The 72,089-nt window shown below is 37.4% G+C and overlaps 3 protein-coding genes across 3 annotated transcripts in view; 1 reads left to right on the plus strand and 2 right to left on the minus strand.

Moving 5' to 3' along the window:
• Positions 1-2,130, plus strand: part of LOC139720048 (endonuclease/exonuclease/phosphatase family domain-containing protein 1-like) — a 38,145-nt gene extending 36,015 nt beyond the window's left edge. Inside the window, exons 7-8 of the mRNA XM_071631421.1 lie at positions 37-228; positions 1,927-2,130. Coding sequence (XP_071487522.1) covers positions 37-228; positions 1,927-2,045 — 311 coding nt within the window. The 3' untranslated portion in view covers positions 2,046-2,130. The remainder of the gene's footprint in view (positions 1-36; positions 229-1,926) is intronic.
• Positions 2,131-17,175: 15,045 nt separating this feature from the next.
• On the minus strand, positions 17,176-20,838 carry LOC139720049 (microtubule-associated tyrosine carboxypeptidase 1-like). The gene is made up of 4 exons (XM_071631422.1): positions 20,164-20,838; positions 18,630-18,906; positions 17,835-18,140; positions 17,176-17,472 (listed from the first exon to the last, which is right to left on the minus strand). Exons 1-4 carry the CDS (start codon positions 20,836-20,838, stop codon positions 17,186-17,188), a joined length of 1,545 nt encoding a protein of 514 aa, XP_071487523.1. The 3' UTR covers positions 17,176-17,185.
• Positions 20,839-26,772: 5,934 nt separating this feature from the next.
• LOC139720083 (uncharacterized) lies at positions 26,773-43,262 on the minus strand. Its single transcript, XM_071631453.1, has 8 exons — positions 43,013-43,262; positions 38,042-38,333; positions 36,661-36,840; positions 32,024-32,419; positions 31,249-31,371; positions 30,596-30,727; positions 29,535-29,585; positions 26,773-27,146 (listed from the first exon to the last, which is right to left on the minus strand). The coding sequence occupies exons 1-8, from the start codon at positions 43,031-43,033 to the stop codon at positions 26,773-26,775; spliced, it is 1,569 nt and encodes a 522-aa protein (XP_071487554.1). The 5' UTR covers positions 43,034-43,262.
• Between the last annotated feature and the right edge of the window lie 28,827 nt (positions 43,263-72,089).

The raw sequence follows: 72,089 nt of genomic DNA on the forward strand, positions 1-72,089 counted from the left end.
GCAATGTAGTCTTGTTTTGATGACCACCCTTTGCAGACAAGGAGTGCATGGCCATTGCCTGTGATGCCTTCCCAGATCAGGATGTCAACGGTCACTCCCCGCTGATGACCGGCGGTTTCATCCAGGTGTCACCGAGGGGTCAGTTGTCGAATGGGGTCCAGCAAAACGTCCAGCTTGTCTACACCAACAACCTCCTCTTCAGCACAGAACTGCACAAGAGCTTTCGAGGTACACAAAGAAAATTTGGTAACACTGGTCTCTCATAGAGAGTGATCCCTTATGCATAGATGAAAGTTAGAGCAAGTTGTGTGATTGTAAAAATGTATTTTTTTTTTTTTTCGTTGAAGTTGTCTCTCCTGCCGGTATGTCATCTTGTAAAGCTCTCAAAGTACATCAGCTGTGTTTCATATGTGTAGGTATTAGAACTATATAAAAGGAGAATTCGTAACAAAGATATTCAAGAATTTAACATGATTTCTTCGAAACATCTCATAATTAGGTGATGATCCACAAGTGCCATATATAGTTACATGTATACGCAGATGATTTGTCCACATTTCAGCAAGTAATTCAAGGAATATTTTCAGTAAGAAATCATGGTGGATGACATACTTGGTGATTATTCACCAAATCCTTGTCATCTCCTCAGCTGCAAAGAAGAGCGAAATTCATTATTTTTGCATAATTCATGAAAAATTATATCATAGTGGACCTGATGATCACCGCACTGAAAAATAAAGTCATCCTTTTAGAAGGTGCTTTTGTCCATAGACAAACATTAAATATTTATTTGTATTTATAGTTATGTAATATTTTGTAAAGATTATTACAATGCTTTACTTGACATACACTGTAAAGTCAAGTCAATAAAGCATAGCAATTTACGAGAATGGTGAATTTGTCAGAGATATTGTTATTTTCCGCTGCCCTTACATTGTATTGAAACAGATGTACTAAACTTTAAATTTCCAGGTAACTTCATGGAGTTTCTCACTTGAATATACTTTTGCAATGTCTTCTTGCTACTGTAAAGCAGATGGAAGAATGTGTTAAGGCTTGCAAATAAGAGCTGTGTAAGGTGTGCATTCAGGACTCCAAACCCAGCCTGTTGGTAGTTAGTTTGAACTAAATATTGACATACGTATCCCACTGGAGACTCCGCAGCTGCCGTCCTTGACTGATGGTATGTGGTGTACATGTAGGTGGATTAAGTGGGTGGTGGCTTCGGAAAAAGAAGGTTACCGGTACTTTCACTTGAAAGTGTATCACTCACTACCTACCAGCAAAGAATCTTAATGTGTAGATGAGTATCGGTAGGCAGCATTATGATGTCAGGTTTATACGCGTAAGGTTTGACAGTAATTGACACATGGGTATTAAACTTGCCTTCCATTCTATGGCTTAGGTAAATTCTCCACAGTAGGTGTTCACCAGAACTGCTGAATGAATGCTGAATAAATAATGAACGATGAATGATTGCTGAAAGAAGGAAATGAATGAATGAATGAATGAATGAATGAATGAATGAATGAATGAATGAATGAATGAATGAATGAATGAATGAATGAATGAATGAATGAATGAATGAATGAATGAATGAATGAATGAATGAATGAATGAATGAATGAATGCATAATCCATAAAGGCCTCATCTCTAAAGCAAGCTTTAAAAAAAAAATTGATAATTTTTTTTCATTCTCATCATGCCTTTAAACAGCACCATATTTTGAGCTCATGATTCATTTAGACTAAGTATTATTGTTAAAATGCCCCCCCCCCATTCTTGCTATTTTATACAATAGCTAATTTTTGGTCTTTCCATCTGTGTTTTATCTTTCTCTGTCTTTTCTTCTGTCTGCCTATCACTCTCTCTTCTCCCCATCCCTTCTTGACTCCTCCCCTGCGCTCATGACATATCTCCTTCAGGATCTTGCGGCGTCGTCCAGGAGGGCTTGTCGCACCCGCTCATCCCGGCTGGCTGGAGTTGGGGTGGAGTGGTGTCTGATCACTGCTTGTCCTGGGCAGAACTCTTCTTTCAGTTATGATGATGCGCCTGTCTACTGATGCCACAGAAGAAGGGAACAAGAGTGGTGCTGATAGGTCAAAAAAGAAAAATAAAGAAAAAAATCACTCTCCAGCTGTAGCACTGTTGCAGAAAATATGTTTAGTATATCTTCATCATCAATGTCCTTCAGCAGTATCATTTTCTATTGTTACTTTCCCGTCTGCAGAAATATACAGTAGTGTCTCCTTGATCAGTTCTTTGAGTGAAATGTGCTTGCCTTTACTTTGATCAAGTCAAAAGATCATCACTGCTTTAATAGGCAGTGCTAGATATCTATCCATAAAGTAACGCTTCCATCGGCTGCATCAATGAAAAAGAAAAAGTCAATCATTGTCCGTGTGTCTGGTAACTAGAAATATGTTAGTTTTGTAGAGTCCTTTTGCAATGTTGATTAGAGATCGCTGTTTACCAGACTCTATTCCATCATGTAGTGGATCTGTTTGCATTCTACTAAAATCAAAAGTAGTGAACACAATTCCTGCTGTACATAAAAGTGATGATGCTGTTTTCTTTTTCTCCTCAAACATTTTGTGCTTCTCTTTTTCTTTTTGAAGTGCAGCAGTGGCATATAAGTCTGTTCATCTAGCAAGTCCACATTTGTTGTTGTTTTTATGCATATATTCCATCTTTTTTGTGTATGTAGGAATATGAACTTTCTTCATCCCAAGTGTTTCTAAATTTTTTAAGTGTCAGTGTGTGAAACAACTGATGTGGTTCACGCCATGTGTAACTATGCTTGAGAAATGACAATTGCAGGGTCTAAAGCAGATAGCAGAATTTTATTTTTGGATTCTTGGATAGTTTTTAGATACTCTATAAATGTTAAATTTTAGGATCTTGTTTGCTGAATTGCTATCAACAGATCAAGAAAAAGAGAAAAGATAACAAGTACCCATGCACTAGGATACTGTGGTCTTTGTTCATTCTGATGAAAAATCATTGGCTGAAACCTTACTGAAATCAGTGGAGTGCAGTTTGCTGTGAAGACAGTAGTTAATTGGCACCATGAATATTTGCAAAAATAAATGTTGATCCAAGTCAAGAACAATTATGGAGGTCAATTTGATCACAAAGAGATTGGACCTCTGTTACAAAACTTTTCAAGTTGTGTGTAGTATTTGATACATTAATGAGGAAATCATTCAATGATCCCCGATATACATTGTATATGTTGGGGATCAAATTGAACACAAAACTGATATGGTGTGTAGTGACAAAAATTATTGTCACGCCAACACTATTATGAAATTCTACCCCATTTGGTGCATTGGTATGATGATGAATGTACACCTAATGTACTTTGTATACACTGGGGGATTTTAATGGCAGGGTCCTGTAAAGAAACAGTGCTTTCAGATTTATAAACAACAACAACAACAACCAAACATATCATTAAGTATAAAAATTGCTATCTTTCATACTATGATGAGGCTCAGGATTTAAATTTGCATGTGGTAGTCTTGAAGCTTTCACGATCTGTCTAGGTAATCAGGATGATGCCACGCTATACCGCAGTGTATGAACTGCACCCGTGTATCAGCCACATCCCCAAATTCTGCCCGGATTATCATGAATAATAATGAAGAAAAAAAACATGTAAGTTTGACACCTACACTTACATCTGATGGCCTTGATTGTATCATATTTAGAAGTCATTCAAAGTTTGTAGCCGAGTGCTAGATATCATAGCTGTGAGCGAGTGCGTCATGCAGCGCTTGGCGGGACTTTGAAAGTTACTTGCCATTTTGAGCCTCTAAACTTTAAAAAAAAGATGTCATTTGATGTAAAACCAAACATGCTCCAGAGTTTTACTTTTTGCAGTCCTGCTGCTGCAAAAATATACTGCTAGGATAATCTGTTGTAGACTAACAATGTTTTGTCAGCACCAAATTTGTTGTTTTCTATGTATCTACTACCGACACCTTCTGTTAAAAACAGTGGTTAATATTATGTATTTTACACCCAAAACTGAAGTTTGGGCATATAGCATTGGGCAATGTTTGCTCACTATTCTCAAATACTTCACCTTTTTTTTTCCGGTGATAATTGTTTTTGATTGTTTGTTGTTTCTTATTCATTCAGGTGGAGTCAAAGCAATCTTTATCCTACTATTGTGCCGAGTTCATATCTTGGGATTATAGTGCGGATCTAAATTAGGTGGACTGAATGAAGCTCATACTCTATCAAGTGTTCATGCCAGAGCTCAACCAATTGAATGTTTGCAAATTTGTGGTTATGTCTTGCCTAGGTTCATGCTGTGTCTGTAAAAACACAATAAGTGTATACATAGTACTGACAGCACTTGTAGCAGGTTGACATTAAGATTTCAGTTTTAGTTCCTGAGGGCATGGCCCACAACTTCTGAATCATTGATTAGCCAACCCATTTCAAGAATATTGTGTGATTATCGACACACTGATGATATGCACAACCAACAATTTTTGGCCGGAGACTTGCCAGTTTAGAAATAGAGAGTAATCATGCAGTCTATATCTACTCAGCAGATAGGACCTACCTTAATTGTTGCCGGAATGAAATGTTCAAAAATTGCTTCATAATGATGCCCAAGCTGGCACTAAAGATGGTAGCGTGTTAACAATGTATAGCTACAGTTGTAGCTATAATTTGATAAAGAAATTCTTTGAGGTTTTTTTTTTTCAACTTCCCATATATTCAATAGCCATTGTCTGGTGCTGCTGGTAAAAAGTGTGTGATACTAGTTTTGCCTGTAGTATAGCCAGCTGTAGTTAGCTACCTGTGAGATACAAAGCAATTATTCCAGGATGCTGGTACAAGTAGTTACTAGTATAGAACATGGTCAGTACAGAAATGTTTCAAGTTGGGATAAAGGAAAGGTCCAGTATTGCTGTGTGTGATGTAAATGGCTCTCTCCATATGGGCAGTGCAGGTCGATCTGGGCTATACTACCGCAGACCAGCATGTAAAGAAATTCACACTGCCAAAAATATTTGCTGGTATGTCACTTTTACGCTGCATTCATTACTGGCAGGTGAAGAGCCTTTAGTAGGGAAGGGACGCAAAGACAAGAATGCTCGGTGCATTTCAAGCTGTTTCCACATGATGATACACAACACAGTCAGGCTGTTGCATGTGTATTGTACATGTCTCCGCTAGACTTTCGGCTTGGTTTCCTAAAAGTATCGTAGTATGTAGGGTGCATACTAATTTGTCAGTGTGTCACACTTACTGCAGCAGTGGTGTAATTTCAGAAACTTGCCTGTATTCTTTAGATCAAATTAAGTCTTAATTAAATAAACCAAAAATAAAACGAAGTAAACCAAAGCAGAATTTCTGTATTTACCATGCCAGTCACTGTGATGCTGAGACTAACATCATATGTTCATTGGGTGCAGAATTCTATTCAGTCGTTCATACAACATGATCTGGTTAAGTAGGTATTCTTTAGATTGGTGGAATTGCCTAATATTCTTAGTCATACAACTAAATCTAGCCTAAAGCAAATATGCTCTAAGGAAAATTGAAGAAAAAAAGTGTGTTGTGGTGGGGTTTTTTTTGTGTGTGTGATTAGCAGTTTAAAGGGGCATCACACTGTCATTACATAATGACTTTGTTGTCAAGATAATCAGTGACCATGTGCAGTCTCAGCTGGGTGTCATAAAATGTTTTCCAGCCTAAAAAGCACGGGGAAACATTAGTGTACTTCAGCCTGAAAATCAATTTTTCAGTAACAGTTTTCAAAAGTAATTACAAAGAAAAAGAAATGACACTGTAGATTTAGTGCTCTTTTACTGCCACAGACGATTCGACATTCATGTATAGACAGGGCTGAGTTCGCAATAGGAAATTTAGAAATACAGTCAAACCTGTCTTCAATGGGCACCTGCAAAGTATGGTCTTGATTGAAAAAAAAAAAGCAAAAGCAAACAAACTGTATGTACTAATTTTCGAGAGCTTATTAAAAGAGCCTGTTTAAGAAACATGCAAGGAAACTAAATTGTATGACAGGTAGGTACTTTGCGAAGGACAGTGGCTTACCAACTTTTTGATGACCCTCCTATTCCTTTCCCCGTAGGAAGGCAAAGTGTGAGAGGCTTCTTGTCGCTTTTCTATGGTGATGAAACCTTTGTTTGGAGTGTGATGATAGTTTAAGCCTTCCTTTTTTGCAGGCAAGCAATTCTATCAATCTCTCTCTTTTTTTAAAACACAATTAGTGGTTTCTTTGTGACCGCAAAAGAAGTAATGAATGCCTGTGAGCAACTAGTCATAAGACCAACAGCTTAAAGTCAAGCAAGAGGTTATGTTAAAGCAGAGGGATGAAGATATGAGGTTGAGCCTAAAGTCACCTCGTAAGAACTAGGCGATGAGGATAAAGTGCCTCTGCCAGGGGCACAACCTACTGCAGGCAGGGGACTTGAACCAGGAGCCTCATGACTGATAGTCCATGGTCTTGTATCCACTGAGCCACATCAGGCCCACATTTGATTGTGAGCAGGATGTAGGATAGGTTGGAGACCTGTAGAAGTTACTCCCCTCTGCTTGTCTTGTCGTCCACTTCAAACGGTCTCTCTCTCTCTTAATCGTGCCAGAAGCTTCTACAGCTTATGATGCCTAAATCAACCTGCTTCCTTCTTGTACCTGATGAATCTTTGTTGATCTTACACAAGTAATATTGATAAAAGAGGACATTTCTGGTCATTTTAAGCAAAAGTTTTATTACAGAACCTTGAGTTTGTAATCTCATTTTGAATTTGGAATTAGTCATTCTGTGAAAATATAAGTTTGTTTTGTTTTGTTTGTTTGTTTGTTTTTTTTTTGGGGGGGGGGTTCAGGTGATTTACTGGAGTGTTCTGATAGAATTTGTTTATTTTGTTTATTTTTGTTATTTGCAGATTACTTTATGGGGGGGGGGGGGGTAGGATAAGGATGAGTATAAAGGGTGAAAAAAAAATACAAAGAACAGACAGAGGCAATTATTACACAGCCACTCTGTTTGCTTAAACTTGCCTACCATATGAAATGTCAATTTTTGGCTGAAAATCTCTATTTGCCTTTGCCGATGTAAGACATCATAATTATTTATACATGAATTATAGCTTGAATGCATTCTATGCACTGCTCACTTCAACATGCAATAATGATTGTTTTTCTTTAATGAATAGAATAGAACCATAAACGTTTCTGTACATCTTGTGTGTGTTTGCGTTCGTTTGTTTGTTTGTTTGTATCTGTCGAAGAACGTGACAAGATTTCTCTTTGCAGTGTTTCAGTAGAGTGAATGCAAAATCAAGTGTTGCCGTAATGAGCTCTGTGACATATGACTTTTTTGCTGTTTAAGCATTCACCTCAGAACAAGGATAAAGTCAGCAGGAAAGATTAAAGAGGCCAAGAATACACACTATCACTGGTTTCAGACTTTGATGAGATGCAGAGACTCCTACTCTCCCGTTTTCGACGGGAGATCTCCCGCCGAAAAGCCATTTTTGCAAAATCTCCCGCTCTCCCGCTTGAGATTTAATTTCTCCCGCCCTGGCTATGTGTCTCCCGTTGGAAAGGATTTCTTACTTATTGCTATTGTATGTTGAGAAATATAAGCCTTAGATAGCACCAGAGAGCATCTAAACCCGAGGAACTTCGCACACATCAACTTGGAGTCTCCCGTTTGCTAGGGGTTTCGGGCGGGAGAATCTCCAGATCAGAAGGTGCTTAGGGTTGGAGTCTCTGGTGATGCTGGGAGAAATTAGTGAGACTAGTGCAGCAGTCTTACCACAGTTAACTGATTCTTGCCGGTTTCCATCGCTGGCATGCCTGAGTGCTGACAAAACTGCACGTACCCCTCGTAATATAAAAGCGAAATGGAGCAAGTTGAAATGTGTGTTGTCTCTTGCAGTGCAGATATGAATGTAGCTTCTTTTTTTTTGTTGTTGCAAATACTCGTTTTTATTATTTTTGCTGAGTATACAGTAATTACAATCCTAATTTGAGGATTCTCACTTGTAATAGACAAAGGAATGTAGTGCACCAAAGTCTTAATGTTTTTAACGATATTCACCACAAGCAGTATTAATTTAGAGATTGTTATTCTTTTCACTTTTTGGGGGTGCTGGTTTGCAACTTGAAACATTATTCTGTTATTGCCTGTAGCCATGGTAATTTTTAGACATATGCATGGAAAATCAACAGCCCTTTGAATTCCATGCTTTGTTAAGATGTCAATGTGTATTTCTGTATCACATTTATGAATCGTAGTTAGCATTGTTGCCATGGAAATTTACAGCACTTGCCAAGACACTGGAATAGCTTTAGAAATGTTCAGCCTGTAATCGCAATAGGGTAAAAATCATAATACTCTCTCTTTCCTTTTCTGTTTTTTTATTCTTTCATCATTCTTTTATTTGCGTGGTATTTCCTGTTTGAAAGTATGTTTCCTTTGTTTTTTTTTCACTGAATAGAAAGATGAGGAGTGACTTGTATGTATGTAAAAAGTTTCAGCAAATCTGTGTATTTACCACTTTGTGATTACAGTCAAATATATGCTATGGAAAGGATACACTTGCCAGGACTGTAATGAATAGCAATAAGAATGTACAGGTTTTCTTCTCTGTGGGTTCAAAATCTTGATGTTTTTTCCTCGCTCTCTCTGTCTCCACAAGATTGATACTGAACCATGAAATTCTTTCCTTTCTCTGTCAACACAAGGCTGAGAGAAGATTATTCATAATCATATTAAAGTAACGATGATGCGAAGACATCCAGACCTATGTACCTCTTTCTCAAAAAATGTGCATCCGTGTTATATGCTGATAACGTTTCTGGTTCTACTGTATGTATCCTGTATTAAAGAAGCCACGTTGTCAAAGAGTGTGAGGTGTTATCCTGTAACCCATCAGTTAAATCCAGATACCGTAAGTTCATCATGATAGCATGATGTCTGTGAGTACAATCTATTGTGTAATTGACAATCAAATGAAAGTGCAGCACCATCAAATATTCCCCAATTATAAGTAGATTAAATGCAAAAATTAGCACTTTCTACTTGCTGTAGTCTGAACTTGTCGCTCAGGAAAATCAAGAGAGTATTATAAATGGAGAGTGAGCTCCTGACCATCAAAGGAGTGTTTGCACGGAGAAAATCGACTTATTCAGTCCAAGGTAAGGAGGGTGGTTTTTTTTGTCGAAGCTGATGGATGGAGGGACCTTCTACATCTTGATGGTAGGATATAAACTTTGTTGCACTGAAGAATCAGCTGTAAAATGTGCTGAAAAAAAGAGGGAGGTAAAAGTGAAAGTGCAGAAAGTGAAAACTGCTAGGATAAAGGCACTTGATAAGGAATGCAGTTTCACACCATCTCTACAATGATAGGAGAGCATGAAATGTTGAAATATACCCGTATACAGAGAAGTAAGATAAAAGCTGCCATATTCTTTTCTGTCATGATTGATACCATTGATTTTAATATGTTACATACTTCTGCGACAGTGTGTGTTGCTGATATTGATTTGAGATCGTGCCATAATATGTCTGTATTATTTTGTTACTTATGTCATGAATGAAGCACAGCAAGTTTTCCCTCAGATGCGATGTTCTTACATGTGATACTTTACAACGTGATTGGTTCTCTTCTCTCATCTGCATACTTTAAGGATACTTTGACTGTCGTAATTGCCATTTCCGGTGTGTAGGAACAGAATGGCTAGTGTTACCACTGAGAATATATTCAGCAATATTGCCGGAAAGGATCAATTGGATTTTCATCGTACATATTTTCATTGCTTTCACTGTCTCATAGATAACATAGTGCTACATGATATGATATGACATGATAAATTAAATTCAAATGAAGTAATACTATGAAGCTTGAAACATATGTGTATATACTGCACCAAATAAACAATACTGTTGCATTTTGTATCATACATGCTCAGATTTGAAATAAAAAAGTACAGTATATGTTTGCTAGGAGATGGAAAAAAAAAGGCATGAGATTTTCAATAGTGATATCGCATATCGTCGCTGGGGCGACAAGACCTCGTATCTACAAAATGTCAAATGTTCAGGAGAGCCAAAAAAACATGGCGGCCAAAGCACTATGGTGAATGGGATAGCCTTTCCTTTGACATGCCGTGGGGGCTTCATTTTTGGAGTAAGACAGTTGGGATTTGGACAGGACATCACTTGACCATTAATCCAAAAAAGTCATTTTCACCAAAATTGCAGATACAAGGTCTTGTCACCTCAGCGCCGATATGTATATCAGAGCTCAGATTTGTTCTAATATTGGTAATGTTACATCCTCCTTAGAGCACATTGACCAGGTACATATATTTGTATCATGTTTCCTTGCAGTTGATTTTTTTTTTCCAAATGGGATATTGGATATGCATTTGTTTTGTGTACTGATACAAGCAGGGTTGTGACTTGTATAAACTTATATCTTGTATAGAAGTATGGATGTATTGACATTGCACTAATTTTTGTCAAATATCTCAAAATTATAGTGATTACTACAAGGGCCTTTGTTAGTTGGTCTGAAGAAGACTGATGTGAGTCTCTTAAAGTTGCAGTGATAGTAACACTGCTGTAGACACTGCAATATATGTAGATATATAGATTATGGTATTTTCATATACATTGTATGACCAACATTTCTAGAATGTAGCTAGTAAGCTTTGCCTCCAGATGACATGCTCTATTTTAGGAACCCTTCAATTCAAGAAAAGTGCACAGAGATATATCTAGCAAAACTGTAATATGAACATATACTGTCATTTCATATACTATAGATTGTTACAATTATAGCAATATGAATGAAAATGAATAATCCAATGTTGTCCAAATGATTTTTAGTTCACCTTTCTTTTCATCATTTTTCTTTAAATCCATGTAATGACAATACTTTTTTGTAGCAATTTTGATCAGGTATTTTTAAAAGAATCTGAAAATTTTGATCTGTCCATCCCTCAACTGATCACTTGTGGGAAATGAAGCCTTTCCGTTTTTGTTTTTTATTTTACCTTCCTGGTATCTGATTAATTTCATTTTTTTGAATTTATTTACTAGATAATATTCATTCTATTTTTAGGGTGAAGGGGATGTGGCAATTGTAAAAACAAAAAGAAAAGATATATATATATCTTATTTGATTTTTTTGTGGGGGTGGGGGGGGGGGGGGATGGGGCTGATTTTACCATTGCAGGGGATAGAAGAAATATGTATGATTGGAAGAAGAGAAGAGAAAAGCTAGACCCTGTCAGTAGTTTGTGCTGTTTGATCTGAAGAGCTTACAAGTTTAATGAGTTTTTTAAATCTTGATGTCACCATTACTACTTTCTCATAGTGCCACTCCAGTGTGTACGTTTAGGCCTTAAAGTGTGATGACAATTCTAAAAGCAGTATTACAGTAGTATATTTTTAAAGAAGTCAGTATTAAGATGATTATATGATGGGTTATAAAGGTACAATGTGAGGTACTGATTCGAGATTCTTTAAAAGAATTTAATTATAATCACTCCCCATTTATTAACTGCCTGTGGGAGTACTTTTTTATCATCTGGAAAAATCTTAAAGGGTTTTAAGATTTTGCGTTTTGTTATTCTTTTGTATAAGATGGTATTTGTGTTGGAATATTCATAGGTTTTTCACAGACCTTAAGTGAAACCCTGTTTGAACTTTAAGGTGGAGATAAATGTAGGAATATTCATCAGAATTTACCCCCACACACAATAACATAACTATATGAAATGTATGATGACTAGAATGTGTGTCGCTAACTAAGGCATGTATTACCGTCTTAATTTATTAGTTTCATGCTTACTTGACAGTGATATTGTTTTCCAGACAGATTTAGTTTGTACAAAAGAAACATTGTTGATGATTATGAGTCTCTTCTTTCTTGCAGGACATGTAGTAAGAATGTGTGATTTTTAAGGAAATGTTTCTCTTTCAAAGTTGTGCAGCTTTCTTTTGAAGTTGTGTAACTTCAGAGTTATACAAATGTATCATGTACAAGCCCAGTTATGAGCACTCGGCAGTATGTTTCAGTCTCATGACAGGAGCAGATCACATTGCATTTCTAGTGTGTATGTCTGTGGGATGCAACATGGTATAATGTGCCGGTACCTATGAGGTAAAGAATGGCATAATACTTTCATTTTGCTCTTTGTGATTTTATTTTTATCATGTTTGCACTTTGATATTCTCACGTAGTCCCAGGGGATTAGATTTATGAGTGAATCTATTTCTACCGTACCTTAACCGTGAGAGAGTTTTAATAATTGATGTATGCTTAAATGCAAATTGACACAACTCGTCTGTCCCTTGTGGATCGCTTGGGACAAGGCTCTCCTCACAACAGTGTGTTAAACATATCTGTGTTTGAGATTTTCGGGTGTCTTTGTTCACACTCTGTAGGAACAATGAATATAGAAACAATCAAATGTATTTATTAAATGAAGAGATGTATCTATAGCACATGAAAGTAAAAGAAGTTTATTGTATATTGCTGCATGCAGCAAAACTTATGCAAGCTCATTTGTTTCCCTCGGCCTTAGATGATCTCTATATTGGCAACAATCTTGTGAGATATGTACAAGTATTTTTTTTTAACTTTTATTTATTCATCTTTTTTTGTTTTGTTTTGGTACTGCTTGAATGAATGATCTCACCGAGCTTTGTCTCCACAAGCACACCAGGGTTTTATGCATGGAATAAAACTGATATGCCGAGTAAAGTTTGAAAGAGTTGCATTTTCTTGAAGACCTCATTTCATGTTGAGTGTATGGACTTGGTGCACAGGTTGTACCATGTTTCTTCCTCAGTATCTGTTGCCATATCATCAATTAACATCATTGCAAAGTTTTCACTTAAAAACATTGGATGGATGCATGTATGTATGTATGTATGTGTGTGTGTGTATATATATATATATATATATATATATATATATATATATATATATATATATATATATATACACACACACACACAATGTACATATGAATGTGTGTATGTGTGTATGTGAAGGGTGACGAAACGTGCCATATGAGCAAACCAAGTGGTGATTGCGTGTAATTTGCTCCATGCACAGCTACGCTGGATTAAAATTTCACAGTTCAGACTCTTATAATACAGGGTCATGGACCAATGGCATATCAAAAGAAAAATATCACAATAGAATATCATGGTCCAAATTATACACTGGACGAATTTAACTTTTTTTTTATAGTCCGAACTTAAGTCTTATATTTCATAGAAACCTGCCACCGGGAAGATTTTAAAAAAATTAATAGAGGTGATGCACAAAACATGAGGATCATTTATCTTGAAATTGTGCTGATATGGCCTGATCCACAAAACTCAAAACACACATACACACACACAAACCCCACATTTTTGGTGCTAGGGATCATGTACGGATGAGAGATAGTTGTTAAATATAATAGAGAATACTGTAAGTTAGGGCCACTATCCTTATGACTTGCACCGACACATGAACACCTCAACACATCATGGATAAAGGAAGCCGTGTAGATGAATGCACTTTTGTCATAGTCACGTAGAGTATGGTAATATGGGAGCACCTCAATGTAAAGAAAATACATTGTACATATTATATATATCTGCATGTGACACACAACAATACTCGGCACTATAGTCAATTCATGGCTTAGAGCAGAAAATACATATAAAAATAGTCTTGACATACACATTATCTATCTACACAAGTAGGTTTGTAGCAGCCAAGATTTGCCAGAAGCAATGACATCATACCTGGTAGTTGTCAAGTTCTAAAAGAAAGAAAAATCTGTGTGATAACGTCAAGTTAAAGGACAAGTTCACCTTCATAAACATAAGGATTGAGAAAATGCAACAATATTAGTAGAACACATCAGTGAAAGTTTGAGGAAAATTGGACAATCGATGCAAAAGTTATGAATTGTTTAAATTTTTGTGTAGGAACCGCTGGATGAGGAGACTACTACAGCTTGTGAGTCATATGCGTACAACAGTATAAAGAAAATATAAAAGAAAATTCAACATATTTTCACTTTTTTCGCATAATAAAAGCGCAATTGACTTGCCTCTTTCTAAAGGCAGGGGGAATAATATTACCCATAACATTTATCGGTAACGAGTCAGGGGAATGTGTACTTTTTTCAAAAGATGGAATTTTGTGAAATTCTCTTTATATTTTCCTTATATTGTTGTACGCATGTGACATCTAAGTTATTCATACACTGCAGTAGTCTTCTCATCCAGCGGGTACTGCACAAAAACTTCAAAAATTCATAACTTTTGAACGGATTGTCAGATTTTCCTCAAACTTTCAATGATGTGTTCTACTAATATTGCTACATTCTCTCAATCCTTATGTTTATGAAGGTGAACTTGTCCTTTAAGTCGAGTATAGACCTTATAACTCTTTGCCTTGAGTCTCAGTGTTGACTTGGCTCATTTCTGTCTTTGGCGATTACATTTGGCAAAGCCCAATATCACAACATGTAGGCTCATAACTAGGATTTTTTATGGGAGGGTTCAGAATTAGAAAAAGTGGTCTTATTTAAATATGTTTATGTTCAGTTCCGTTATTTTAAACATTGGGGACTCAAAGAATATTTCTGGTGCCACTTCTGGGTTTAATCAGCTGACAAGCAAAGAAAGAAAGAAAAAAACCAGGCTCCCTCCTGCAATTTTTTCATTTCTCGTGCCACTTCCGGGTTTCATCGGCTGGCAAACAAAAAAAGAAAAAAGAAGCAAAAAAAGAAAAAGAAAAAGAAGAAACGGTTCAGCACAATTTTCTGGTGCCACTAAAATCAGCTAACGTGCGCCTGGTGCCCCCCCCCCCCCCCCCCCCCCCGATTTGCTGCTGGCATAGGGTTCCTTGGAACCCCCTGAATCCCCCTAGTTACGGGCCTGACATCACACTGGGAACACTTTGTACAGGTACCATTCGTGCCTTCATTGTTTCTTTCAGTTCGGCATCTTTTGGGGTGCTTGATCTGTGAAAATACTGTTGCAAAGGATGTGCTTGTAAACATCCTTACCAAGCAACGTCAGCACACATGAGCTATACACTTGGCAGGTTTGGGGTTGCGATTTTTGTATGGGGTGATACTACAAGGGTCAATCCAATCCGCGGCAACACTGACTGGCAAAGTGCAGTCACATGACTTCTTTTCTTACACCAGCTTCATATACGAAGACAAGTCACAACCCTGCAGCAAAATACTAAAAAAGCAAAATAATTTCTGTCATATTTCCCCAAATCACTGCAACAGTAATTTTAACATCACATAAAAACTTAGAATTACATTCCTCCCACTATCATACATAGAAAAGTTACTTTACATAGAATTTTTATAGAATTTTCAGTGTTTGTATTTCAGGCAGATAGGTACACACAAATCTCAATTAATGGAAGAATTATCTTGTTAGCATCCTAACTACTGCAAAAATGAAATGGTATTGAAAAAAAAAGCATATTTATTTGATACATAATGACATCTGCAACAATACACATATTACAATATACTTTCCTAAAGTAATATAGTTTCAATGATTGATAAATCTGGGCAACTGTTTCTCTATGGTACAATACATGGTCACAACACTCTGCATCAAACAGACTTTGCAGCACCTATAAGCTTTAAAATCAATTTATATTTCGTTACACTTTATGTACATATTTCTTTATCACGATCAAGAGAGTATTTCTCCTTCTTTTAATCTGTCAGAAACAGCATTTTTTTAAATACATGCAATGTCCATGCTTTGCATAAAATTGATTTTGAACATCGGTCTACTACACTGTAGAGATACTATAAGAGGTCCATACTACATCCTTAGGATTCCTGGACTATAACAGGCTAAACGTTTCTATTTCAAGTTGTCATGACTCAATTTCATTTATGCACAAGCTACGACAACAGAAAAAAAAAATCATTATTTATTGTTCTGTGATATCATAATACCACCTATCCCTCATAAATCAAACTTCATCATCATTTTGTAATTAGAGAGAGAAAAGGCTCCTGATTTCCATGTACACTTTTTTGTAGTGCTGGCAGCAAGAATTTAGTTTTGTAAAAATTCTGAAAAAAAAATCAAATATTGTTAAACTTGCTTTCTTCATTCACAATAAACTCAAATAATATCATGGCATTGAACTACAATTGAGAGGGACAAAAAAAAATCATTCTAAAACAAATATGACAATAAAAAAATGACCTAACAGCAAATCACAGCTGTAAATTGACCCTTTGTGGATAGTACAATAATGTAATTGGCAAGAAAGGAAGGGATGTTAAGATCTGCCTTTTAAAGACCAAAAACTCTGGAAGACAGCAATGCTCTAATATCTAAAATCAGCAATGACAAAGCTACAAGCAAATACATATGTGAATAAAAAAGTTTGGCAAGAATTATACAGTACCAAGGTATGTCTTGAGAGGAAGTTAAACTAACGCGAGAGACTCAAAAATTGTCTTCAATGCACTTCTGGTTGAGCTTTCAAGCCATTTCTTGTACTAGCCACTTGTTGGTAAACCAGTAAAGAAAACACCATACATAGTTTGGGAATGACATTGATAGAAATGTATGTTAGGGCAAACTAAAACTGTCTTTAATCAACACACGTTAAACATAGCTGTCTGAATGCGCACACTGATGATCTCTAGTTCCTGGTTAATGGTGGCTAGTAAAACAGGAAAAGAAGTCCTGCTGAGTTTCTTATGCCAAAACAAGGAGAACAATGTACAAAATATCAATGGAGTTTGTAACACATTCTTCACTTTGAAGACATTGTGCGGTGAGTAAAATTAAGACAGCATTCTAGATATCCCTCAACAAGCTGACTTTTGCATTTGCACTATCTTCCTCTGGGTGTAAGAGTCTACACAACTATATGAAGAAACAGACATGCAAAATAAGTCTTGGCATGTGTGACAAATCTTGATAGCTCCCAAACATCCAAGATCATTAGCAAAAATTCATTTCCCAATGCTGAATGGGGACTGGATTGACTCATGATGGAATATGGCACACGGCGTGGCAACAAGCACGAAAATTACAGAAATTGTTACGGCTTTCTACCCATAAAGTACTGATAGAAATCACATCTGCAGGTGGAGAGATAATTATTGTCATCGTTCACAGCTTTCCATAGTCGGGAAGGCTTCAGCAAGCTCCTTGTCTGTAATCCGGTTCTTGAGTCGAATCTCGTTCAGCTGCTGGAGGTAGGACTCGAGGTCGACCATGAAGGAGGGAATGGCGACCACGCCATCGGCCATCACCGCCTCACGCCGCAGCCGCTCCACGTCCTGGAAGGCCACTCGGCCCATCTTGACCAGGGCGTGGAAGTCGATCTCGTGGCGAAATCGCAAAACCTGCAAGGCCCCACTGAGGTAGACCTGGTCCTTGTTGAAGCAACCTACATACATAGTCGAGGAGTCAAAGAGAGGGCAGAAAATTTAACTCAAAGTGATCATTGAGACGTACAAAAAATAAGATTGTGATTCTTTTAAATACAATACATTTCATACTGCAAACAAAACACAATAAAACAAAACCATATCGTTTACTTTTTTAAGTCGGAAATTGCTCATAAAGTTTGTCCCAACATGCTAAAATCGAAACTTATTTTACTGTGTCACATATTTTTAAATTGTTTTCTGAAAAATCATTGACTACTTGTAGAGACAAACTTTTCCTCATAGGATACATGACTTAATCTTCGAAGAAGTTTGTTTCAATATCATCTCTATAAAAACATGTGGGCAGATTCTGACTGACCTGGCTTGGAGGTGTCCCCCTGACCCCGCTTGGCACGCATGCAGTAGTCCCAGCGAACCTCCGGGTTTTTGATGAAGCGGCCGAGGTGCTCGAAGAGGTCTGCGAAGGACAGGAGTGAGGCCTGGTAGACAGTGTAGTACAGCATGGCGGAGCGCCACAGGCATGGGTCATCCCGGCCCAGGACACTGTGGAGGCTAGCCAGCCCTTCCTCTGTGGGGTTCATGGGCAGCAGGGCGTGCCGCTTGCGACCGCGATTGTTGTGCCACGGCTGGTAGCGGTTGTTGGCGCTGCGTATGTAGTGAGTACCTGTGATGATACCCATTGCAAAGAAGTGGTTGAACAGCATTAGCGATTTTCAAAGGATGAAGAGGAGTTTGCACTTTCTGGATATTTGATAAATGGTAATATACTTAGGCCTGAACACACAGGTGTCTTTGTCTACAACTACTACAAAAACAACAACACCAACAACAATAATAACAACAATAACAACAAAACTGAGGGTAGTTTGATGAATTTAGTTACAGATATTGTTATCTGCTTGCTGATCACCAATTTAATGCTTCAACTAATTTACAATTTATGAATTTACAAATGATCAACTATTAATGGTCAGTCATATTCTTCCTCCAGAATAAAAAAAGAAAAGAAAAGACAATCACTCCAGATTATGTTAGTATAATGCTTGAAATACAGCACCAGTGGGTTGAGAGTTTTGAAACATAAAGTGAGAAGATAAATGTTTAGCAAACAGTCAAGAAACTTGGCTGTGGTAACCCCAGTTGTCATTCTCACCTATCTCATGCTGCAGCAGGCCCCTGGCCCAGCCCTCTCGTAGCACTTTACTGTTGACATTCATGGTGGGGCGTGACCGCAGCCGAGTCATTACTGCTCTGGATAGAAGGTCCGGTGTCAGGTTCAAGTGGACCTGGTTCTCCAGCCCCTCGGCTGACACAAAGTCCTTGAAGAGCCAGCAGAACTCAGTGTGTGTGAGGCGCTTGCCTGCAATGGCTTCCTCAAAGGCCTCATAGCTGCCATATCTATCGAGTGCAACCTCCATGATCTTTAAAGCCTGTTTGTTCAGTTAAATGGGACAAAAAGAGAAGATGTCATTAACATCACACAAAACTCGCAGGATGGTAGCCATGTGTATGGCAGTTTTGTGACTGTGTATATCAATAATAAGTAGCTCTCTGGCAAATTAAGGATGTTGAAAGGAATTGGCATGTTTGCAGCTCTGCCTATTAACAAAAAAAAAATAAAAATAGAAATTACTTAAGTAAAAAAAATTATCACAGCAAGGCTGCACACTGGCACTGGTCCGATGATCCCTGACCAGTAAAAATCACTGTTGGACCAGTAACTTTTAAAGGAATTTACCACTGAAAAACTGAAAAACTGGATAACTACTGGACCAACGGACAGGTCAGACCAGTACAACAAATGGGTAGTATGTAGCCCTGCATAAAAGATATAGTATCAAATTTGCCAGTACAGGCTGCACCTCAATGCTACATAAATTTCATCCAAATGAGTAGTGCCATTGTGAGGCATTGACTGTTAGTGTATTGGTACCTGAATCGATTCAGTTCTTGACCAGAGAAGTAACTTCTTGGAGTTGGAAGGTTGCTAGCCCCGGAGACCGCGCCGCCAGGCGCGGTCCTGGCGGCTTCCCCGCAGTTTCGCTTATGTTAGTTCCCAAGTATTCTGTGCGCTTGTGCAAGTGATTGTGAATTCTGTGAACATCGGTGAGCTGCTTATAAGACATCATTTTGTGCATCACAAGCAATGAAATGCATCAAACAGTCGCCGATGATAGTCATTTAGGTTTCATCGACCCATGTAAGTATTCCTAGTAGTTTCTGTTGAAAAATTAAGGAAATATAGCGCCGCAAAGGCACCCGTTTGTTCAACATGAAGATCTTTTATGGGAGCACGGCGCAGCCGCCACACGCAGCGTGTGGCGGCTGTCGCAGTTAGAAGGTTGCAAACATTCTGACATTTTGAGTACATCCTGTCACTGAATACTTGTAGTTGTACATCTAAAGTAAATCTATAACTGAATCTAAACTATTTTCAATTTCATTAACACTAGTATGAACCTGTTCAAGAAAAGTCCAAAGTATTGCTGGTGTCGACAGGAAATGCCTGTTGTGGCAGAATCAGCCTGTCCTCAACGGGTTAATGAGGGCAAAATACAAGCCGTAAAAATATCAATGAACACAAAATATCCTTTACGGCAATATTACTTTTTCTTTCTTATTTGTTGAGTGTGTGTGTTGGGGGGGGGGGGGGAACACAATGTACATCCATACTGATTGATACATACCTGAGGGGCAAGTTTATGGGACGCCAAGCTGTAACTCTTCATCACCTTTTCGGATGCTGGATGATCATACTCAAACTGCGGGTTATAGCGCCCACGTAATCGCATGAATTTTTCTTTCTCCGACAGTACATTATTTGGCTTAATTGCTTCTAATATGTACACAGATTTCGACTTCTTTGGCTTTGGTTTGTCGACATCTTCAGCTGAATCTACACGCTCACTTTGTCGTCCTTTCTCAGTCCTTCGTCTAGTTGTTTCAGTTGAGGCTTCGTGCAAATATTTACTGATTTTGACTTGGGCTTGGCTGTCAACAGTTGATCCATTGGATTTCAAACGAGGTAGCTTAATATTTTTATTCGATTGTCCAGTCTTCGACTTTCCTTGGGTGAGAGGCAATGATTTTGACGGCCCTTGCATGGGAGTCGCAGCGGCATGATGCTGACTTGTACCCGTAACGTCAGTTCCGCTGGTTCGTCGTCCGGCTTTGGCAGTCCCAGCACGAGAAGTGGTGGGTGGGACTGGTCTAAGTTGCTGAAGGCTCGAGTTGGAATTTTTGCGAGTAATACTCCTCGGTCTTGTTCGATGTAGTTTATTTCTCGATAGTTTCCCTCTCCGACTGAGTTGGTGAGTTTTTACAGAACCAATCTCACTCCTTATGGGTTCGACAGCAATCATGACCTTGGAGTTAGATTTTTCACCATGGGCGAGACTCTTCTATCGCACCATTGTTCCTCACTTGTAATCGCGAATCATAGCAACGTCAATAAACAAATACGTGGGATCGTGATCCCGTGTTATGTTTTGGCGGAGGTGCAGCTGACGATGTGAGGGCGACATACATTTAACTGTGTAGCGAGGTGCCGTGAATGAGCAGGGTTAAGGGGAAAAAAAAATTATAGCTCTTTATTACCCACTAGATCTCTTTATAATAATTATAATATTAAGGACCAGAGACCCATATCGGTAACCATGGCCTTACCCTGGAATACATGTTCCTGCATGTACCAGTATTATTTTGGAGCATTTTAAACACGCTAGCTAGCGAGTGGGTGCATTGACTGGGCGGTGGGTAGGAGGGGGGGGGGGGGGGGGGGGGGGGTGGACAGGTGTGGTGGGCGTATCCCCCCTCCCGCACGGGGGAGCTTTGGCACTTTTATAATTTAGGAATCTTGTGCCTTTTTTGTAATATTTGGAAATTTGTCAATCCCAAAGTAAGAAATATCAATATTCAAGGACAATGTGATTGACAATGTAGTATCTGTCACCTCATTTGTGCATAGATCTGCGTTTTCACCATGTGATAAATCTGGAGATGGGACGGAAAGGGGTCAGCAGCATCCAATGGCAGATAAACACTTTCAAAACTAAGCTTTGGGAAACAATTCAGAAGAGAAACACACAATCTAATATAGTCCCTCTGGACCTGTACAAGCAAAAGAATGGGACTCAACTCTAAAATGTAGGCCCTACTATTAAAGTACAATGAACACACTCTCTCGAGCGGTAATGTTCTTCTTGGTCATTTATATCCCTTCCCGAGGATCAGGACCACGAATGGATTGGATTGGATTGGATTTAGTGGTTCACAATATACAATCATTGCTTTTTAGTGAACCTCTCAGTTCTCTGTTTCCCCTCTAAACATATCTTAGTTTTGCCGGCATGTATGTATGTATGTATATCTCTCGTTTCGCATATTGTAATGTATGTATGCTTATGATGATAATAAATTTCTGATTTTTTTCTGTGTTATGTTTTGTTGGAAGAAAAATGAGAATAAAAATAAAATGAAAATAAATGAATTGAATTGAATTGTATCAAATTGAATTGAATTAAATTAAATTAGATTGAATTGAATTGAATTGAATTGAATTGAATTGAATTGAATTGAATTGAATTGAATAGAGACAGAGCCAGATGGTGTTGGGTAGGGTCTGGGGATACCACCTCCCACACCAGGAAACTGAATTTGCATTCTTATGACTCGAACTTCAACGATCTGGTTCACACTTTAGGGGAACTATTAAGCAAATTCTCATTCAAAAAGTGAGAAAAACATAAACATTCAGGACAATGTAAATGGCTAAGCGATCATGGTACTTCAGCACGCGTGTCTTTTACTGTGAACCAAGTTTTTGGAAGTGAAACAAGGGGGGAGGATGAATTCCCCCCTTCCCCCACCAACACCACATGAGAGAGCATTTGTATTTTCACATTTGAAATCTAACAATCTGATACACACTTTGGGTTGAATTTTAAGAAAATTTTCAATCGGAAAAGTTAGAAAAATAAACATTGAGGGACAATTTGAATAGCTAATCATAGTGGTGTATCATGCATTGTGTGTCTTCACTGTGTACTACTTGTAAGTCCATATACAGTGTACAGAGGTGTATGATAGCGTTCACCTGCAAATGACAAAGTAAATGGCAGTGAATGGAAAGGTAATAGATAATCACGATAATGCCATGTGTCACACAGGGTAACAAGATGTGCGAAGTTTGATTATTTTTTTTTTGTATAATACTGTAAAGAAATCCGATTTCTATATGAAATCATATTGAAGAAAATGAATCAAACAATCAATAAAATAATCAATCAAACAAACAAACAAACAGATTACAAGAAATAAACACACACACACACACACACACACACACACACACACACACACACACACACACACCTGCTTGCTTGTTTTTAGGAGAAGCTCAGTCCAAGTCAGAGACTGATGTGAGATGATCCATATCTTACGATTGGATTTTTTTCAACTAAGTGAGAACTAACCACTGAACTTGGTCACGATCACTCCAGTCAGGTGTATTACAGTTGTTTATTGAGCAAAGGCAAACTTGTCAATATTTCCCCTAGACGGCTTGTTTGGAGAGTCATGTGAAGAGTGTGGTCGCAAAACGAGTTTTAAAACATTTTAAAGGGATGGTACAGTTTTGGTGGAGATGAGAATTGTGCTTTTAACTTTTTGCGAGATACAAAGAAAACACTTATGATATAGAACTGAGCATACCATTTTAGGAGAAATTCAAAGTTTATTTGATGAAAATCGGGTTTGGAATGACTGAAACATCCAAAAACAAAGTACAACAAAGTGATCATAATAAAGTGTGGGTCCCACACTTTATTAGAAGCGCTCTTTTTTTTTGATATTCAAAACCAATTCAAAACCATTTCAAAACCAATTTTCGTCAAATAAACGCTGAATTCCTCTTAAAATTACATGCTATTTCACATTTCATAAAAAGTTTCTCATTATCTCATCAAAAATGTTAGAAATCTGAAATTACATCTCAACCGAAACTGTACAATCCCTTTAAAGTCAGTCCATCATCAGATAGAGCTCAATAAAACCTTTCCAATGATACCTCACTTATTGCAATCACCAAGTAATATTCTTGAAAATATGATTCAAAATTTCATATTTCATTTTCTTATCATTTTCTTTGTTTATTCACAACTTTAATAGTAAACATCGTAAATTAACAAGAATGGAAGTAACTCGCTTTACAATCAGACTCTGCATGTTGTGAAGCGAAGTTCATGGATTCCTTTCATTATGTCTACAACCACCTGCAGTTTTGGTTGCGAATTATTTTGTTCGGAAAAAATAGCTTTTCATGACTTATTATTGACAAAGTAAAATTCTTGGCACTCTTTTTTTTTTTTTTTTTTTTGGTTTTGACTCAGCTATCGTGGCACATTGTCTTCAGAAGACCAAGACTTATGGATACCGATATCTTAGACAGAAACGATCATTTCTCTCCACGGAACTCTGATATACTCTTATAGGCATTGTTTACCATTTGCAGATTAAACAAAAATCCAGCTTTAGTCAGTGTTAGTGCTTCAAAATAGCTATAACGTGTGAATTAGGGATAGAAACAACCAATGTAAAAAAAAAAGTTAATCAGTATAGTCAATATCATGTATTGTTATTGTAAAAAATATGACCAATACTTAAAATAAAATTGTTTCTAGACTAAACCGTCTACAGATACGGTCTGTGAGAAAAATAATCATATCTTCTTATATTATTCTAGGCTTTATTGTAAAATTTGTATATGGGAGGATGTTTTGTGATACGACCGACTTACACATATGCAACAAAATTTAATGTGATAACTCGAACATTTTTTTAAATCACTGCTCCCAATGGTAAACAGTACATTTAATCTCTGAAGTACAGTAATTGTTTTGTCTCAACCCGATCTTCAGGCACTGCTTCTCCTTTCCTATATAAAAATTTTAAATTTTGTTTTGGAAGTGGAATGAAGCTTAACTCTTTTTTTCGTATTATCTGTTCCGTCCGCTTCATTCTTCATGCTCCTTTCTGTTTACGCATGAAGTTTGTCACTATTGGTTCGAAGAACGAACTTTTTTTAGAAGTTACAAACAGACAAGCACACACACATACACACACAAACACACGCGCACGCCCACACACACACACACACACACACACACACACACACACACAGGTCACACACACACATACATAAATCATGGAACTCATTTTCATTTGTCTTTGAATGCTTTGGGAGTATTCTGGGCGCCTTTTACAAAATAATAATAGTAATGATAATAATAATGATAATCCCCAGGGTTCTCATAACATTGATCCATAATCATGATGATTATACATGGGTGTTTTCCACGTGTTACTTCTATAATGCTATATCTATATGAGCCGATATTTCGTAATAATAGTAATACATCAGTGTATGCATATGCATGTGTACTCTGTATATTTGTAATCAAGATATTTTTTTCTGTCTGTGTATCAGATTGAACATACATATACATCCCAGTGTATATGGGCCCTATTATACATAATATAATACATACATACATGCGTACACATGGTTAGTGCAGTGTGATGACAGCACGGGAAAGGTAGTGACGAATACTAACTACTGTCATGATTATAGAAAATTAGTACTGCAGGTTGCACATTTTTGAGCTGCAAAGTCAACGTAAGAATCTGGCAACAAATACATAACTTATTCTGTTCGACCAGAACATTTTCAGTCGGCAACGCATTTGTGCACCGAATCATGAATAACCATAGACTTTCGAAGCAGTGTGCCTTTACATAATATCATCGTAATAAGACATTACCAATACTCAGTGCAGTCAAGAATAACAACTCAAAACCTCAAATCAGTCAACAAATTCTAATCTCAGTGGATTTCATTCCTCTGTCGGCCATAGTGACTGTCCGCCATGGGCTTTTCTTTCGGCAGTTGCCTTTACTTGGAAAATTAACGAGCATGAGGAGTCTATCAGTGAAATAAGCCAAATAGTGCTTGAAAAGACAACTTATGTGGTTATAACATAGAAAGCAGAGACACATTGTATTTTGCACACATTATGCAGTGAAAGACGCCAAACGTGTCATAGCAAAATTATATTTACTAAGATTTCGTTTCACCACTTCTGTTCAGTTTCTCATCGCTATTATAGGTGGATTTTCAGTTACAAAGCATATCACCATCGTATACGGACAAAATCATTATCTCAATCATAAAAAGAAGGATGTAGGTATGTGTAACAAAACATGGGTTCTATATGTTGAAACATTCAAAGAAGTAAAATAAATTTTGAAATGGTTATCATCTCTTACACTGAGTCGATATTGGGAGTGGAAAAAGGCACGCGATTTAAGGGATGATATAGTTTTGGTTGAGATGGGAATTTGGATTTCAACTTTTTTGCGAGGCAATTAGAAATCACTTCTTTGAAATATAAAAGGTCATACGATCTAAGTGGAATCAAAAATTCATTTCATGAAAGATGGTTTTGAAATTGTTGAGCTATCAAACGATTAAAACAAACTTATCTTTATAAAAGGTGAGACCCACCTTATATTAATTGGACCGCTTTGTGTTTGGAAATCTCAGCCATTTCAAAACCGTCTTTCATCAATGAAACTTTTGATTCTTCCAAGAATATTGTATGCCCTTTCATAATATAAATGGTTTCTAATTATCTCACAACCGGTCAAAATCCGAATCCCCATCCCAACCAAAACTATACCTCCCCTTAAATGTACATTTAGTTTTACGTGGACAACAAGGAAGCAAAGAATGCTTGTACTCAAGCAGCCGTGGAGAAGATGACTTAAAATTCATTTTCAAGGAAGAGGCGACGATGATAAAGTGCCTTGCCTACGGGCAATTTAGTAAAACGGCTGCCGACAGGGAACTCTAGTCCGAGACCTTATGATTGATAATCCATTGTCTTATATCAGCAGGTTTCATCTTCTTCAGCTGATCGTCAACTACCGTACAACAAGATAATCATATTCGCGGCATGAAATTTTCACGAATTGTGTAATGGAGCCAACGCCCCTTGGGAGCCAAAGCCTCTTTTTCACGGCATGAAAGTTTCGCGAATTGCCATTGGCATTTAGTGCAAATACTGTAGACAAGAACTTATGCGTTCATTTTTAACATTTCGCGAACCTTGACTCTCTCGAAATTAGAATGCACGCGAACATTATTCCTCGTTTTACAGTAACCGAGTTTAGAGGAAGTTGGACGCGCTCTTAACCAGAGGGTAAACTCTAGAAAGTGATGGGTAATAGAGTAAGCTCTAAGGCATGCCAAGACAGGTGGAACTTTCAGAGCTGCTCTGGAAGAAGTTACACATGATGTCATGAAGGTTGAGTACAGCAAACGCATACTCGCAATCCCGCTTCATCCGATAGCACACCTCTCGGCAAGGGAGTGGGCTCGGCTCCCGAGACCACGACTCCGTCGAACCACTTTCCACGCAACCACTCGGGTAGGCTGTCGCGCAAATCAGCACCTTGGCTGCGGAGGGACTGCAGGCGACGTAAGCTTCAAGGAGAGACCAAGAGGTGAAAAATGGCGTCGCCGAAGCTTCCACCAGCCCTTCCGATCTGTTATGTGGGAGAACCGCTCGACACTCGGATGGGATCAGTCGACAATCTCCAATAGTCCCACCTAAAAGTCCAAAAATAAAGTTCAGAGTTGATTTGCAGTGGTATAGCTATCAGTAGACAATGAGATTTCTAAACGAAATCATAGGTTTGTGTGATTATAATTATGCTGGATACGGATGAAGTTGTCTTCATTATCATACGAATAATATTCGGGTAAAATATTCATTATCGGAAGGATTATATTTACGGGATATCAATACATTACAAGCGAAATTCGGCAGACCGTTCAGCATGAATAATTGCAAAGGCATCAAAATGTCTTGAAACCTTTATTTTGATTAATACTTTATGGACTTAATTATATTTTAGCTTGTGTACATCACTGGCATAGTGAATGGCTATAAACAACGATTCGTTTTTTATGACCGATTTTGATACAATCATGTATAATCATGTGAACGTACGCATACAAAGTATTCATGTATATAGATTTTGATTCATCGAGATAGTATGATAAAAGCGTGTAAATTGAATCTGTTTGACTGGACTTATTCGTGAAAACGAGAACAGTTTCGTGACTCGTCCGAGTCACTTCTTCAGCTCTGGCTGGCTGGCGAGCATTCACACGTGTCGGGCGAATAGTCGATGTTACTGCCTTTATTGTTTTTACGTCGAGGAATTTTCTCTCACCACCCACTTATCCACAAACTTGGAATTGTAAGGACTCTGTTTCACAGAGCATCCTACCTCCGTTCTTCTACAGAGACGAAGAAAAGGGAATACCAACACCTGCCATGCCTGTGCACCGTCTTGAAAACATGCAGATTCAGAAACTGGAGCATTGAGAAAGCCCTTCACTCTCGAAAACGTGACGTCAAAGACAGGGCATCCAATACTAGCATATACCAGAAACGAAGTAATGGCGTTTCGGATCGGTACTGCCAATGACTATCAGAGGAAATTTAAAGGGGATGGCTAGTAACTGATCAGTGGGAATCGGTGGGAATGCTGGGGGATGATTGTTCCAATTCTTGTGGGATTCATAATTGTTGTGTGAATTATTATTTGCTTCAGAACTGTCTCATATTCAAGTAATGTGCAGTTTAATGCCCCGTCACTGTACAGGCATGCTAGCCTGGAACCATTAAACTGCACATTACTTTAATATGAGACCATTCTGAAGCAAATATTTTTTTTACACAATCATTGGATATAATATTATAATGTACTCTTAAATGAATCCCACAAGAATTGGAACAATCATCCCCCAGCATTCCCACTGATTCCCACTGATCAGTTACTAGCCATCCCCTTTAACTATTTTTAGCTCATATACCGGATTCCTCTCTATACCTCAAGCCCGCCAACACTCTTCGACAGAAACTGGTACATGTACATCCAAAAGACAAAATTCCAAAACACAAACGGAACAATAAAATACCAGTATACAGGAATCAGTGCAAAGGAAAGGACTATAAAGACTAGTATCAATGGCGAGACCAAACAGCTTCTCCACAAACGTCTTTGCCAGCATTGCAGATCCGGATCAGCGGGGAACGAATCTGCCGTGTTCACCCACCTGAACAACTCGGGGCACCATTTTGAGGACAAAGAAGTCAACATCATTGACAAGGAAACCAGATGGTTCGAAAGAGTAGTCCGCGAAAATCCTCGGGAAGGGCGACTCCGACACAACCTTCCACCAACATACAAGTCGGTGATCCGGAAAATTCCTCAACATACAGACAGTAAAGGCAGTAACATCGCCCATTCACCCATACGGGTAAATTGAATGCTCGCCAGACAGACAGAGCTGAAGAATATTTAGTGACAAGTCATGAAACTGTTCCGTGATTTTCACAAGTAAGTACAGTCGAATTGATTCAGTTTTACACGCTTGTACGTATACAAAGTTACTGTAATCATTATCATGCATCTTCAATCTGAACGTGGCAGCAAGTTCCCAAAAGTTATACATTCTTAAAGTAGAAGCATTAGAATGATTTCTTCAAACGTAATTATCTTAAAACAATTTCAAGTCATACTTGTTTTAGAGCGTGTGTATATTTAAGATTTCACTTCCATTTACGTCCATCCCTCTAACATACATGTACAATCACACATTCACACACACACACAAACACACACACACACACATACTCTCTCTCCTTCCCCCCCCCCTCTCTCTCTCTCTCTCTCTCTCTCACTCCTCGTTCTCCGTATCTCTTTTTCTTCTCGATGTTCTTTAAAAACTATAGCTGGAAGAACTATGACACAAATTCCACAAGATGGACGTTTCATTAGAGAGATATTGGGACCAAATTACATTATGATACCTTATTTTGATAATTGTATAAAGATCACAGATATAGAAAAACAACCCAACTGACTTCAAAGATTTAAGATTCAAAGAGATTCAAAGATTCAAATCATTTGACGTGATACTCACCGTTTGAAGGTAAAGATGGTTGTGACGAAGTGCTGTCGATGTTTGATAATCCTGTAGGTTAAAAGACGTACAATATACAGATAGGCTGTCAACGCAGGAAAAAGTTAGATATAATCGATTAGTATTCTTATCATTCATTCCCATGTCTTTAGGCTCGGACATTGTTCAAATAGCATTCTCATGAATGCAACACTAGTACAGAAATGTTATATGAGATTTAAAGATAGTAGCTGTATCTTATTGATGTACAACTCAATTAGAAGTGAATATATTTCACTATTCGACTTCTGCATACTGCATGTACTGGATGATCCTTTGCGGGTGATGTGTCATTTGCATATCAGAGCGCAAAGTACGTGTGTAATAGTCAGCAGTGGCGGATCCAGAGGGGGGCGCAACCGGCGCACGCCCCCCCCCCTTTTATTTTTTGTTAAAAACAAAAGAAATAAAAAGAAAAAAATGGAAATGAAACTCGGAAGTGGCACCAGAAATATTAGTCACGCCCCCCCCCCCCCCCGCCCCTTTACAGAATTCCTGGATCCGCCCCTGGTCAGTTGTTGTTGTTGTTGTTGTTGTTGTTGTTGTTGTTGTTGTTGTTGTTTTCAGTTCGAACTCTCATCGTCCCATGTCATTTTTTTCGAGAACGATTCTTGCCATAAGCAGTCCAACATAACCAGCAGCGATAGGAGGACGGAAGGAGAACAACACAAACTAATAAACTACAACAGCAACCACACGACAAAAAGGCGAACAAGAAGCTATCTCCATCAGAATTTATCGTAACTTAAAGATTTTGCACATCTCATTTCAATTCTGTTTTCCCTTTTCTTTTTCTTTTTCTTTTTTACCGTTGTGAAAGTGATGTTTAACTGACTTGGCAACAACGAATGCTTGTCAAACGGAATTGCAAGATTTATACAAACAGAACTGGTATGTCTGCGAAGCTCTCTGCTGGTTAGCTCATACTTAGATGGAAGAAAGATATGAATGCATTTTATTGGATTATCTGTGTGAATAGTGAGTGTTCCCTGAAACACCCTATGAGCTCACGTGTCACTTACCGCGTTCGCAATGGATCCCCTCATAGCCTGGTTGGCACAGGCACAGCACGGTTGCCGAGCCGAAGACAAGCCGATGGCTCACACAGGTCCCTCCATTAAGACAGGGGTGGCTATCACAGGGTTCGTCATATTCTACGAACGAGAACAACAAGACAAACCATGGGAAGGGGCAGCGCTAATGCATGAAATGGGGACAAAGATGGGACAAATCGTAGGAAAATGCCCCTAAGTCAAGCAGACGAAAGAGTCAATGAAACACAATATCTAGAAAGAAAAATGAATTCAAGGAAAAGCAGAATATTGAATACGAGCTTGCATACACGTTTTCCCCAGGTTGTTAGACAAATGCATTGGAAAGACCCAATAATTTGGTCTAAAAAATCAAGGAAATACAATCAACGACCATAAAGAAAAAACACTCGAGTAGTGTCATATTTTGAATGTCATGTCAGCGGGTTGTACACAGTCCTTGTATATAATTATATTTTCTATATGATTTTGACTTTTACCAAATCGTAGCTACTGACATTTTATGAAAATTACATTTTTTTTAAATAAACCGTTTATCTTATACATGGTTTTCCAGATTGACAGTGATCGAGTCGTTTAATGTCTATTATATCTGATGTCAAAAAGTAAATGATAATACATACTTTCCTGACAATGGATGCCATAAAATTGTCTCGGACATCGACAAATGGCTCTGTCGTTGACATGGAAACAAATCCCGCCATTTTCACACGTAACGGACGAACACGGAGAGTGCTGATCTGCTGCTGAAGTGAGACAAGATAACTATAGTAAGAAAATTAATCATACACACAAGAAGGTCAGAATAGAATAATTGTCCACATACTTCACGATTAAGTTTAAGATAAAAGCTATGCTCTGGAAAATTTCTTAAGTTGTAGGAGTGATGCCATAACGTCTTCAATTTACAACAAAATTGATTTTTTTGCCTTCAGGCAACTTTTTCAATAGTCTCTGCTTTCACACATTGCAAAAGTGCATTATTTTCTAGTTAAAGCACGATTGATGGTACATTTCTTCAAACAACGTCACACATAAACTGACATTGATTATAATTCATAATCATAGACGAAGTGTAACCTCCATATTCTTACAAACGTCGCACGACGTAAGTTTCAAGTCCAGTTTCTGATTTATAAGAATTTGAACGTCACTCATTTTGTACTTTTGTTGGATATTCCTAATGTGTAACAAATGTCTTTCACATTTCAAACAATTGATCAGTTATTATGCTTCTTATGCTATGTTACTGTCACATCATGGTCAATGAGGCATACTGGCAAGCCAGATATATACTACATAGGTAACTATACTGTAGATGTGAAGGAGTATGATCACGTGAAGACTCTCGTTACTGATCTGCAAACACGATGATAATGACGCTTGGCAAGAAATTACCAAGTGGTGAGGTGGACGTGTTACGAAAGCAGATGCTCTCATTTTCGGACTCTGGCATGGGTGTACAGAGATTCCCCCAAATCCTGATCGAGGAGGAGGAGGAGGAGGACGAGGTATTGACGACACATCGTGACAGGACGTCCTCGCAGAGCGAGCGACACGGGAGCGGGTGAAAGTTGTCGAAGTTCCGAAGAGCAAAGCACGGGGGGAAGATGATGCGGCACAGCAGGCGCTCCACAACCTCGGTGCGACAATCGCGGAGCACGTCGCCGGCGAGCTGGTGGTACAGCTGTGTGCCCTGTGTGATCGTTTCGCTCAGATTGAATCGGTTCGGGAAGAAAGATGAGTCGTACGGTAGCAAGTCCCGGCACACTGCAACGGGGATCTCAGTGCAGTCTAATCATTGAGAAACCAATTAACGAGCTTAATAACTAAAACACAAAGAAATCAACCATTAGGCCTACACGGTTTAGAGCGACTGTGAAATAGATTTTGGAATATTTTCTCCTTGAACGGTGATTTGACTTTGAGATCTGTGTCGAAGCAGATTGAATTAATTTTTGTGAAAAAAAAATACTTGTGGTAACAGCAAATTCTGCCCCTATTACATCACATTTAGGCGAAATACCAGATAAGTTGCTGAACACACTGATTATCATGTATGTTTATTATGTTTATTCCGTTGATTTATCCGTTTACTTGTTAATTGATTGACCCATCTCGGTGTTACGTGATTTCTCCGCCGTGGATGTTAATTTCTGAAGGAAAATTTTATCAAAATAAACACACTAAACATGCTAAACAAATAATCACGACTATTATGACTGTGACTTATGACATATGTTTCCGAAAAAAACCCACACGTTATTTAAGATATGATAGAAAGCATTGTCTTGATAAACTTCAGCACTTAGGAGTAACTTTGTATTAACCATATTATATAATATTAAGTGGAGCATTAGAGAAGGGAAATCATGTAAAAACAAGGACTGCGCTGGAATGAGTGATGTCATGTAGCCAAAGACTTATTATTCTTTTTAGACCGTATAGTAATTCACCATTTCAACCAGTGGACATCGCAATTCCTAATCGGAGATATAAAGTATGTAGGCCTTTTTTTTGGTAGGTGTTGCAGAAGAGCTCAGGTAAATTGGGAATTCTACATCACAGTTAAAGCAATTGAAACTAGGGCAAATGAAGAATCAAGAAGTACATGCACTTCACATAACTGATGAAAATACACTTTAACCCAATAACGCTTTTGGATAATACTGAACATAGTTTTTCTCATTGCTTCTAATGGAATGAATTTTCCATGTACTAAATACACCCGGCAGGGCTCTCCTGAAAAAAAAAAAAATTCTCCATTTCACACCAACTTATTTTTACGCAAAACATTTGAACATGAACAAAATAATTATGATTAATTCGGTCACTTTCATGATCCTGCGTAAACGACGAATCGGTTGTCGACCAAGAGTCCGAACTGCTATCAAGCGGTGTCGGGGTGGTCGCCGATGAGTCCATCACAGTCGAAGGTGTCGGCACTGTCAGCCAGTTGTGGTGTATACGAAGAGGCCACATGTTTCGGGTCAAAATGGGGGAGAGATTGACTGCATCTCAGCTGGAAAATATTGGTATGCCAACTTGAAACTATTCTGCACACTTTTATATTCATTCACATGTTTTTCTATGATGTACTATAGACATATTTATAGCCAATATATGATTATGGTCATTCACAATATTATGTTCCTCTCGTCATTGTAATACTCATATTTTGCATGTTTCTATCAATATATTTTTGTTTTGTCAAACACTGAGTTGTATTTTGTTTTACATTATCAGCGTAATTTCTGAATCGATACTGATTTTATATTTTCTTACACTTTAAATATCATGGATCCTTCTGGGCAGTCCTTGAAAAAAATGGTATGATGCTTCTTTAGTTGGTTGATTGATAATGTCCCTCACTTAACATGACATTCTCTTCATATTTTCTATTGTCGAGTTTCTCTTCATATTTTCTATTGTCGAGTTTCGTGTATTACCGGGAAGGGTCGGTTGAGTACTTAGATACTGTATGAACGTAGGTGTCTCTGTTGACCATGTCTGAGTAGTTAGCGGCGGTGTTGCGCTGGCCATCGTCGCATCGGAACTAATCAATAGTATCTCCGCATCGGTAGAGGAGGCCTCTGTTATGCCCGGTGGCTGCAGATTGCCTGTAAAATCTGGCATTCGGGTATGTTTAGCAGTTTAGGCATTCTCGACACACAGTAATTAACTGACCGTGGAAATGCGACGAAGTACAGTATGATTATATTCTACTTATTATTCTTTTTATTCATGTTACATATTCCACATTTCATACAAGTTTCATATTTCATTTGATTTTGGAAAAGAAATGTTTTTAACGCAATGGTCAATTTGAACCCAAATTGCACAAATGTATAAGGACGTATAATTGACGTGTAATATGAGGAACCCACTAAAAAGCAAAGCTTGTAGGATGTGGGTTCCAAAAAATTGATATGATATAGACTTTTAGTACAGTATATCAATGTCAAAAGTGACGTAACATGCAAAAATACAAGATATCGAGAATAGATAAAGTTTACGGAATGCACAAAGTATTTTATGATGTTTATGATTAAACTTATGGTATCAATGCATAGAAAAGTAGCAAGTTGATCAAACTAATGAAGTCATCCGAGCGAGGCATCATTTGAGTATGCAGAAATTTTTCAAATGATTACGGCAAAATAATCAAACATAGGATTTTAGAAAATTGGCTTTGAGATTTTGCTTAAAGGAACTTTAAGAACTTGATTGCAACCGAACCGAATCTAACTCATTCCAGAAAGAATGGTGGAGAATAAAAAAAAAGATAAGATTCCATCGGGATTTTCTTTGCTCATTTTTCCACTAATGAATAAAATTCATTTCTGGTCGGTTACTTATTTACACTCACCTGGAAAACTATTGGTTCTAGACCTCATGTCACTGTACACATAGCCATATCATTCTTTTTAGTTTCCATATAAAATAATCATGCATTCGTATATAGACCTGTTCGATTTGGGTGACTTGTTTCAATGTTTTTATCTATCTCAGCCATAACTCTGTGTGTGTGTGTGTGTGTGTGTGTGTGTGTGTGTGTGTGTGTGTGTGTTGGGGGGGGGGGGTAAGGGGCTTCAGTGTGCCTACCAACAATTGATTTATGCCCAGACATAGCAATCTGACTCATTGCATAACATATTGGATCATTCTTTTCTTCTCAATTACTTTGGAAGCCCCCTATATATAGTACAAGTAGTAATGGCCAACACATGTTACAGTTTTAAAAACCAAATGGTCTGTATGTTAATTTCTGAAGGAAAATTTTATCAAAATAAACACACTAAACATGCTAAACAAATAATCACGACTATTATGACTGTGACTTATGACATATGTTTCCGAAAAAAACCCACACGTTATTTAAGATATGATAGAAAGCATTGTCTTGATAAACTTCAGCACTTAGGAGTAACTTTGTATTAACCATATTATATAATATTAAGTGGAGCATTAGAGAAGGGAAATCATGTAAAAACAAGGACTGCGCTGGAATGAGTGATGTCATGTAGCCAAAGACTTATTATTCTTTTTAGACCGTATAGTAATTCACCATTTCAACCAGTGGACATCGCAATTCCTAATCGGAGATATAAAGTATGTAGGCCTTTTTTTTTGGTAGGTGTTGCAGAAGAGCTCAGGTAAATTGGGAATTCCACATCACAGTTAAAGCAATTGAAACTAGGGCAAATGAAGAATCAAGAAGTACATGCACTTCACATAACTGATGAAAATACACTTTAACCCGATAACGCTTTTGGATAATACTGAACATAGTTTTTCTCATTGCTTCTAATGGAATGAATTTTCCATGTACTAAATACACCCGGCAGGGCTCTCCTGAAAAAAAAAAAAATTCTCCATTTCACACCAACTTATTTTTACGCAAAACATTTGAACATGAACAAAATAATTATGATTAATTCGGTCACTTTCATGATCCTGCGTAAACGACGAATCGGTTGTCGACCAAGAGTCCGAACTGCTATCAAGCGGTGTCGGGGTGGTCGCCGATGAGTCCATCACAGTCGAAGGTGTCGGCACTGTCAGCCAGTTGTGGTGTATACGAAGAGGCCACATGTTTCGGGTCAAAATGGGGGAGAGATTGACTGCATCTCAGCTGGAAAATATTGGTATGCCAACTTGAAACTATTCTGCACACTTTTATATTCATTCACATGTTTTTCTATGATGTACTATAGACATATTTATAGCCAATATATGATTATGGTCATTCACAATATTATGTTCCTCTCGTCATTGTAATACTCATATTTTGCATGTTTCTATCAATATATTTTTGTTTTGTCAAACACTGAGTTGTATTTTGTTTTACATTATCAGCGTAATTTCTGAATCGATACTGATTTTATATTTTCTTACACTTTAAATATCATGGATCCTTCTGGGCAGTCCTTGAAAAAAATGGTATGATGCTTCTTTAGTTGGTTGATTGATAATGTCCCTCACTTAACATGACATTCTCTTCATATTTTCTATTGTCGAGTTTCGTGTATTACCGGGAAGGGTCGGTTGAGTACTTGGATACTGTATGAACGTAGGTGTCTCTGTTGACCATGTCTGAGTAGTTAGCGGCGGTGTTGCGCTGGCCATCGTTGCATCGGAACTAATCAATAGTATCTCCGCATCGGTAGAGGAGGCCTCTGTCATGCCCGGTGGCTGCAGATTGCCTGTAAAATCTGGCATTCGGGTATGTTTAGCAGTTTAGGCATCCTCGACACAGAGTAATTAACTGACCGTGGAAATGCGACGAAGTACAGTATGATTATATTCTACTTATTATTCTTTTTATTCATGTTACATATTCCACATTTCATACAAGTTTCATATTTCATTTGATTTTGAAAAAGAAATGTTTTTAACGCAATGGTCAATTTGAACCCAAATTGCACAAATGTATAAGGACGTATAATTGACGTGTAATATGAGGAACCCACTAAAAAGCAAAGCTTGTAGGATGTGGGTTCCAAAAAATTGATATGATATAGACTTTTAGTACAGTATATCAATGTCAAAAGTGACGTAACATGCAAAAATACAAGATATCGAGAATAGATAAAGTTTACGGAATGCACAAAGTATTTTATGATGTTTATGATTAAACTTATGGTATCAATGCATAGAAAAGTAGCAAGTTGATCAAACTAATGAAGTCATCCGAGCGAGGCATCATTTGAGTATGCAGAAATTTTTCAAATGATTACGGCAAAATAATCAAACATAGGATTTTAGAAAATTGGCTTTGAGATTTTGCTTAAAGGAACTTTAAGAACTTGATTGCAACCGAACCGAATCTAACTCATTCCAGAAAGAATGGTGGAGAATAAAAAAAAAAGATAAGATTCCATCGGGATTTTCTTTGCTCATTTTTCCACTAATGAATAAAATTCATTTCTGGTCGGTTACTTATTTACACTCACCTGGAAAACTATTGGTTCTAGACCTCATGTCACTGTACACATAGCCATATCATTCTTTTTAGTTTCCATATAAAATAATCATGCATTCGTATATAGACCTGTTCGATTTGGGTGACTTGTTTCAATGTTTTTATCTATCTCAGCCATAACTCTGTGTGTGTGTGTGTGTGTGTGTGTGTGTGTGTGTGTGTGTGTGTGTGTGTGTGTGTTGGGGGGGGGGGGGTAAGGGGCTTCAGTGTGCCTACCAACAATTGATTTATGCCCAGACATAGCAATCTGACTCATTGCATAACATATTGGATCATTCTTTTCTTCTCAATTACTTTGGAAGCCCCCTATATATAGTACAAGTAGTAATGGCCAACACACGTTACAGTTTTAAAAACCAAATGGTCTGTATATTAAAGAAATCATTTCGTACAATTTATAAATAGTTTTGCTTCCTGTGAACGTAACTCACCATGCAAGTGTACAAAGAGAACAACAGCGACGACAGCAAGACTTGCTATCATACCAGCTATGGTGATGGATACCAACGCACGCACCACTCTCCTTCCGAGTTGCGAGCCCGACTTCACGGCAGCAGGGAGGTCGGGGACCACATCGCTGATGGAAGCATTGCGCACCTGCAGTTTGATATCTTGCTGGAATGCCATCTTGCGTCGATACTCGTAATGGCTCCGCTCGTGATCGTAGAATGGGTCAACTCGACGAGATTGTTTGACGTCACCTTCCGAGTTTAAAACCCATGCCTATATGTTTTGAATTGATATTTTGAAAGAGAAAAGTTGAGTAAAATCAGGTATGAGAGTAAAAACATTTGCAGCGGAAATTGTAGCAAAGGAGTGGGTAAACATAATAATAATTATGAATACCGTGAAGGGAGAATAGATCTATCCCAATTTATCCCACAGGCCAGAATTACAACAATTTGAGTAAAAATGCCGAAACTATAGCAACTATGGCGTTAAGTTGGATGCCCGTCAAAATAGATCTTGAACATTTCTCGTTTAAACATCCAGTTCTACTTATACTAGTCTAATATGTTTTAGACAAAATATAACTTCACACCACCAATCTTGATAGCCAACTACCACCGCGTCAGTAATGTAATACGTGATGGATGCATGTGTCAAGCCATGGACGAAAGTAGGCCTATATAAAAAATTCACAGAACACTGTCAAAAAAAAAAAGCTATAGAAAGCGCTCATGCGCCTGTCCTATCAGTCAGTGGTCTCATCAATACTATATCCATTTCGATTATCACCACTCCTGATATAAGCAGTTATGATACGACTATCATCTCCATTTCTGGATTCAAATGCAAAGAGGAACCTAATACAATATACGACTCCATTTCTGCTGTCAGGTTCAATATGGGTTTGTTGTCAGAGCCCATTATACAGTCCTATTTTTGGCGCACTGTGAAAACATCCCGGTTGAAATTTAAACAGTCTCGTGACCTCTCCGTATCAAAGGATCAGAAGCTTTCGCCAGTTATTTCGCGAAGGAACTCTCTCTCTCTCTCTCTCTCACATATACACATAACAAATGTGAATTAAAGGCTGAACAGAATGCTGTCACATAACAAAAATTATGTTGTCACATACAGTATGCCATCTGCTCATGATGCGTCATAATTTACACCGGTTTGAATCCTCTGATGAATGATATTCTTGCCATTACTAGTTCAGAAGTCAAAACCGAGAATCATGCTAAATACAGATTGCCGGACAAAATATTGTATCTTACCTTTCTTTAGGCTCACGTAATTTTTTCTTTTCACAAGCATGACAAGGAAAATCTGAATTTTAGATTATAGAACAGTTTGCTTGAAACTCTAAAGATATGGAGCCCGGAAGAAAATGTTGTTCATCTTGATTTTAGCAGGATCCAATACGCAGCACAAGTGCTAATCGCGTCTCGTTCATTCTATCTTTGGCAATGTGATTATTGCAATAAGATTATATTCTTTGAACTATAATGCACAAACGGTAAATATAGAAAAAACAAGAAATAAATGTAACTCTTAAGAATAGAAAACACAAAATTGTATCAGCTTAATGTTTGCCTTAATCATTTGCTTTAATTCATACAAATCTTTCCATCAGATTCGACTTATCTTTCCATGATAATGAATAATTATACACAAATGAAATAACGTCAATAGGGAGTAACAAAAATATACACTAGTGTAAACAATACAAACTATAGGACAGACTTTCTTAAATAAAATCATGAAATCATAAGCAAAAAGCATTCTACATGGAATCATCATGGAGAGAAACCTGAAAAAAAAAACTCCATAGATTGTAAAGTAAAGATTAATCTGAGTTGACGTAATGGCCAGAAGGAAATGAACATACTATAAAGTAATGACTTTTTCCCAGAATACTTTTCCTTCTTTGAAGTAACCACATGATCCTGCATACGCTGAATCAAAGTGTATTTTGATTTGAGAGTACGAGTGATATTCTCTATTCCGAAGATTCGTTAAAAACTATCGATTTCTACTTATCGAATAGTCCTGCAGTTTGCTTTCAAATTACAAATAATACTTGATTGGGGACTGTTTTACATTATAGATAGTATAAGGAATTCCAGAATAAGCACTGATAAGGGACAAGAATAAATCATTTTTTTTTTTTTTTTGCTTAATTGGGTTCTCCACAAAAGGAAATGAAGAGATGATGATGATAATAATTGGTCCGATAAGAAGTTGAAAGAATGTGATTCCAAACCATTACACGAAACAAATATTTTTTCTTTTCTTATATCAGATTAGAGAGCTGGTCGGTGAACCAATCGAATTACAAGGCCTAATTCCCCCCCCCCCCCATGCCACGATGAGATTTTCTTTTCCAAAAAAAATATGATTATTAATGCGATTAAAAGCTTTGGACAGGTCAGGGTATTATACCAATGGTGTTTAACTGAATACCAATTGCCGAAGCAATATTATTTTATCCATTTACCACTGTTTAGGACGATTTTTGCGAAGTCTATATTCTCCATCGCTGGACCTAAATTCTGGAATTCCCTTGACAGCAGCGTAAAAGAATCTCTAAGTTTCAACACTTTTACTTTGAAATTAAAGAAAATGTTTATTAATTCTTATATCACTGGGGATTTGCATTTTGATAGCTGCTAACTGATTTCTTTGCTGCTAATGTCTTTACATTGATTAATTTATTTCATAACCGTTATGATATATCATTCATAAATAGTCCACTTCTCGGTAAGACCAAAGTCTCATGTGCCCTGGCATCGACCCTTGAACTCTTCCTCCTTTGCCATTTCCTCTGTCTTCCTGTCCCCTTCTGGCCTTTGACCTCCTGTTTATTCTTTCCACGCGTATGTAAGAGAGCAGCTTTGTTTCTGTCTGTGTGTGCGTTTGTGTGCGTACTCGTTTTATGTTCTGTTTCCCGAGGATTATGTCAAATTGTATCTGCATTATTACTATAATTTTCATGACTCACGAGGGGACTGCATTCTACAAGCTTGGCTTTTTAGCAGTCCCCTCCATTTCCGACCTTTTCTTTGTTATGACTCAGTCACATTTTGTTCATGTATTTCTTCAACTAAAGTACGTTTATTGATTCATGTAAACAAATGATGTGTATCTAAATTTCATTTGGATATGTAAAAGTTACATTGTACCTAATTTGGTTATATACAATAGTCATATTATAAGGATTGGCCGGAAATGAAATAAAAATGAAATGAAATGAAATTATGAGCAAATTGATGTTCCATTCTTCAAGCCGCTCTTCCAACTCTTCCAAAGAGTTTGGATATATATACCGACCAAAGAGGTGGTTCTATAATTGTAGCTGCATTTAAGAGGAAATGCCGAAATGGAGCTTGGTGGTGACAACAAATTTTAGAGTTTCTTAAAATCTCCAGGACTAAAAAAAAAAGTTATTATCAATTCACAAAATGTTTACAGTCAACCATTTTTCGCATATTTTGTGCATAGTATTGTGTGCACAGGCTCAGCAATTGCATTGTTAAACGTTCGGATTAAGTATAGCCAGCTATAACCGGCTAATGAATAGGCCTATGTCTGCGTCTTTAGTAACGTTTCCAGTTCGAAAAGTGCAATTTCTTTCCTGATTTCTACTAATGGGTCCTGTTCTTTTCCCACTAAATGATTGCTGCTAAAATATTGAAAGGGACAGCGAATTGTTGCCATTTGCTCTCTCTCTCTCTAAGTTTGTTGCGATTTACGAATGTTGCCTTTTGAAACAGAAGTGTTCTTTTTTGCTCTAGCAATTGATTAACATCTGCTCTGCAGTATGCCCCCCCCCCCAAAAAAAAAAAATACAGTCGGAATTTCAATGTAAATAACTTTCAAAATAACTTTTAAAAATATCAATGTTCTTTTAGGGTATGAGACAATAACTTCTTATCTACATCTTGCAGAAACCCCGTTCAATTTGGTTCAGTGGTCAATGAGAAATGTGGATCTTTGTAAAGCATGATGGTTGGTTTCTTCCAAGTTTAGCGTTTGGATGCTTGGCATCAATATATCTATTAAAGGAAATCTTTTGCTCCCAACTGACAGTGACTGACAGAGCAACTAACAAATTAATTCAAAATCTGTACATAGCATTACATCAAATATAAATATATAATATCCTAATATGTAAATATCATTGTTCATGATCATCTTGATGAAAGACATTAAAAAAGAAAAGAAAAGTGAAACAGAAAACGGACAATCCGTTTAAAAGTTATGAATTTTGGAGTTTAGTTTGGTGATGAGACGGCTAGATCAGAAGATTATTACAGATTATGACATCACATGATATGCACTACGACATAAAGAGAATGTGAGATTTTGGCTGGGCTTCTTCTCCTGTGTGAAGACACCTTATTTGTATCAATGGATATGCAACAATGCTGAGGACGTAACCACAACATGATGGCACAGCCCTCTGGAAGAGCAGTGTTAAATTTGAAGAGATAATACTTTCATAATGCATGGAAATAAAGACAATAAGATGCTCCCTGTCATCGCCTCATATTTTCTTCCTCTTCTCTTGACAAGTCAATGTCTTTTAACAACTAATTATCTTTTATAATAGGCAGTGATAAGGCCGCAGGTGCATCAATCAATCTTTGTTCAGGCTATCTAGCCCCTCTGCATCTTGAATGTATTGTTTCTGTTGTTGCACAATGTTTTTGTATTTGAAAAAAAAAAATGTGTTCTTTGCGATCTCATGGAAATTCAATTCCAGATATAAATGCATAATGACAGAGAAACCAAATAATCGAATTGATCGATAGATCAAATTCAATTGACAAAAACTGCTTCTTCAATGTTCCAGCATGATATGAGGAGCTATATATGGTTTGGGGGTAAAACCAATATGGAAGCACCCACACGCTCCGTCGTCCTGGAGACGTTTTATTTGGCCCACTTACTTGTTTCATCTGCACCTCCATGTAGCTCCTCTAGAGTCCCCGGGACTTCTCCTCCAAGCTTTCCCTGTAGCGATTTCGGTCGACCATGCACCAACGGTCTAGAAGAACTCGACTTGAAATTCTCTTGCTTCGCAAAATCATAAAATCATGAAAATCCAGATGACATCTGAAACTCCAAACTACAAGTGTTCATTCGAACTCTCTTTTGTTTGTTTGTTTGTGTATTTGTTTTTTAATCTAATTGGAAATTCCCTGTCGCCTCTCAGTTATGTGCCTAGTCACAATGCGCAGAACATTCTATTAGCCTGGAGCACGGATCATCCGGGAGAGGGGAATGACTCCGTAACCCGTCAAGTTCCGTTAAGGGCAAGAGTCACGGCATGAGATACATTGTATTGCCGTGTACCAGCTAAGCGTGATACCACGAAGTAAATTGTGTTAGTTCGGCGCGTGATACGCAAGTACACTCCCCGGGAGACCCATACCTAGGATTGGTCGAGGTACGTATGTTTGTTTGGTTGGATGTTTTTTTTTTTTCCGTCGTCTCCTGCCACGGGTATTTTTGTAAACGTGTCCATCAACCCGATCACGATTCCGAAATCGGAAGACTGCTTATATATTATGGCTATGAACTTGAAGCATCCGTGTCTGTATTGTTTATCAAGCTGGTAATGTTACCAATCTGTCCCTGATATTATGACAGTACACTTATTGTACTCTGTCGCTCATGGCGATTCTCTCCGTCATGACTGTGTGATGTTATCTGTATGACACATATCTGTTGGGATCTGCATAATAATTTTCATGCTCTTTTCCTTTTTTTTTGGGGGGGGGGGGTGGGAGGGTCGAGATCACGCCATATCACTTGCAAAACTTTTTCCCCCATCGGAGTTAGAAAACAGTTCATCTTGCTCTTCGCTCTCACTATAACCTCGTAAGACAAATACACACAAACACAAACAAACAAACAAACAATGTCGTTATTAAGTGAATGAAAATAAAATTCCCAAACGTGTAAGTTCAGCTTTGTGACAGCCTGGAGTATCAGTTCACTCGTGATCCCATGCACCAAAGTGCGATGGCTCCAAGACATAAAATGAATTTAAATAAAAAATGACATGGTAACAAAACACATCTGATAATGTTCCGAAGATATGATGTTACGATCAAAGAATGAAAATTCCCCGATGGCACCTCTTGCCTTTCCACAGATTCCCACGGTGGCCGAGATACATATGTACATATAGAACTTTCAAATGCTTATCATTGTCTTGACTGATAGTTGTCACTTTTCATCCAATCTAATTGTATTCTGCTCTTTTAGTCTCAAGCGTCTGTTTTGATCTAAAATAACCTTCACTTCGGATGAAATGCCATTTGACAGACGGAAACTGAATCAATAAAGGACGTTTCTATGCCTGACTACATCCCGTCTGCGAGATGTAATGATTTCGCTGTATTGATTTACACTTTTTAATGTTTTCTGATGACCCATATAGGTAAAAGTACCCAAAGTAGATAGTCTCATCTTACTGTTAAGTATCTTGTCATCGCGTTATTTGATGACAGCGTGCTTTTGGTATTGTTTTTACTGATGATTAAAGGGATGGTACAGTATTGGTGGAGATGAGAATTGGGTTTTTAACTTTTTGCAAGATACCAAGAAAACACTCATGAAATAGAACAGAGCATACCATTAAAAGTTTATTTGATGAAAATCGGGTTGGAATGACTGAAACATCCAAAAACAAAGTAAAACAAAGCGATCGCAAGAAAGTGTGGGTCCCACACTTTTTAGAATCACTCTGTTTTGGGTATCTCAACCATTTCAAAACCAATTTTCATCAAATAAAAGTTGAATTCCTCAGGGAATTACATGTTCTTTCATATTCCATAAGAGGTTTCTCATTATCTTACCAAAAAATGTTAGAAACCCGAAATTAGGTCTCAACCAGAACTATACGACCCCTTTAAATCTGAATCAAAGGGAAACTTTATTCCTTGTCCTAACTTTGACGAAAAGAGCTGTCAAAATGAGTAGAAGGACGAGACAAGACGAAAAGGTCGCAAGTCATGTACGAACAACTCAATAAAGAACGAGAGATATGATATTGTCATGGCCAGAAAAACTCCAACAAATCAAAATATGGCAGTACATGTATTTAAACGCTCTGTTTGAAATGTATGATTTGTATGACCGCCTTAAGGACCATGAGAAGAACGCCTGTATCACTTTGAAGAATCACCCCTAGTTCCCCCTCCCCATCGCCTCCGTAAAAGATAGGTGTTTTCCCCCGCGTAATCTAATATAAGATCTCCAGAGTATGAAATCATTTGGTCTCAGCGTGAACCTGACAGGCACTCACCACTTGACAGGGGCAATCGTCTCCGTGGACCTGATTATGATGATCGAATTTACTTCCAGCTTCATGTACGAAATGTAATATGACTTGTCGGACATATTGTTGCACGAGTTGCTTGACACGGACAATCCAAGCGGTGTTTGAGCGAAGCCACTCCCCCCCCCCCCCGTACCCCCGTCCTCTCGTCAAATTACAACACTGAAGTGAATCAAAGAATAGAAAAAGAAATACCATGAATAGTTTCGTTTCATTTCGTTCATTTCATTTCCAACAGAAATATACTTGCAAGAGAACATTATGAATACACTTATTGACACAAAACCAGTACAAGAACATTAGTATGTAAATCTAGGAAAATAATGTGAACTGAAATGCAATCAATGTTATTATGAGTTGTATGTCAAATATTGAATCAAAGTAGTTGGATATTGAACCATGTGGAGTGATTAAAAGTAGGGCTTGAAATGATCGCAGTCTCATCGTTAAAGAAAATAACTAATTATCAAAGCTAGTAAGATTTGGAAATATTTTATGAACTATTCCATATAATAAGTGGGGTTTGATTTTACTTTCAAAGAGAAACTTAATTGGAAGTCGTTCACAGGAGAAAGAGTACAGCCAACAAACATGCGTGTCCGTTTAGATGCTAGAGTGAGTGATTGAATACTTTGGAGAGTGGAGACACGCGCTCCCGTAAAAACCAAACAAACAACCAAGTACAAAAAACAATAACAAAAATAAAAAACAAATATCAGTAGTGGAGACCCGTTTATCCTAGTGTGCAAACCATCCAAGCAATTAAAACAACAAATACACGTTCATTTTTGATACATAATAGGTATAAAGTTACAGTATGTATGATAAAATCATCGCTGAAATTATTATTCTGCAACTAAAGAGATCATTGTCAAACACATTTTGAGATATCTCTGCCATTTTAACACCGATTTTCATTGAATAAACTTTCAATTCTTCTTAGAATTGTATGCTCTATAATATTCCATATTAGGGGTTTCTAATTATCTCGCAAAAAGTTTAGACCTGAAGCTATTTTTTTATAAACTTTTTAGCCCTCCTTGGACTATTTTATTATCTCCTATGTCAACATAATACAAACTCAAAACATTCAACCATAATCTCCTTTTCTTCTTAACATTTCTCTCGTAAACGTTTACACAGGCAAATGTTGGAGTGACTGCCACTTTAAACTCAACTTGTTGAGAGTACCAGATACAGAATAAATATATCTCTCATCTGCATAGTATTCAATATTTTTTTTCTTCATAGAGCTAAACCTAGAGACTTTCTTTTTTTAACATTTGTACAAACGGTTGTTGCTGAATCAAAATCACAACACAATTTAGAGCATCGTTTCTCTTTTCTTTAAAACCAAAAATAGTATTTTCCAAACTAAATCTTATCTGTGCTCTAGAACCTTCATTTAGCCATTTTTCAGTTTCATTCCAGATTGACTTACTAGTTTCACATTCATAAAAGAGAATGTACAATATCTTCCAACTCTTCTTTACAAAACGAACATTTACTTATCTTATACAGTTGCTTATTTAAAAACAAAATTCTATTTACTATTTTTTACTGAAAATATCTTAACCCACGAAATATCATAATGTGGATACTTTTCCATTTTGACAGTTTCAGAGGTACTGTCCAAATGTCGTTCCCGTTTAGTACATCAAAGGTAAACATTTTGTTTTTCCAAGAAGAGCTTTATAAATACACCTACATCCTTTTAATTCTTGCAGTAGTATTTTAATATGTGATGACAATAATGGATCTACAATATCTTGTTCACATCTTTGAAAATAACCACCAAACCGACACTTAATTACTTGACTTACCAGATAATATGACAGGTAATTAAGTTTCAAACACAATTTCCTTTCACAACCTTCACGGGTCAACAAAGTTCCCAACTTTTCAACCAAATCGTTGATATACCTGATACCTTTTTCATGCCAAGATTTGAAAAATACAGTTTTATCCCCGATTTGAATAGAACTGTCTCACCACAATGGATAAGTTAAAAAATCAAATCCCTCTGAACGACATAATAGGGACATGGTATAAAGTACATCTTTCCAAATGGATTTACAACTTGGTGGGATAAAGTTAAAAAATATTCATCGCCAAACCCTGCTTGAAGTGGCTTTGTTATAAATGACTGCATTAAATGACTGACATCATTACAATGTTCTTAAAACCATTCTTCGAATCCATGTCAGTTTAATGACATACCAAAATACTTGACATCTGGCATTCTAAGACCTCCCTGAAGCTATTGATTGATCTTTATCTCATATAGATGTCACATAATTATTTTCGGTCCATATAGAATAGCTATGGTGATTATCTCTGAAGGTAAGTTTGTAACGAAAGTGTGTAAGTCAGCTGTCATAAATCTGTGACAGAACTTTTGTCCTTATAATGTTTAGGAATCTTGACATAAATCTTGTATCAGTTACACCAGTTACACGAAAATTGAGCTTTTGGGGGACTTTCCCTTCCGTCTACCGCTGAAGGAGAAAGGGGGGGGGGGGTGGGGGTGAGAGACGAAGGTTTAAGGTTTCATTTCCATCTTGTTGAAAAGATGGCTTCATGGATGGTTCATATTCTGCTGTGCTAGCTGATCTTCCCCGGGGTCCACCAGGGAGGTGAGACTTTCACCTCCCTGGGTCCATGGAGAGAGGGAGAGGGAGAGAGAGAGAGAGAGAGAGAGAGAGAGAGAGAGGAGGGGGGTAGGGGGAGGAGAGACAGGAGAGAAAGAGCCACACACAACAATAGTGAGGATGAAATAATTGACAACACGTTTTAGGAAGTCCATTTCCATTTCCTGTTTCTTTTTCAAGTAAGCATTTCATTTTACCTAATTTCTATGTCTATAGTCAATGATAGTTTCACCAAAAAGGTAGACTTTCTCCCCCCCCCCTCCTCCCCTATATATACACACACACATACCTAGTTTCACCTTAAGTTGAAAGTTGTTCATGCACCAAACACATGTACACTTTTTCATCGTGCATAGTACATGCACACAACGCACAGGGCGTTTGTGTGTCTATTATTATGACTGTGTTTCCATGTGTTTCCATGTCATCACAAGTAGTCAACAGGCGACAAAATATGAAGTGAACATGCATCAATCCTAATCTACAATAGGACAGTGCCGTATATAAAGAGAGTCTGGCCAACTCGGTTTTCGGCATATGAGATTTGAAGCCTGTGATTGGTCAAAAGCTGGTCCCATGATCTACAGGCGCCATGTCGTTACCAAAGTCAATTACGCGGGCGCGAGCATAGCTCACACGCAGTGCCCATTGTTCATTTCGCGCAGCTACGCGCTAATGTTGCTTGCCTTTAGGACGTCCCCAATATTGGTCACGGTGCAGTGGGTATAATAATTGTCATTGCCGTTGTCTACTTTATCGAAGTAGAAGGTATACACGAAAGATATTTTGATATTATTATCTTACCGCGATAAACTAGGGAGGTGACTCCCTGGATAAACTGAAGATTCGTCATGCCTTCCTGCGCAGCATGGCTTTGCATGAAAGAACCTGGCACAAGTGTAATTGCACACCGCTTTCCGACAGATCTAAAAGGAAGGAAAAAGTGGGAAATCGGAGTGCGACGAGAAAGCAGATCCAAATACAAAAGGAAGGAAAAAGTGGGAAATGAGAGTGCGACCAGAAATCTGGTCATCGAGTAGCAACTCGTTTCTGTTCCAGGTGAGATTCATTTTACAGGTCAAAGGATCAAAGTTAGGAAAATGTTGAAATTCTACTATCTACAGGTGTGATCTATTGTTGAAATATTATTACATAGTTCCTCCATACCTTGGGGATTACCCAATGTATATAAAAAAAAAAAACAGTATTGGCATGCCACCATCACTCCAAATTGACACGTACGGAAAGGTTTTGGCTATGATGGTCAAAGGTCAAGTGAAATACTAACATGACAGGATTTTCCCTATATTTTTAAAATGACCGCTCAAAGTATTTGAATTGTCATAAAGATAGATTAGTCAAAGTAAAAATGCTCAAATTCCTTAATACTTGCTCAGTCTGCGAGTCTTTAACAATAAAATTCCATCCATTCACACCTAGTTTAAGGAAAGTAAACACTCGACGCATTAAATTTTGTGACAAACGCGCCATTTTTTTTTTCTACCAGGTATGTGAAACTTTCGTGTAACATTGGAAAGACGTACTCCAGACCTGTTAAGAGAACAATATGGCGGAGGTCTACCAGTCGCCGTTATCTTGTATAGGACATTTTCATTTGTTTTTTTACTTACTACATATCTATTCAATGATCATGGCAGTGTAGTTCTAATTTGGTGCGGATGCCACCGAGGATATCCCTCATAACGTAATCCAGGTACTGTCTTGTGCTTAGTTCAATTTCAGATCTTTCTCTTTAAATTATTTTTAAACAATTTGAGATCATTTTACATACCTTAATACGCACTTATCGATGACGTTGCCATGTTGTACATTGTACATAAGTGTATTCCTTTTGAATTACATACTAATGTGTACTAGTAGGCCTTCATGCCAGTTTCATACATATGGGAGTAAATAGGATGGTAATTGATGGTTATGTACGTGCGAATCATTAACAATTGTGGAATTCGTCTATCGTCTGTGCACAGCTAGAATTGTAAATTTATATATCATTTTGTTATACAACAATCTTGTTACCTGGACAACTTGCTAAATACACTGTAAAAACATCGGTGTTAGATTTAACACCACGGGTGTTAAATCTAACACCGATCAAACTTCAATAAAGGACCACACCCACAGGTGTTAAAAATGCACTGTGATGGTGTTGAAAAGTGTTCACCTGACACTTCGTGGTGTTAATTTGACACTGTACCTGGTGTTATTTTGACACTGTACTGGTGTTAATTAAAAAATGACACCACATGGTGTTGATTTGATATTTGCTGGTGTTAATATCAATGGTTTAACACCCGTCCAGCTTCAATAAGGGACCACACCAGCTGGTGTTACTTTGGTGTAAATTTATTTTCACATTTTTTCAAAAATCTAGTATTTTAATGTAAAATTCTTGATCGTCTTGTTTCAATTGAAAATCAACAAGAAGTGCAGTTACTAAGAAACTCTTCAAAAAACAGTTTAAAATTTGGAAATGACACCCGTAGGTGTTAATTTAACACCATAAATAAGCACCGAAAATTTAACACCAGCTCGGTGTTCACTATTTAACACCGGACTTTTTGCAGTGTACAATATATTTATAGCATACAGTCTGGTGACAGATAATGACCCCGCCATTGTAACTTCCTTTTTTTTTACAGCAATTTATCATGATATTCCTATAAAAGAATTATGCCTATTATTCATCAAGTTTATGTACCTTTGTGTTTGTGTCTATATGAATGTGTAAGAATGATTGCCATGACAGTTGGCTTTGTTCAACATGGTTGGAATGAAAGAATGTCCCTCCCCCAACCTACCCCCCCCCCCCTTTCTCTCTCTCCCTCTCTAAGAAAAAAAAAAGTTAAGCATTGCAGACAGTATGTCCCTTGCGCCTTTGGGACGCCTGCGCGTACACGCTAGTTCCCCAAGCGCACGCGCTAAAACCTTAAGCGCACTGTCCGCTGGGTAACGACATGGCGTCCAATTCATGAGTTGGCCAGACTCTCTTAATATACGGCACTGCAATAGGAATGCAAATAGCGCCCTCCACGTTCTTCTCTAAACCGCTTCAGGATATTAAGTGAACACAAGGGTTTCCTGTGGGTTGACTGCATTTGTGTAATTTCGTTTGTTTGATTGAATGTTTGTTTGTTAGTGTTTCAACCTCATTAGAATAACTCAAAGACATTTTGTTGTTGTTTAAGACTCGGTCATTACTGCTTTCCTTGTCAAATCGACAGAAAATATTTGTGGGATGAAATAAAACAAACGTTTAAAAACCTACTTGCAAGCTTGTACACTGAGTGAACGGTAACTGGTCGCTATTAGTCGAAAAACTTTCCCAGCAAGGATTATCTTTAATATTTGAGAAAAAAAAACAAACTTTATTGTATCGACTTAAATTCATTAATCTGAATTGCATCACTTTTCCAATGCTTTTCACAGAGCTATAGTGTTTCAACATTCTATCACTTCACGATTACTCCCATGCGGGGTCTCAAGTCTGAAGTAGACTTATTTCATTACTTATTGATTAAAAAAAATAATTGAAATGTCACTTTGCCATAAGGGTATGTAGTTATCACCTTTAATAGCAATGTAAACCCTACATAGTCTTTGACCAGCCCTCATGAGACATGACTGTTGCGATGATCACTCAAGTAAGACCTGAATTCACTCATGACTGACTCCTTGAGAGCACTGACGACATGTGGTTGCTGAAGCGTTTATACATAGTAAGGCCATCCATTGAGACCTAACTAAATGCGTGGCGTCATGTCCATTTCAAGACACAAGTTATTCCTTGAACATCCCCCCCCCCTTCCGCACCCGCTAAGCGACACGCACGCACAACTATAGTGACTGTCATTGTTTTTCTGTTGTGACGTCACATGATCGTCACTCCGAACGTTCGTTATTTTTCAGGACATTGACTTCACTCAGTGTTCGCGTCACAATTCCGAGAACGTTTCGCAAACCGTTGCACATGTTTCGCGTAATTGGTCTGCTGATGCACGAAACGCCCGTGAAAAGAATGTTACTTTCTCTTTTTGCCAAGAATTCTGACTGAGTCTGCAAATAGTGTCTCTCGTCAGTTATGCACTTTAATGAAATGATAAGCAGCATAAAGAAAGGCTAAGTCAATAATCCTAGAGCACTTCTACGAATTGGTCACTACCGACGAAAGACCTAAACCTGCTTACCAAACGATATGGTCGCATGAATTTGATACATGTCATTAGCAATGCCCATTAGTGTCAACTTTTTGTCCCCAGCATTCCAAATTGGTTAGAATTTGTGAAGACAATTTAAACGTGAGTTCAATTCTTGTCCAGATTTAGAATAAATGAAAATGAAAATGTAGAGAAAATGTATGTAATGCTTGGCTTCCCTGAACTTCCCCATTTTTCCAGACGCCTCGGGAGCAACAAGTGTACTTGGTTTATTGCACCTGCTTACGGATGAAAAAAAAAAATCCATGACTTGCCTCGTATCAATCGCTGGATTATTTCATCGGTTGCATATCTATTACTATCTATGACTATTAACGCCGGTTCTCTAGCAATCAAGTGGAGAGGGTAACGAAGTTTCATCACGCCCTCTCTGTTCAGTTGCTGCTAAGCTTTAATCCCTTGATGGGCTTCTCGTGCGTCATTCTCGACTTTGCATATGCCTCTTCTCGTTCTTTTCTTCTTCTTCTTCTTCTTCTTCTCCTCCTCCTCCTCCTCCTCCTCCTCCTTCTTCCTCTTCTTCTTCTTCCTCCTCCTCCTCCTCCTCCTCCTCTTCTTCTCCTCCTCCTCCTCCTCCTCCTCCTCCTCCTTCTCCTCCTCCTCCTTCTTCTTCTTCTTTGATAAATGGCAGATATTGACTTCCCTCAATCTTGAAGGCCTCTGCTTAACAGTAATAAACGTCTTCCTTTCTTATTGTCACTGTAACACTAGTAGATACAAGGTAGTATTAGTTGTACTCCTTTTCATAATTGTTTGTACATAGCATGATCTTCTCCGAAAAAAAACCCCATACAGCCTAAACTCAATTAGCAATTTCATTCCATGTGCGGAGGAAAGAAAATAAGTCAGCTGAAAATCAAATCATAATCGATCGGGACTGATCACCGAATGGTGGTTATGCAAAGAGCAGCTGTATCGTCGTGATCTCGAATACATCAATACATGTATATAGTTTAATCGATAACGATGATCTTTTTTTTTGGTTTTGTTTTAAAGAATATTTCATTCTTCATCAATGGGAAACATAATATACAAACAGATTGATACAAAATTCTCTGGACCAATTTCATAATCCTTTTCGTCGATGGATACAACATTTATGCCAAAACTTTACCTCAGTTTGATACATTTTGATACACTCTGATACATTTTTTTTTTCACAATCCATATACACAATCCATATATAAACGTCTCTTCTTTTCTAGTTTTACACTACTAGTCCCTCATTCTCTTATCAATTTTATTCTTTCATTACGTTATAAATTTTATTAACTAAATCACTTTCCCAAAAAATAATTTCTTTTCAGCATTCATTCAATCCAACCTAAAATATCAATATCCATTGATTAAAGTTTATTGTTAAAAAACAAAACAAAAACCCCCCTCGCAACCCCCCCCCGACCACTATATACCCCCGTCCATTCTCCCTCTTACTACCCTACCCCCATCCCCCCTCCCCCTTCCAAAACCCCCATCACAACAAAACCTCAAAGACAACTGAAACCTGTGTGTCCTGACTTACATTATAACACATAATTATTTCAATACGAGTGCGTACAAAAGGCATTTCCTAGTGGATGTGCAGCAGACCCTACTCTATTAAATAAACGCAAAACAATTTCTCAATTCTTTTTCCAGTTTTCCGACTTTTGTAAATGTATTGACAACGTATTACGTATAACTGCTAACTTTTCTTCTTCTAACTTATCCTGCTCTACAGACCTTTTGATGAAATATTCCGTTGGGGTGTCTTACTTTTCCTTCCGAAAAAAAGCAATTTCTTCACCAAAATTATAACATGGTTAACTAACTGAGCTTTTCCTTATCGACCATAGCGATCGATTTTTGTACTATCGACTTATCGCCTTCATGCAGTTCGATGCGTAGTCGATTTCTGCTCAATTCACCGTCAACGGATTTGTGTTCCACAAATAATAGTGTAGAGTCTTGACCGCAGGCATCCCTATAACATGCGCTGCTTATTCATCAATGTCATCATATGTCATGCCTGCCAACATTAATTAGGGCCTATGTACTAAAAATGTTCAATGGCAGCAACGATAATGGACGAATATACAGCATAAATCTTTTCTACGGCAACAATCCAAACGAAATCGTTCTGTTATCCTTATAACAAAAGTTTCCAATGTTACCGAGCAAAGCTTAAATTGCTTCCCTCTCCCAAGTTCGTCAAGTAGATAACGCGAATACGCAGTTCATTTCGCCTGCTTAATATTCATAAGGGATTGCCCTCTACTTCTCATTGAGTATGATACGTCTTTTCATGCGTTATTTGTTCGTCAGACACACTCATATCACGATGACTAATCCATGATTTTACTGCCTTTGCGTTTGACTTGATGATACACTTCATGCATCGTCAACTTTGTCATCCAGCTTTCAGGACATGTAGAAACGGTCTGTAGGCGCTGAGATCCAGAGCGAGTTGATTTAAAACCAAAATGACAAAAAAGGGTGGCCAAAACTCGTTTGGAAGACGGGGTTTCCTTTGGGATAGAAAAAAAATTAACATTGGGAATTACCAACAAACCACAGACGTAACCCAAAATGGTCATTTCGATTATTTTCTCTATGAAATTGGAATATTAACTACGAAAAATGTTCACTGCTCAAACAAATTAAGTATACGAGAAGAGTTTTGTGATAGGCCTATATTGTAGCTTAAGTATGTAAAAGTTAAAGCTAAAATGTCTTTTTTTTGGGGGGGGGGGGGGGAGGGTAACCAGTATCCATACAAGCACCAAAAATTGAAGTGAGGGACATAATTGGATGAGCATAAGCCTTTATATTAGTCATTGTCTGAAACCGGAAAATGTTCAACTTTCTATGTGTTTCTTTTTTTTTTGTTTATTAATTGTTGTTGATCGTTTGTTTTTGATTGATGCCCTCAAAACCACTACTTTTCCAGTACCGCATTTAGATAGTTGCTGCGTATCGCAATGTTTTAAATTCCAGAGCCCAAAGCCTCAGAGGTAAAATGTGAGAAGTGAACATATCAGAAGTAACAAAAAGTCACATTTGTAATATGTCATCACTAAAGTACAATATTTTAACAAATACTTACGTTCGATTTTCTGTCACTTTTTACCTCCAACACACTTTGACATCTGATATTTTGCATCTCTGATTTGTTTTGCCTCTGATATTTTCACCCCTGATGTGTTCCACTAAAATTTTTGGTGAGTGTCTTTTTTTATTCATGCACGTGGTTATGAATGCATATGCATTTCACCCCTTAGCAATACTTTATTTCGTTTACCCATTCCTGTGCTGTTTGAATGTTTGAGAGAAAGGTAAAGAGGAATGTAAATTCAATCTTACCAATAGCCATCTAAGTCCTAGGAGCACTTGTTTGTGCTTTAGTTCTATACATTTTTTTTTCCATTGTTAGTGTTTCCTTAGGTTAAAAAAATGGTTCTTTTTCATGCCGAACCGATTGTAGTTTTTTTTTAATAGTCTAGTTTAATTTTGTATTGTCCACTTGACAGAGAATGCAATATATCGACACAAAATTGATAATGAAAATGAGAAAATCAGAGGGGGATCTGCAGATCATATTCAATTGAATGTTTTACTTGCAGAATTTAAAAGTATTTATACTTGATTATCTTTATAAGATTTTTGAATTGCATTGAAGAAGAAGAATGACATTTTAGACGGTGAAAGTGCCTGTTTCTGTCTCAAATTGTAAAATTTTTGCAAAAAAAACTTTCCAATTTTGTGTAAATTTAGTGGCTGGTTCAATTTAATCTTTCTCTTGATATAAGACACGTAATGAAATTCAGTGTTGCCAATTAAATGATGGCAAAAATATAATGATTTCTGCAAGAAGATTTCTCCCCGATTTGATGAATGAACCAGTGTGAGAACGCTGGAATCTGACAGTACAACATGTATCATCTCCTTCACCTCAAACGCATTCACGATAGCGCGTGTGAGTCATGAAAGAAATGTTTGAATTACAAGTCACAAGAGTTGAAATTTCATGCTGGCGTTACGAAAGAGCTCGCCCGAATCCTTTCACTTAAAATAGACAGAGTTTACGCATGCCATATTTATTACGATATTCTGAAGACACCGTATCAGATTATACAGAGCATTTTTGTCTAAACTTCCGAATATGGTATGCCAAATATGAACACACATGCCATTACGATGAGTAAAACTTTTGAGGGATTCTCTATTTTCTCCTCTACTGCATCTCGTAACTCTGTTTTGCAAATATACTCTCTACTTTTTCAAGAGAGTTAGGCGTCACTGACATTCACGAGGGATGATTTTGCTCCGTTTCAAGGTAAATTCTCACTGAGCAAAACCATGAAAATCACTCAAGCCGATATGACGACAATTTTAGGATCGGAGGAGGAGGTGTTCGAGCTCGTGTGTGGGTGGGCGCGCATGGGTGCGAGGTAGGTGTAACTTTGGTGTATTACCTTGTCAAACACTGTGGGTGGTCGGTGTGCGGAGGTGTTGCTGTAGGTGTTTGGCAACCACACAGTGTTTCACGGAGTTCTGAAAGTGTAGATGACCCAAGACAGAGTTACAGTCTTATTTCATGGAAGCTTAATTGAATTCGTATTAAGGTGTTTGCAATTGCAATCAACTGCTAAAGAAAGTCTGTTGAAGAATAAAGAAGTGTATAAACACCGAAAATTCCCAATATCAGACATTTTTTTTTTTGAGGATGTGATTTTTATAAGCGGACTTGTAGTGAGTCATCATCAAAAATCCACTTTGTGACTCATGTCGACCAAAGTGTTTTTTTTTCTCCACAATCCTCCCTCTCTCCCCCCCCCCCCCCCACCACCCTTTGCATTCTGGTCCACTTTCACACGGAAACTAGTCCAGCGAAAAGGTGCCAACAAAAGAATGGAAAAGGAGGGGAAAATGATATTTTAGATGTAAAAATCAACACAAATCTCACGCTCGACTTGGCACGTTCAATGGTCTTATCCGTCGAAGTGTCGCCCTGGCAACTCGCCTTCCGATTGGCTGAGGCTACCTGTCACTCACACAAGGGGGCGCATGAAAAGAATGATGCGGTCAAAGTAGAGAGAACTGAGTAGCCGTTGTGAATTCGGTGGGTACGTTTTTGGACTGGAGCCAAGTTCATGCTCTTAGGAGGGGTGGATATACTTTAGTATCTATACGATCTCGAGAAATATTACACACACAAACAAGAATATGAAATTTAAAGCAACAACATCTGTTAATTTATGATATACTTGATATCATTTGAGTTTTATGTCTATTTTATCTTCCTCTATACAGGTGTCATCTGTCTAATGTGTCAGTATCTTCTTGTTTTTGGTTTAACTATTATGTATTCCTATGTATAAAAAGAGTGCGTGTTTAAAGGAAACTAAAATCCAAATTAGATTTAATGAAAGCAGCAATGTTAGTAGAACGCATCGGCAAAAGAGTGAGGAAAATCGGACAATCGATTCAAAAGTTATGACATTTTACAGTGTTCGGTGCCGTCATGTATCGCTACATTTAAGAAGACAACTTCAGTATGACGTCATGTATGGACAATATAAAAAAAGATGTAAAGAAAGTTCAACATTTTCACATTCATTCTAGCGTAATGAATATCTCTTTCAAAAAGCAATATTAATCTTTTAACATAATTATCATGAACAAGTCGATTGAATGTATATATTTTTCGGGAAAAATGAAAATTTGTGGAATTGATTGTCCGATTTTCCTCAATTCACTTCTATATTTGGGTTTTGGTTTCCCTTAACTTTGTTGTCGGCCTATCAAGACGCGTGTGAGTGAGTGTGTATGTGTCAGTGAGTGTGCTGAAATCAGAGAGGTGTAAGAGAGACTACATCTTCATATTGAGGTGGTCTGTGCCCCAGAAGAATGAGGATGCTTCATTCATCAATCATTTTTATCTTCAGTCATCCGGGGTTTTGTATTGTCTCACCGTATACACGTCTCTCTCTCTCTCTCTCTCTCTCTCTCTCTTCATGCCCCTTTCAAAACAGTTGCATCTGTCCTCCTTTTCAATTCAAATCAATTTTCATTTCAATTCACTTATAATCCATTCAACGAAAAGTAATACATTATGCGAAGTATATACACTTGACAGATTCTATAGTTTAACCATTTGTAAGAAGTACATTAAGTCATAAAGCATAATTCAAATGATTTATATACAAGTGGATGCATAATGAGAGAAACGAAGCATGCTTTGCAATGGGATAAAGATTGGATAAAAACAGCGATGGAAACACGTCCTGAAAAGCTGAGCTTAGGAGGAGGATCGCTCGATAAACAACATGCATGTATCCAGCTCGTATGTTCATCCAGGCTATCTAAGGAAATAATTATGTAAGGTTGAATATTGCTTGCGTCGACTGATTTTAAAGATGCTAGAATACCTCTAACCTGTGCTTTGAGTAGCAAAAATGAAGCATTTAAACTATTGAGGAGGTTCTAAGAGGGCGTGACAAAACGCCCTGAAGGCAGATGAAGAGACGGAAAGCTTCCGGAAATAATTTCACAATGGACAAACAGGCAGGAAAAAATGATGAAATAACAACCCATGTAACGCGATGCCTTTTTGAAAATATAGATTTTTTTTTTCTTCTTGATATGCCAATCGGAATTACTGTAGCAACTCACCTGGATCAGCTTCAAGACCTTCATAAACACGTCAAGTCCAGGTGTCAATCAAAAGTCGCACTTTGTATCTTTTCGATGCAGCAGTCAATATCACATTTTGCCTGAAGCATTTAATGCAAGAGACCTCGCTTATGGGGTGGAGTGGGTAAATTTGTTATAAGGTGTAAAAAACTAAAAACTTTTGTGCAATTTTCGCCGATGTCGATTCAGGGGGATACGTAGCACTGATAACAAGTTATCATTATGTCAGCACGGGAATTCCCTTAGATTTGATAACGTTTTGAATGCATACGTTATCGCAAAATTTGAACTCTCTCAACATTATATATATATATATATATATATATATATATATATATATATATATATATATATATACATATACATGTCTATATATATATATATATATATATATATATATATATATATATATATATGTATGTATATATATATATAATATTATACCGTATATCTGTGTGTGTGTCTGTGAGTGCTTGTTGTGTCTTTTTATATACATGTTAAAATTCAGTTGTGCTTTATTTCCATCCAACAAAAGGTAATACAAATTCAAAAGTATAAATCATATGGTTAACAATTTGTTAATAAAATACAAATCACAAATTTCAAATACAAAATGCTTGAACGTTTGAATAAAAAATGAGAGAAACAACGCATACTTTGCAATGACGAGACGTAAATGTAGCGAGAGATGGGGAAAAGTGATCTACTAAAAAGCGAAGCTCGTGAAACTTGAATCACTCCAAAAACAATATGCCAGTATCATTTATCCAAAATTTATCTCTCTACAGTTTGAGCATTAATGACTGATGGATTCAGGTGATAAAGAAACAAATAGATAGATGACATACAAACTTAAAATTCGATAAATATGTTACAGCACAGACACAATTCATTGACACTATTCATTATTGTTTAAGGAAATGTTAAATGTCATGTTTTTGTAATGCATGTTTATGAATGTACATGTCGAAAGACTGATCTAATATGTGAGATATGATATGAGAATATAGTTATAAGACATGCTTCCTAAGCAAAATATAATGATCGAACAGCAGCGTCAATTAAGACATTTTTTCATAACGTCGCGATCGAACAAGAGTCATCAGAAATAAATACAAGCTAGCCTTTAGTTTTACCTCTCTTTTTGCCTTTAATTTTGCAGGGGGGGGGGAATGGGGAGGTTTTAGGATTCGTGAACATTGGTAACCTTTCGGCAAAAGTGCTCTTTTATTCAAATGTAAAAGAAACACACATAGAATCAATGTGCATAAAAAGAAATCATTATGACTTGCCATCAAGAAACATGATACAGCTGTGCGGGCCGGAGATGAGATTTATACAACCATCTCCTCCGTAGACGTTCATTTTGTCTCCTTTTCTTGTTGCTGTTGTTTTCGCTATCAGTGTTATCATCGCCTCAGAGATGCTCTGCAAACAGATGTCATTGCACTCTATAATTTGTCCCTGTGTTCTGCGTCACCCGAAATGTGGCGTTATACCGCCAAAAGGAAGAAGAAATGATAGCCCGAATTGTAGATGGTAATCAACATCAGACGCATGCGTGATCACCGGTGAAAGCAATAACGTTTTCACTTTGACCATATTTAGCGCAGAAAGAGGGCGAAAGCCTCCTTTGTAGGGAAAGAAGACCCCCACTCCCACCCCCATTCCCACCCCCCTTGGGTGACGAGTCTTGAGAAAATGAACCTTGGGTTTGCTAGTTGATGAAAGGAAGGAATATAGAAGAAGCTGTTATGCCTAAAACATGATTTCCGATTGCACTGATCGAGGAGGTCTGGTGACATTTTTTACCGTTTTATTTCAACTTACAGTCAGTTAGAGAGCGCCAATTTAACCGTGTGGACATAGCTCTGTCTCCCTCGCCCTCTCTAATACTGCATTAAATCTATATATTATAAACAAATCTCATACAATATATATATATATATATATATATATATATATATATATATATACATCTAATATATATAGACTGAGCTACCTATCTATCGATCTTAATGCTGTTATTATAGGTTTTCTTTGTTCTTTTATTGACATACTATTATTCTTTGTGCTCACTGATGAAGATCATGCCATCGAGATGACGCTTACAGCTCTTATCAAAACGTTAGACTCTCATCAATATCTCAGTGATTTCATGGAGAATTTAATTCAAGTGTACTGGGGCATTTTTGCACCATATCATCGCAAAAACACTATCTAAAGAACTGATCAATCACTACTGTATAGGATACGACTATACTACCATCAACGTAAACAACACTGCATACCACAACATATAGCTGACGCTACTCTACCAATGACGTGAAGACAATTTATGGCAAAGTGAATGGATGAAGGAGAGAGAGAGAAAACAGCAAGAAAGAGCAAGAGAGAGAGGAAGAAAGGGAGAGGGAGAGTTTTTAAGTGACGCCACTTCCATATTATATCCGCAAAAGCAGATCGGAGGAAAGAGCAGATTCAGATACTTCGTCAGATGATGCGCTCTTACTCCTCTTTCACATTCCACCAAATTTATAATATAGTATTGTCATGAATCTCGATCCCGTTGCCCTATACACGTAGATCTACTGGTTCATGCTCTGGTGAAAAGTTCAATGACCGCCCTTAACCGAGGCCCCTATACACTGCAAAGGAACTATTAGGGGAAGGAGATCAAGGCGGGGAGAGGTGCGGGAGAATTAGAACAAGAGGCACCAACAGAAACAAAATCGATCTTGTAAAGCTCCTCCACAATGCGGCCACTTTTCCGGCAAATTAATTACACACACCAACAAAGGCACGAATTACTACGGCGAGTGGGATGTGATCCCCTCCATCTATCGCCATTGTTCGTCTTTCCCGACTTCCGCGTCGATGAGCTGGTTTGCCAGTGCATCAACTAATATTGTCTCTCTGTCATTCCAATCTCACCCTTCCCCCATCCTCCTCCGTCCTTTTCCCACCAGTCCTCCACCCATACAATCTTCCTTCTAAAGTTTTATCTCCTTCCCAGTTCCCAACACCCGCCAGTCCTGAAAGGAGAAAGTAGTAAAAAGATTGAGGTTAGTCTGAAAAGAAAGAGTACCATTTTGTAAGCGAAAGACTAGAAATTTGATCAAAATTGGATGCAAATAAAAGAAGTCATGAAAATGTGAAGTTTCACTAATTTTCACGAAACAGTTCTTGAACAGTCTACATGAATATGGAAATAGTGAATTAGTGATGTCATCCCCTCACAAGTTGCCATACAATTTGTGTAGTACATGAAGTTTTGACATTTCTAGTTCTTTTTTTTTTCTTTGTTCCATCGCAATTATATGCCCCAGTCTCAAATCCTGATATATCTGGCTGATCACTATTTTAAAGTTATTCAACTAGAAATATCTTTATATTTTACACTTTCATAGCAGAAAAAGTTGAATTTTTGTCATTTTTTTTTGTAGATGATCAATGAAAAACTGTGAGATGATGAGATCATTTACATATTCATGCCAATTATTGTTCGAGAACTGTTTCCCAAAAATTAGCGAGTCTTAGAAATTTCGTAACTTATCCTTATTCATAATCCGATTTTGTCGAAAATTACACTGCTGTGCTTGTCATGTTATATTTATGTTTCTTTTTCAGACTAACTGTTTTTTTCTGGACCGGAATGCTCTGTACATCCATTAGCCTGTATGTCCTCAAGTCATCTTTCGTTCTTAGTTGAATTTCCTCTACCAATACGTTGTCTTCTTATATACCTGTTTACAATTTACCGAAACTTAGTTTGAGAAAAGGAGGGGGAGGGGGAGAGGCAAAGGTAAATTTTCATGATTTTGTCGCAGCCATTTTTTTCTTCATGCAAGGAGGTTATATCACACACTACCTCCTTGCTTCATGGAACTAGAATTTCTCGAAAATGGGAACTCGATGTGCTCATCTTGACTTTGTCTGAATTTCTTTTAAAAACAAAACAAAACAAACAAAAACCAAGATCTATTTAAACAACTCGAGGGATTACGCGTCGCAAACAAGAGTTGAAGGAAAGAGTTCATTGACCGTAAAAAAAAAGTGTTCAGTGTTTTTCAGAGTCCGTTGAGAGTGTACATGAGAGTGTGGATGGCAAGTAATCTTTCTTTCCTCATTAGAAAGTGGAAAACTTTCAGGAGAGAGGGAAACGAATAAGAAAACATTTTACCGTTATCATGTAATGTCTGACTTTTATGTCTAGTTAGTGACAGCCGCCGCGCCGACACGGCGTTTTCTCGTTCATCTTACCCGACAGAAGGCCGATAACAAACTGCGCATTTTATTGTGTGACATGGTTGAAATTATACTTGAACAAGACCAAAAATGTGTGGAACGTATTCAACAGACATGACCACACAGGCAAATCCACATCAACACTCGATACTACTGGATACGATAGGCGCGATAACTGAGATGTCAGAATAGACAAAACCGTTTGGCTAGAGTCTCTGCTCTACGATTGGATACTATAAAATGAGGAACACAAACACACATTACCCTTAGAAGGACGGTAATACACTGTTTGAGCTTGCCTTGAAATAGTATTTTTTTATATCACAATTCAGATTCCTTTTTATTCACAATATTTGCTACTGTCTAACCAATGCGCTCAAGAAAAGGAAACGAATAGTGGGCGGGTACACAGATTTACATCGAGTTCCCATCGTAGATAGCACAAAGTTTTCGCAAAGAGGAAAGTTTTGAAACCTTTCTTGAAGGCTCCAATCATCGCAGGACCAGGAGCAATATTTTGGATTCCTTCTCTTCTAAATATAAACTTTCAAGTTTCATAACCTCATTTTTTTTTATGTTCAGTTGCGAGGACTTTGTTCCATAATAACGTCACAAGCACCTAGAGCCTCAACTATGGCATCGAATCTGAAATAAGAACAAATTGATACGATGGAAAATCATGGGGATCCTTTGTGTTTATACTTTCACATATAATGTTAACAATACGTACTCGTGCTAACAACTATTGTACAAAATTTATAAAGCAAACAAAGTATTTGACAGACTTTTGGTCCCACCTTAAACGTCCGTCCAATCTTTCAATGATCATAAAAATAGAGATCTGAAATGTTTAAATGCCCAACCCAAACGCCCACTGCTGTTATAAATAACACCGAGAACAGTATATAATTTGGTTTGATTTGATTTTGTTTCTGCATTTTTACAAAATAGACATAACATTACAAAACGTTTTTCAAAAATTATCATACATTAGACAAAAAAAAAATACATATAGGACCTACCAATCATGCAGTATGCCCGAATTGTAGTAACACACGAACAATTGGAAAATCGTTGATTGTTCAATAAACATGATGAAATTGTTATGAACAAATGCAGGAGACCACCATCTTAAAGGAAACCAAAACCCAAAGAGAAACGTGGATTAAGTGAAAGCAGCAACATTAGTAGAACACATCAGTGAAAGTTAGAGTAAAATTGGACAATCTATGCAAAAGTTATTAATGTTTAACGTTTTGGTGTTGGAACCACTGGATAAGGAGACTACTTGAGTTTATGACATCGTGTGTGGATAACAATATCATACTTTCACCGAATGTGTTCTACTAATGTTGCTGCTTTCACTCAGTCCATATTGCTCTTTGGGTTTTGGTTTCCTTTAAGCGGAAGCTTGATTTTGATGACAGCGGTATTGATACCATATATAGAATAATGTATACGAAATATGAATATTCAAAACACTTCGAACAGGAGATGATATACTCGAAAATATTATGTAATTATCACAGGGGACATGGCCCAATAAAAGTTATATCATCCTGGTCGCATTTGACCGAATATAGAACCAACACATTTCTTGCTTTCTGGACTGGTTCTTTCTTGCCAGTTTTTTCTTCTCTCCCTCTCTCCCCGCTCTCCCTCCCTCTCTCTCTCTCCCTCTCTCTCTCTCTCTCTCTATTTCTCTCTCCCTCTCTCTCTCTCTCTCTCTGTATCTATCTATCTATCTATCTATCTATCTGTCGCTTTTCTCTTTATCTCCTTTTCTTTTCTCCTCCTCTTTACGACTGATCGATAAGTTTACTGCCATTAAACAACCAGTACCAGGAATTGAGCAGTGAGATTAAGGATGCAAAAAGCAGTAAACAAGACCAGGCGTAAAACAAAAGCAGACAAAGGCCACGCAGGAGAGCAGGCTTTCACCTGCCCCGCCCTCCTCCTCTACTTTTGAATGGAAAAGGCGCCGGTTGCCAAGCGACGTTTCCTTTCTGCGCACTTGTGATACATTTATCGAAGCGGTGCTAATGTCACCTTTCAACCGTACAGAGCTATTAGACTGGCGTTCTTGGTCGGAGTCGAGAGTTACAAAAGAAAGAAACAAAATGGAAAACACAATCTGTCAATTTCGGTTCCGTCCGAACAGGATGTTTTCTTTTGCCTCCATTTTTTTTTCTTCCCATTTCAAGTAACTCTCTACACGTTTAGAGTGTCGGTGAGTTTGTGCGGTTCTGGCGGAGATGGGGGAAAAAAAAGAAGGGATAAACACGGTCTATTCTTCGGGCTGAAAGGGTTCGCCGTATTAACCACCCCCTGGTCCAGCAGGTTTGACTCGGCAACAATGGGCGGGAACAATGGCTGAATGGGTCGTCAAATGGAGTGACAGGTGTCGGAAGCTGACAAGACAGGCATCAATCTATTCTTAAAGGGACCTGTTTTTTAGGATACCCTGTCTTGAGGGTTACTTTTTGGGCGAGAACTTTGCAAAGTACTTCTACAATATACAACACTGCCCTTGCGGTGGTGGCGTTTAGGGTTTGAAGTAACATTTTCCATAAGATTTTAGCTTATTTTGTATTTCGACACGGTCACTCACTTTATAGATAAATGCCGTTCTTCAGTGAGCCCGCGTGAACGGGTAGAGATATTAAAAAAAAAAAGAAAAGATACATGGCATACACAAAATTTTGGAATGGTTTACACGAGTTCTTTTTCATTCAATGACAAAATATCAGTATAACTATAGTGGTGATACAATGACAATGATGAAAATAATGTGTTTTGACATCACAATGGTTATATTGATGATTACAATAAAATCCAATGATATTGTTCAACATGCTTTTACCTTTATGGGGCCCGTCGGAGATCGGTTGAGTCCAGTAGGCATGTTTGAGTAGAGCCATACAGTTATTTCTATCATTGCGTCATGTGCTTTTTTTTTAATATTCTTGTTGGGTTGTTTTTCACCACCAAAAAAATGAAAGCAAATAAAAATGATTGCTATTGTAATCATTGAGAGTAGTAACAATGACGATCGTAGTATCATTATCATAATACATCAAACATTTAGAAACTTTGAGCAACATTTGAAATAACTTTAAACTTACAAGAACTTCTAAGAATACTATTCAAGATCGAGCATATTCTCAAAAATGACTCTATCGGAGCAGATTTTTTTTTTTTTTAAATGACTCTATTTGAAAATTAAAATTATTTGTAATCTTTACAACTGACTTGTTCACATTTTTGATGATTTTCTTATTATTTGTTGCCCATATGTGCAGGCAAGTTTCTATCACCCACTTCAATATGAATGTCTTTCTTACAATCAAGATTTTTTTTTTTCAAAATCCACTAAACTGAAAAGTGCACATTCCTTCGACTTGTTTTTGATATTCATTATGGGTAATTTAAGGGTAATTTTCTCCATCTTGCCTCAAGATATCACGAGTTGTTTTAGAATTCTTATACATCTATGACGTCACATGGATTTAACAAAAACTTTAAAAATGCATTAAAAAAAAAAAACGTCATAAGTCAAGTGTAAGTAACGAAATAGACCGGTTCTGTAATGTATTCAAATTTTATGCATACTTTGCTCACAAAAGTTGCCCTTAACAACCAATAGCTCCAACTACAAAATAGGTGAATTCCTACCTATATGGAACTTAATGAAAGGGAGCATGTGAATAAAATGCTTCGTTACTAGGCTGTTGGAAAAGAAATATCCAGAAATTATAATAAATTACAGAAACGGTCTCTTGTCGATTTTACTCAATCTTCACTAATGTGTAATGCTAGTATTTCTGCATTCATTGCAACACCATATCATTTGGGATAATTTCCCATTAACACCTTTAATTTTTGATTGATTAATCAATCAGATTCTTTGGATTATTTTCCTCGAGAGAGTATTATAGGGTTTGTTTGTTTTTAAACAAAAAGGAAAGTGTGTCAATGTTTGAGGTGAACGTTGGCTTTTAAATGACAAAGGAGGTATTTTCATGAAAACATTAATAAACCAAGTACTTTTGTGCTCTGGATACTTTATTCATTGAATCTTTGAATCTTATGATTAATTACGTTTTATCAAGGTATTGGAGCAATAAACATTCATGACGTTTTGTTTTGTGTTGTATTTATGTATATTCTGTTTGTTTTATGTGTATTTTGGTCTTTCATAAGTATCCAGCGTTGAATTATGAAACTTTTTTTTTTGTATTTTCATGCCAATCTGTTAATGTATTTCTGTATAAGGAATCACAATCTTCAAAACACTGTCTTTTTCCGTGGTATCCTCGACATTTGACTATTGTACAAAGTATTGGCTGTACTGCTTTTATGAAATCAATAAATTGAATTGATTTGAATTGAATTGGATTGAATTTCCATACGCTCCTATAATTAAGGAAATCGAAATAACACGCAGACCAAACAGGATATTTCCTTATAGGTCGTCAACAAAGACTGCTGATGCCTTACAACCATGGTATTCAAGAGAAATGAAAATTCAGGGCGCTCACGTTATATTCAATCATCAATGGACTATATTCCCACCCATACGCACAATAATCAAAAAGGAAATTCCATCCAACTTTTCCGTTGTCAAGTTAAAGCAAAACCTCGTTGATTCTCCCATCAGTTTTTTCTAAATATTTTGTCTCCAAACATAAGCCTACCACGATGTCTACAACACCAGAATTGACAGGCTTTTACTTCGTAACACATTGCACTTTCAGAAGAAAAGTGAATAGAGGAAGAAGAATAAATAACTGTAAATGAAAATGTCACTCGATATTTCCTGTATTATTTTTGAGAGTGCGTACGTACGAGTTTCCTAATTTTGTTTAATCTTTTATTTCCACTCTTCCCAAACCACAGAGATACTGTTTCAGTCGCGTTGGGTTTCATTCAAAATGATAATGTGTTGTATTTGTGCCAAATAAACAGAGGTATTCAGATTGATTGACCGAAAAGAAAAGAGAGTGTAACTTTTGAGAGAAAAACTATATTATGGTAGACAATGAAATGGCTGGTTCATTGCGATTTTCTTGTGTCCGGGCGAAGCAACGTTCGAGTTGCTTTCGGGAGGGTTTAAACTTTTCGGCGTTTAACCTTGCCGCTGGATAGTTTGTCGAGAGTGACAGCTACTTATATTCCTGAAGAATTCCTAACGTTGCGCCATAGTTCATCCTTGCTGAACTGTAACTTCATCAAAATGGAGACTTGAGTTTCTCATTCGCTCCTTTAAGTGCATATTCAGTCACAAGTTTTTGAATTCATACAGCTGCATCAAAAAAAAAAAAAAAAAAATCACCGGTGCTACAAGCCGCCGTAATGCTTTGATTGACAGTGCGAGAAACGCTCTTTTATGCAATCAAACAATACTTTACCCCCACTCTTTCCGCTTAAATAACAGTCCGAGTGAAAACATTTATCATGTGACGCCACCCAAGATTCCCTTGGCATATTTGCCGAATTGGATTAAAAAGCTTATTCATAGAAAGCGGAAAAAACTCTAAAGTGATCGGAAACCACAGATATGTGCGGTCATAATAGGCGAAAGTAAAGAGAAGTGAAGTTAAACAAAAAGACAACAAAAAAGCACCAGTCGAAGGAAGACACGTGAAGGGTATCTTGAGACAAATTGTGCAAACGCGTGGTTAGTTTATATGTCGCGAAAGCACGTTATAACATTTTGATCATCCTCTTAAAATGCAACTTTATCTATCTAGAAAATCAAAGGCAGGACCAATGGTTGAAAGTTGGATTGATTTGGCTCAATTTTACCTTCTAGAAATTTTTGGAGGTTTCGCTTCTCCTATTTTTCGTATACAAAATTCAGTACACTCAGACTTCATATCAGTCATTGCAGATGCTATTAGTCATTCAATACAGTGAAAGGTTTCCTGTAGGTTACTCTTTCTATGTCCGTCAAAAAAGGTGCTAAATTATTACTGTCAACATTCACGTTGAAGTTTAGAGTATAAGAGATGGGACTGCCTATTACTCTTTTCCACGAGTGACGAACGTAGGTGATGGTTGTAGAAGCCATTAAAAAGCTATAAAGACCTCTAAAGGGTAAGTTTGTTCTTAAACAGTGATAATGAACACAATACATTGGCACTACGATGATTACGAGTGACGAACGTAGGTGATGGTTGTAGAAGCCATTAAAAAGCTAGACTTCTAAAGGGTAAAGTTTGTTCTTAAACAGTGATAATGAACACAATATATTGGCACTACGATGATTTGCACCTGCAATATATTAGCAAAGAATGCATACTGAGCTGAACTGGCGATTATAAAAGAGGTTACAGCTCGTTATTCCGAAGGTTCGTTATTCCGAAGGCTCTTTAGTCCGAAGATTCGTTATTCCGATTGTTCATTGTTCCGAATTTCATTTTCGGATTAACGATTCTTCGGAATAATGAACCTTCGGAATAACGCTACAAATGTTCGGACTGACGAACCCTTTTTCATTTTCGGATTAACGAACCTCTAGGTATAGGGAATTTGTGTGTTTCGGATTAACGACCCTTCGGAATAATGAACCTTCGGAAAAGCGAACCTTCGGAATAACAAACAGCACCCATGAAAGGCGTGTCACACAAATAATGGATAACACTACTCGCCTCTGGCTTGACAGTGACAGCGTTGTAAGATATTTAGAAAATAATATACCATTAATTTTGTTATTATCATTGTCATCACCAGTATCACAATTGTCATAACTGCATGGTATACAAAAATATTAAATCGTCTGTCTAATTGTGACAGGCTTATAGTGTTGGTATTTGAAGTTCGTTTCGATAAAAGAAAATCAGACGATAGAAAATACATGTAAAACGACTTAAACATAATTACATACGCTCGGCTTAGTTCAGTCTTATCTCTGCAGTCCATGTATTGTCAATATAATATAACAAAATTGAGCGAAGTGTCGGCATAATGATATGAATATAGTAGGCTTCAATAATACAATAGGTGTAATACAAGCATAGAAAAAAGTAAAGTAAGAAAATAAGGCAATATCATATTGAAGGTACTCCCGCAGAGCAAGTACGGTGCATAATAGCCCTACTCGGCAATGTCAACGTAGCATCGCTGTCTTACAGAGGGCCCGGTCGGGGTATAGAGCAAGAATGTCTTGGTATTTCATTTCATTTCATTTCATTTCATTTCATTTCATTTCATTTCATTTCATTTCATTTCATTTCATTTCATTTCATTTCATTTCATTTCATTTCATTTCATTTCATTTCATTTCATTTCATTTCAATACATTACATTACATTACATTACATTACATTACATTACATTACGTTACATTACATTACATTACATTACATTACATTACGTTACATTACATTACATTACATTACATTTCATTTTCATATTTCTCACAAAAATAGCACCGAAGAAAATACAATGTACAATACCAAAATTAGTAAAGCATAAATTCGGTGAAACTTCGCCTAAATGTACAACAGTCTGTCTTAATGCAAACACCAAGCTCCAGCTATTCACAGTAATATAATGTAAATATGATTTGGCCTTCATTAAAGCAAGCTTAGGTCTCAGGATAAATCAGGTTAGGGGGAAATATAGAACATAGATATCTATTTAGACCATGATAGAGCCGAAACGATAAAACAAACAAACAAACGAACTAACAAAGACATTCAAATAAATGCTTCTAAATAAAACACAGAAAAAATAAGGAAATTATGAAACCAATAGGAACCACAAAGAAAATATTTTGATAACACTCGTGTGTTTGTAATAATGCCGTGGAAATGCAACCAAAAAAAAATATGGTCTTCTTGACAGAACTTGCACATCTTGGACTATATGCATGTCATTGACTATATTAAGTCATGTACTTGTAAATCCATGTCTTTTGGTTATTTAGTCTTTTTATCTAATTCTTTTTCTTCCCTGCAAGCAAAGTACAGCATCGAAGAGTTGAATACCGTACATACGACGATATAACCATACTGAAAACAACCAATCACTTAAGGGCAATATTTGAGTTGTAGCCATGGTAACTCGAATAAAGACAGTCCAAATTTATCAGTGAATTAATATCAATAATGAAGTTGGTCTTCTCCTGTTACGATGGGGAAAGCAGCAACAACTCAAAACAGCAACATACAAACAAATAAACATAGCTTATCAAGCAGTCGGACGAATAGACTATAATTTTAAACTTCCTTTAACGACAAACTTCATTGAAAGAAAATATCGCGGTCGTTTGCTCTCTCAAGTATGTTTTGGCGGATTAAACGCCTCCTTTCCCAAAAGCTCCACTCTTTCTTTTTAGTGGTATCTGTGGGTTCTTGAGAGTGGAGTGGACTCCTCTTCTTCAGTCCATTGCCTTTAGAGGGACTGGTTTCTAATGAGATAAACCAAGAGGATTAGGAGAGGGCTTATACCGCTCGTGGTTTGGACAAGCCGCCTCCTACATTCCGATCAGCATGATCAGTGGAAAAAAAAAGTACAAGAAAGAAAAGAGAGAAAAAAAGAAATACTCACCTAATGGAGATGGACATTATCATCAGGCTTTTCTGGTTTTGAAGTCCATGTTTGGTATCACGTTGCCACAAAATATTTGAAGCTTAAATGGCTTTGTTTTGTTTTGTGATTGTATTTTTTCCTGAATTTTCTTCTTTTTCTTCGTGTGGACTCAGGTGGCACAGATTTTGCAGTAAACTTTGGTTTACCATAGGGAAGCAAATGCTTAAAATGCTTTGAAATCTAGCCACTTTAATCTAAAGGGAAACTCCACCCCTTATTTATGTTGACTTAATTGTGTGGATGGTTCGATCTTGCATCTTGGTAGGTGTTCTGA

This window comes from Diadema antillarum, unplaced genomic scaffold, assembly GCF_040938485.1.
Source record: "Diadema antillarum isolate AM-2024a unplaced genomic scaffold, OU_Dant_1.0 scf00000120, whole genome shotgun sequence".
Lineage (NCBI taxonomy): Eukaryota > Metazoa > Echinodermata > Echinoidea > Diadematoida > Diadematidae > Diadema > Diadema antillarum.

What these genes read in the sequence shown, in the direction of transcription:
- LOC139720049 (XM_071631422.1), bottom strand. Translation starts at nt 20,838, where the DNA reads ATGATTGCTGTCGAACCCATAAGGAGTGAGATTGGTTCTGTAAAAACT. An exon ending in CCCATAAACTTGCCCCTCAG is followed by an intron (nt 18,907 to 20,163) that starts GTATGTATCAAT and finishes CTGAACAAACAG; the next exon opens with GCTTTAAAGATCATGGAGGT. An exon ending in CCTGCTGCAGCATGAGATAG is followed by an intron (nt 18,141 to 18,629) that starts GTGAGAATGACA and finishes GTATCATCACAG; the next exon opens with GTACTCACTACATACGCAGC.
- LOC139720083 (XM_071631453.1), bottom strand. Translation starts at nt 43,033, where the DNA reads ATGGAGGTGCAGATGAAACAA. An exon ending in TACTCAACCGACCCTTCCCG is followed by an intron (nt 32,420 to 36,660) that starts GTAATACACGAA and finishes CTCAATGATTAG; the next exon opens with ACTGCACTGAGATCCCCGTT. An exon ending in CACGTCCACCTCACCACTTG is followed by an intron (nt 31,372 to 32,023) that starts GTAATTTCTTGC and finishes GTCTCACTTCAG; the next exon opens with CAGCAGATCAGCACTCTCCG.